This window comes from Sinohyriopsis cumingii, chromosome 9, assembly GCF_028554795.1.
Source record: "Sinohyriopsis cumingii isolate HCF-2022 chromosome 9, ASM2855479v2, whole genome shotgun sequence".
NCBI lineage: Eukaryota > Metazoa > Mollusca > Bivalvia > Unionida > Unionidae > Sinohyriopsis > Sinohyriopsis cumingii.
In genome coordinates, this window is record NC_142969.1 from 20,793,107 (window position 1) to 20,865,195 (window position 72,089).

General features: G+C 34.8%; 1 protein-coding gene across 6 annotated transcripts; it reads left to right on the plus strand.

Annotated features, from left to right (window-relative positions):
* Window positions 1-1,459: 1,459 nt before the first annotated feature.
* LOC149791361 (non-homologous end-joining factor 1-like) lies at window positions 1,460-32,825 on the plus strand. 6 transcript variants are annotated; one of them, XM_089969905.1, is made up of 9 exons: window positions 1,460-1,824; window positions 1,985-2,213; window positions 5,351-5,555; window positions 11,655-11,870; window positions 13,909-14,047; window positions 16,309-16,370; window positions 20,029-20,143; window positions 30,384-30,568; window positions 31,920-32,825. In XM_089969905.1, the coding sequence occupies exons 3-9, from the start codon at window positions 5,358-5,360 to the stop codon at window positions 32,019-32,021; spliced, it is 1,017 nt and encodes a 338-aa protein (XP_089826031.1). In that variant the 5' UTR covers window positions 1,460-1,824; window positions 1,985-2,213; window positions 5,351-5,357; the 3' UTR covers window positions 32,022-32,825. The 6 variants fall into 6 exon arrangements, with proteins under 6 accessions (XP_089826031.1, XP_089826033.1, XP_089826034.1 ...); XM_089969907.1 differs by having other exon boundaries at window positions 2,010-2,213; XM_089969908.1 differs by lacking the exon at window positions 1,985-2,213.
* Window positions 32,826-72,089: the final 39,264 nt, after the last annotated feature.

The following is a 72,089-nucleotide window of genomic DNA, read 5'->3' on the forward strand; positions in this document are numbered from 1 at the left end:
AGAAAGGAAAGTAATCTGATATTCTGTTCCGATATTGAGGGCCTCATGAATGCTTTAAAAATCACTCATGACCCACAAGAATGGAGACTATTTGTGGACTCTTCGAAACTGAGTCTCAAGGCTGTGCTTTTGCACAATGGAAACATTCTTCCATCTATTCCAGTAGCGTATGCTGTCCACATGAAAGAGACATACGATAACTTAAGGCAGCTACTGAATTCCATTGAGTATAACAAGTACAGCTGGCACCTCTGTGGTGATTTGAAGGTAGTTGACCTTTTAATGGGACTGCAGCAAGGATATACAAAATACATGTGTTTCTTATGCGAGTGGGATAGCCGAGCAAGGGAAATGCACTACATGAGGAAGGAATGGACTCACAGGCAGAATGTAGCCATTGGAGAGAAGAATATCCAACACCCAGCTCTGGTTGAGGCTCAGAAAATCTTGCTACCACCCCTTCACATCAAACTAGGTTTGATGAAGAACTTCGTGAAAGCCATTGACCGGACTTTGCCAGCATTCCGATACCTGCATGAAAAATTCCCTCGACTCAGCGAAGTAAAGATTAAAGAGGGAGTTTTTGTGGGTCCTCAGATTCGAGAGCTTTTCAAAGATGACCGGTTCAACAACTTGCTGGAAGGTGACGCGAAACAAGCATGGAATGCTTTTCGCCTAGTTTCTACAAACTTCCTCGGAAATGTTAGGGCAGAAAACTATAAGGAACTAGTAGAAGACATGTTGATGAAGTATAAGAAACTTGGCTGCAATATGTCTCTAAAGATTCACTTCCTTCATTCCCATTTGGATTTCTTTCCTAGCAACTGTGGTATTGTTAGTGATGAACACGGCGAACGTTTTCATCAAGATATCGCAACAATGGAACAAAGATACCAGGGAAAATGGTCCACTACAATGCTGGCTGACTACTGCTGGACACTCCTCAGAGATTCTCCCGAACAGCTGTACAAGAGACAGGCGAAGAAATCTAAGATGTAGTCAATGACTTGATTTTTTTATAGGTAGGCTATTACAGTTGACCTTTTACTATTGGAATGCATTTCGTTATGTAAACATTAATTTCTTGCAGATTACAAAAAAACTAGAGCCAATTTTGCAATTTGACTGTCATATTCGTGTTCAGCACATAAAAATTGATAAGAATTGACTAATTTTATTTCAGTAACATGACTTTTGTAAAAATTTGTTGTCCAGTGTTACAGGTGTTTCGTTCTTTGCAGTCAAGGTTGGGACAAGTATCGTTAGAAGGATTCGTACTGGACTTCGAGAAAGGTAAACTGTTTATTAATAACATTAATGTAAATTTAAAACTGAACATTACTCAACAACGCTAACAGTGCATGCCAGCAAAAATTAATCACATCACGCAATATCATTAGGACAACCGTATTACTTCTCACATACAATGGCTTCATAAACAAACAATATAGCTGAGGAATTTTTCTTTGCATATTTTCAGCTACATGGCTCGCCATCAGAGAGGCCTTTCCCGAAGTCGAACTTACGGGCTGTGCCTTCCTCTGGTCCCAGGCCGTGTGGCGACACGTTCAGCCTATTGAATTGGCTGAAACGTACATGCGACGAGAGGGCCTTCACTCCTTCGTGCGTCAAGTGCTGGCCTTCAGTTCCTGCTCAGCGCTCACACACGTCAAGCAGTGCAGATGCTATAAATGAAGGCTAAAACCGAGGCTACACGGACCCTTATATGGTACCTCCGCAGGCAGTGGCTGGACAACCCAATGTTTCCAGCTGAGGCCTGGTCAGTATAACGCCAGAACGTGCGAACTAACAACGGCGTTGACGGTAAGCAAAGCAAAAATAAAGCATATCAGTATAAAGACATTAGTCTATTAATATGCATGACATAATTCTCAGTATGATATTCATCCTTATGCAGGCTGATATATAAAAAAAAATATTACTTTTACAGTTCAATTGTTCGTTGTCGGTTATACATTTTCAGGCTGGCACCATTGTCTAAATTCAAGGGCAGTGCACATGGGACTAGTCTTATACCAGTTAGTGCAACTGCTGCAGAGAGAGGCCGATCCCGTGCGCTTAGCCGTCCAGTGTAACGACCTAAGACGTGAGAGACGAAGCTATCGATTATCAAATTCATTCAACACACTTTGGGACCAGTACATGCAGCACGAGATCAAAACCTCTAAGGTTTCTTTTTTTAGTCACAGAGTGTAAGTATAAACACTGTAGCAACAACGTTACTATATCCCTCTGGTATTCTAAGATTGCATCCTATATCGTAATATTAACGACGGCAGCCACTGCGTGCAATTTTGTTGTGTTGCAAGTTTTTTATTGAATAGTGAATATCTATGTATGCATGTTTTTATAGTTCGATGATTATTTCTTGCTGTTATTGTAGAATTGTTTACTTTATTTTGCTGTTCAGTTTATTTTAAAAGCCATTATGGGCAATATTGTTGTAGTATTTGATATTCGATTGTAATATTCATGTATTAGCAATAATGCTTGGTATTATTAACAAATTTATAAATCTGAAATGGCATTAGCGTTTGTTTGTCTTTTGTTGCTTATACTAGTTAGACATGATGTCTTTTCTTCTTTTTCTCTTTATATCCCACCATAAAAAAATGGTTCTTTATTTTTTTTAAATAAATAACCTCTTAATTTTTTTTCTAATTGTGACCTGACTTTAATTGTAACCGCAACGCAATAACGGTGCCTACAAGGCACAGTATATAACAAATGTCTGTTGAAAGCATAAATCATATTTAACGCAAATACAATACGCATACACATATATTAACGATACTGAATGTATGTGAAACAGGAAGAGTCAATAGTCTTCGCAGATGAAAATATTAATCCATAATTAATTAAATCGTCATTACTTAATTAAGGCATTACCATGACAAAGTTGGCATGTACAACCCACACGTGGGTATCACTAACTCGTATTCACTCTTGATATGTTATAATAAAGATATTATTGATTCGCTTTACTTCCAATGTTTTCTTACACAATTATTATTTGCCTTCTTGGTTCATGTCACATAGAATATGTAGTAGTGTGTCACAATTATGTTCATGATCACTTGACGTACGATTGTGACATACTGCACAATGATTCTCTACTGCACATTATTTATAGGCATTTCACAGTAAAACAAGGAAATGATATTTACGTATTAGTTACTTTTATTAGACATGATATTAGTAATTTGTAATTGGTACATAAATGGGCTTTTTTGGGTCGGGCCTTTTTGGACCGGGTCTTTTTAAGCACTAGTCCGTTTTGGTCGTGGGTCTTTTGGTACCGGTCCGTTTTGACCTGATCCGGAAATCCTATTTTCACCGGAAGTAAACAAATATTTCCGGAGCGTTTTCCGTAAAACATCGATAAATGCACACATTATCTTTCTTTTCTTCTATGTGAGTTAAAATATGCTTTTTAATGCACATTTATGAGTTATTTAGTGAAAAATGAACATTCTGATATATAATGTGTATTACACTCTAGTAAACCTTTAAGAAATATTAATATAACTAAGTCTCTTTTGTTAGGATTTATTCAGAGAACTGCTATTGATCATGAAAGATAATTGAAGAGCTTTATTTCCAAAGAATTTGAGAATTATCAGTGGTGCTCCCAGTTATTCTGACTTGTAATCTGTACCGCTCTTAGTACTAATATTAGTACCCTTACTCGTACCTCGTGGCTACGACATCGTAGCTATACCGCTCTTTGTGATATATACGTGGATTACTTACAGTTTTGTCATTTCTAATTTTCTGGAAAATTTGCGTTATTGCCTGGTATGGGGTGCTCGACGCAGAACTTGATGTTGAGAGAGAGAGAAAAAAAACAATAATCTGAAGGGAAAAAGTCATACAGAGTGACAAAAATACATTAGATTACCCCCATGACCCGTTCTGACAAAGAAACCTCTTTCATAATATATAACAGAGAAGGTACGTAACTTCCAAATACTTCGTTCCACCCATGACCCTCGAATTCCTTCTGCTATTTCCGTCTTTAAAAACACACGACCATACTGTATGGTTTGTTTTACTCCTGAGATATTTTCTATTCATCAAGCCATCATTGACTTTTCTGCGTTGTACCAAACTGAAGTTACGGGCTCCAAAATGTGTCATTTTCGTGAATTTGTACTGCTGAGACAAGTTCAAGCTCATGTGATAATAAATATAACCTTTTGAGCCAATCATATTTTGGCAGTAATGTGTGTACCACATAGTTTGCCTATTTTGAAAATAGAGTTGCATGTATACGATGTATGTGCAATGAAGAAGATAATGTCTAATTCTTACATGGAACAGGATTCCTAAAGTTGAATCGAGTTAATGGTAAGTAAAAACTTACTTTTACATCTACCACTGTTCTGTAATTCAAGAAGGGATGCATCATAGAGTCGTAAACATGGTACATGTAGCTCTCTTCAACGGTTTTCACCTGTGCACGCACTTGTCCCAAAAGACAAAATTTGCAAAAATCTCACATTTCGGAGCCTGTAACTTCAGTTTGGTACAATGCAGAAAAGTCAATGATGGCTTGATGAATAGAAAAATGTCTCAGGAGTAAAACAGGCCATATAGTATGGTTGATGCCTTTAAAGACAGAAATAGCAGAAGAAAATTGAGGGTCATAGGTGGAACGAAGTATTTGGAAGTTATGTACCTTCTCTGTTTTAAATTATGATAGAGATGGCCCAATGTCAGAACGGGTCATGGGGGTTATCTAAGGTATTTTTGTCACTCTGTATGATTTTTTCCCTTCAGATTATTGTTTTTTTTTCTCAACATCAACCTGGCATTGAGCACCTGTGGTACGGGGGGGGGGGAGCATTAATCCTTATTATTTTATTATACTGATTATTTCCTTAGATTTCCCATATCTCTCGACTCACATCTATTATGACCAGAAATGATTTTGTTTTTTAACTTTCACGTTTACCGCCATAGGAAAAAACTCCACCGATTTTACTCGGTAATTAGTCTTAAAAATTGTGTCAACAGCAGATAAATATAATCAGCTTTTGTTTAATTTTGTTTTCATTTAATTGTATACCTGTATCATGAGTAGCTGATAGTGGTTTTGGACAGTCTTGCAATGTTTTGGGGTAATCTTTGGTGTCTAGGGGTATCTTGAGGTCTTTAGATGGACCGACCAAAAATTAACCAATCATAATGTAGCATGTTTGTTAATTCATTATTGCTTTTAACCTATGACCTATAAGCTTAGTTTCATTGTTCATTAAGTTTCTTCTAGTTATATTTTCTTCACAAATCCAAATAGTGTGACATATCATCTAATCTGTATTCCCAGGTGAAACATGTCGAGTGAGGTGGAGTGGCGAAGACAATGGAAGCCAGATTTGAGTGCATGTCACTGGCAGCCATTAGAAATAGAAGGAAACGTGTTTTTGGTGAAATGGCGCTTCACTCAGAACTCGTATGAAATTCTTATAACCGATTTCATGTTATTCTGGTACGAGGAAATGTCTGAAGATTCCTTGAATAAACGAGTACAGGTAAGGCAATGGAAACATTTTTCACATTTTTGATTCTTCAAAATCTTATTGTTTCATTCCATTTTCCCCAATTCTCACGAGTGGTTGTATCGTTACCTAGCTACACAACCGCTCTGGTAGCCTAAGTGGTTAGATGGAGGTAACGGGTTTGAACCCTGGCTGAGTCATGCCAAAGACTTATAAAAGTGGTACTAACAGCTGCCTCGCTCGATGCTCAGTAATAAGAGATTAGTGCTAGGACTGGTTGGCCTGGTGTCAGGATAATGTGACTGGGTGGGACATGCTACATGTCTGCGGCATGAAGCCCATAATACTTGACATTACTATAAACTGCTTCATTGCAGACATTGTAGCGATATGACTGAAACATTGTTAAAGCTACCTTAAAAATCCAACTCACACAGACCTAGCCACACAGTACCAGTTACTGAATGTTAACTTTCAACATTAAAAAGAATAGTTTTGATGACCGCTCCGGTGACCTAGTGGTAAGAGCATCCACCTCGGATACGGGAGGTCGCGGGTTTGATCCTTGGCAGAATCAAGCCAGAGACTTACAAAAATGGTACTAACAGCTGCCTCACTTGGCACTCAGCATTAAGAGGTTAGTGTTAGGACTGGTCGGCCTAGTGTCAGGATAATGTGCCTGGGTGGGACATCAAGCTACACGTCTGCAGCATGATGCCCAGTGCTAGACATCACTATAAATTGCCACACTGCAGACATCATAGCGATATGACTGAATTTTTTTTACAGCTACATTAAAAATCCAAATCACACACACACACACACACAATAGTTTTTATAAATAAACTAATGATTTAATATATACAAATAATATCTTGGCAACTTTTAGACAATAACTTAATTCACATATATTTGAATCATATAATATAAACCCAAATATGTAAACATTAGAGTCGATTGCCCTACATTAGAGGAATTGGTGACGTGTGTTTTTCAAAGCAAATCCAGTTGTGTTGCAGTCATTTAGTACTGGGGTTATATTGTACCATTTTTCACCCATTTTACTGGAATTTATTTATTTTCATTTTTTTTCCCTTTTTTAATTTTCATCCACATTTTCTCAGTTGATATGCTAGTAGTGATGATCAAGAACTGGGACATAATCTCTAAATTGCAATTGAATTGTGTTCGCAGTTTTGACCTTTATTTGGGTGGTCTAGTGTTATGCAGTTTTGACCTTTATTTGGGTGGTCTAGTGTTACGCAGTTTTGACCTTTATTTGGGTGGTCTAGTGTTATGCAGTTTTGACCTTTATTTGGGTGGTCTAGTGTTATGCAGTTTTGACCTTTATTTGGGTGGTCTAGTGTTATGCCTTTGTGAGTAGCAATGACATAAGATTAAGACCTGAATATTCATGAAGTGTAAATTTGTATACCAGTATGCTTCTTACATGAAGACTCCTACTCAGTTCAATGTAAAATCAGTTTAATTTTGGAAATTTCAGTTTATCACTGATATTTAACATACACACCCAATTTACTGACTACTTTTAATTGCTCAGAAATTGATCTAAATTGTTATGATCTTATTAGTTTGAAAAAGAAATTTAAAAACCCAGGGTATAATATGTAAAACATAGTTTCCCTTCTTAAGAACTCTTAGTGTAATCACAGAAATGGCAGCATGATGTAACAGCTTCTCAAAGTGATTTATTACCAAAAACAGATCTGATTTTAGTTATGATGTGTTTTCTGTCTGTATAATGAAATGAATGAATTATTTAATTTTTCGTGCACTCAGATTAACTCTTTAAAGACATTGCATTCTTGCTTCAAATGACCTTTGACCTTTTGCATAGTGGGGTAACTCACATGGGTTTTGTTTTTGGATCAAGTGTTTATCATTGTGCTATACATCAAGCAGACCGTCTGCATAAGATCCTGCGCTGAACCATGCACCATAAGATTATTAGTTATTCTTGCTTCTGTGCAGTACTTTTGCAGAAGAATGTTCATTACATTCCATGTAAATTTTGCTTTATGCCAGTTCAAAATATGCTGCACACAGTAAAGAATAATTAATGATCATAGGGCAGTCAGTTATGGGAAGAAATGATGCAGACACTAAACTCTCGATTCCTGAAAAACAGAGATTCTGAGATCTCCTTGGACAAGACTGGTGGTTGGTTTGGAAAATTTCTCTGTAAGGAGATCAGTGTGTTAGAAACTGACATAAGTGTTTGACTTACCGGGTTCAAAGGATTACTTTTATTGCCATTGTCAGGATCTCTAAAACAAAGATGGAAATGGTGCATGATTTATGAGGTTGGATTATGGTTTTGTACCTCATTTTTGGAGCTGATGTAACTATTGATTGCCACTTTTACATAAGGAAAATATTAAGTATTTCACACAGGTTTGTCACGTGATAACACTTTAATAAATATTAAAAAATGTGAAGGTATTTTGATTGACATGTATGTATATGTTCACATATGGGTAAGCGGGACTCTTCAATAGTTTGACTTCTGACTATATGTCAGGGATGTCATTCATATTATGTTCAAACCTGTGTACATCATGGGGAAGGGCAGAAGTGACCTTCATATATAGGTGATCTCTGAAGGCAGGTTAAGCACTCAAACGTCATTCATGACAAATGTATTTACTTTGAACCAGATACCATTAGCATTGTTAATATCAGTATTTATTATTATTTCAAATGTATTATTATTGTTATGATTATTAGCAGTAGCAGGTGTAGTATGTAACCATGATACATGTATTTAGTTAGCTATTATGCAAAAAAAGACAAATAACAAAATGCATTGAGTTCCACACAAGGATACTATAAACTGAGCTGGTTTTTTTGAGTTGCCATTAACAAGATGTGTTATCTTCTCTCCTGTAGAGAAATAACTGTGCATTTATCAGCACCCAATTCTGTCAATTAAAGTCATCTAAAACTGATCTGGTGATTTAAATGCACACGATCAAATCAAGATTACAACTGTGTATATATACTCATTTATACATCTCTCTCTCTCTCTCTCTCTCTCCCTCTCACACATGCAACCACACACACACTTTTATCTCATCACTAGAAATGGCTCCTAATTATGAAACATACATCTGACTTTTTGTTAGGACAGTTGGTATAATTAGGCATGACAACGGGTCATTCCCACTTTAAACAATTGATGGATTAAGCAGTTGCTCAAACTCATGAACATCAAAAGACATTCAGAATTTGTTTGTGACCTTTGATAATTAGTTAATGAAATGAAGCTTCCTGTGGCTATTGTTAGTAGCAATTCAGGTGACTATTAGGATAGGTTTGATTGTATATTGAAATATGACCTTGATTTTTCATTGAAGTACATGTTAAAGAAAGCATAAATTTTTATCATATTTGTCTGGAATAGGTATTTTTATTGATACAGACCAATGTTTAAATGTCATTTTTAGCCATGTAAAGAGAAACAACCATTCCAAAAACAAGGGTCATTTCAGGAGGCTACTTCCAAAGATAATGAGAAGGCTGAAAGTCTCACCCAGAGTTACCTCTCAGAATCATCAAAACACATCCTCTGTCGTGCAGTCAGATACTGAGAGCTGTATCCCTGTCCCCACCTTACACATGAGATGTGATAGACAAAGTATAGCTATCACTGTCACTAATTTTCACTTGGTCTCTTTTACCATGAACATTATATGCTAATGAGTAACTAGTCCAAACACTTACCCTCAGGGGACACGAGTGGCTGAGTGGTATAAAGCGCTCACCATTATGGATCATTGTCATCTCACCTCTGTCTGCGTGGGTTCAAGTCTCAGGTTCAGCCAATGTGAGAAAGCTTGTCAGTATCTTCTCGTGGGTCAGTGGTTCTTTACTGGGTTTTCCCTGGTTCTTCTTCCACTATTGATACTGGCCACCATGTATAGCCTATCTTGGGCTGAAAAATGTCGTTAAACCCTACAACAACAACACTTAGTCTCATGGTACACATACAGTGACCCCACTATAGTATGCTCCGTTATAACACATATTCGGATATAACACGATCATGGTGTGGCTCCTGAAATTTCGTATACAAGTATTTTTTTCATACACAAAAAAAACGTTCTTAAAAGTATGAAAAAAGCAAAAAGTTTATTATCATTTTGGGGAAGAGATCGTGTATGAATACTAGACAATCATTGTGTGGCTCCTGAATTTTATATGTATTTTTCTTGTACACGAAAAAGTAGTTTTTTCATCTTTAAAGTACGAAAAATAATGTTAAAAGGTTTATTCTGGGATCACGTAGGGTTTCGCCAATGTCGCAAACTTGGATTTTTTTCCTTATTGGCGGCAAAATATACTATCTGGTGATTGTTTTTATTGGCAACATTGTTGGCTGTTTAGACTTTTATATACAACCATTGTTTTTGAGTAGAGAAATTCAGAAGCTCCATGAAAGAAAGCCTCAAACTGGATATAATATGTACTGAAATTTATCTATTGGTACATAAACAAATTCTTTGTCCATATTGACAAACCATCTAAACAGTGCATTGTTATATCATAGTCCGCTTATCTTGACATCTAGCATGAAAACTGTATGTTGTGAGATATCCACTTTTTTGTTGTTGACATTTCTGGTAATAGAGATCAGCCTGTTGCATATCTCGTAATCTATCTTTTGTTGGATTTTCGGCCACTCGCTAATAATTAATATATTTACAAAGACTGACATTTATATGTGGATGGTACAAATAATTCCTCTTCTTTTCACTCAGAATTAAATCATTCAGAACACTCGCATTTTCTTTTACAATCTCTGTCATCAGACCGGACTGTTGACCCTTTGTTAAATTTCTTACACATGCGTGGAAGGCAGCATAACACTGCTACCACAAATGTATTTAAAAAAAACACATCTTACTTATTGGTTTATTAAATAGGCAGGGAGGAACCATAACTAGAATAGTCCAAGTGATGACCAGTTCCTTTTTAAAAATGTACCATATAAAATAGTTTGCTGAAATTTCAAAGGAAACAGATTACCTTCCCTTTGGAGCACCGATTGTTATGAAACCGTAATCAGTCTCAGTCATGCAATACAGTTTTTTTGATGTTGCCACCACAATAAGAAATGGGCATTCGTTTGGTTCTCCGAAGCTGTCCTTTAGCAGTGACTTCAATAACGCTTGCACCCTTCATCAAAGAAAGCAGACTACAATCTTTAATAAAAACAAAGAACTTCTCTTCAGAGGAAGTCAGTACCAAACTTAAATAAAATTAATATAATCTGATGGATTTTTGCATTTTCCAATGTGACTGGAACACATTAACTGTGCTGTGAACATTTTCTTTTTGCAGGGAAAAAGTTTATGCTTACGATCGCTACCAACGGTGGGTTAAAACACAAACTAACTTTTACCGACTTGGGATGTACTGACAAGTAAATGTGCTTCGTCATTCATTAAGTGATTGTGCTATGTTTTTCCACTGAATTCAGACCAATATATGATGTGTGACAAAATTATTGAATATTTTAAACCTGTGTATATGCATATTTTTGATGGAATCACTTGTATTGTAGTTTCAATGTATATGACAAGATTTGTGGGTGAGTACACGGTGTTGATACTCTAGTCATGCTATACATTAGACATGTATATATAAACAGTATTCATGTATATGTACCAGTTTGTGGTTCTCTAAATAAAGTACACTATTATATATGCCTTCTGTTTTCACTACAGGTGTATTTCTCATTTAATATGCATTGATTTAAGATGGTATCTGTGCCGCTGAAGCACATATTTTACTGCATGCATTTATTACCCCCCCCTTGCAGTTTTTTTTGGGTACATGCATCATTTTCATCAGCTAACTGACCTTGTTGCTTATAACACAGTTTGATCTATAACACTTTTGGGTTCTATGGCTCCCAACTACTGTGTTATAGCGCGGTCACACTGTATTTGTGTTGGACTGTCAGGCAGAAGAGCAGAGTTTAATTCTGTATGCAGCTACTGTCATTGAGACTATACTAATAAATAATTCATTCTTTATATTATCTTGTGAAATTATGAGTATTTCTTAAAGATTTCATGGTAATGAATATATTGTTACTCATTTCAGAAACTGAATCCCAGCATTGAGGCCTCTGTGACACGAATCCTTGACCAGATCCAAGGTGCTCTGGAGAGAACTGGGAAGGACACAACACTGAATATAAACTTGGAACCAAGTGGATCAGGGAGCAGTGCTGAGAAATTGACACTGACCATAAACTCTCAGTTAGCAGGGATGCCATTTATCTGGAAATTCTTCTGTGAACTAGGAGAAACCAGATTGGTGAGGAATTGATAAACAGTTTATGTTTGTTGATTGAAGGAAATGTATGCTATCTGATGAAAATATCAAACAAGTTGTATCTTGGACTGTTGAAGTACTCTAAAACCTGTTATGAGTGATCTCTGCTATGACTGACCATTTTTCATTTATGAACACAATCATAATGCGCTGATCATTTTTTCAGGGTTAGTGATTAGATCACTACATACCAAGCCATCGTCTATTCAAGTTGGTACAGCAGATTTGATTTCTTTATGCCATCTGTGAACTTAAGCCATTGACTTTGTCTCTAAATAAATTATTCTGTTTCAGGATGAGAACATTTTTTCATTTTATTTTGCTCATTGGTAGAGATACAACAAACATGTATATATTTTTCATATTTCCCCAAAGCCTGATCAAAACTTTTGGTACAGTGGATATTACAACTGATTACTTATCATGATAACACCTAGCACCTTAATATCAATGACAGAACCTCCAATTAAAGAGCAATAAATTTTAACACTTGAAAAAATAATTATTGTTATTGAAAGAAGTGAAAAAGTGGAGCTGATAATGTAATTGATCTTGGAAATTCTATAGAAAGCTGGTACAGTAATTATGTTGGGTCATGGAAAGCTGGTGATGTAATTGATCTTGGAAATTCTATAGAAAGCTGGTACAGTAATTACTGTTGGGTCATGGAAAGCTAGTGATGTAGTTTCTGTTGCAGTGTTTCGCTTTACCCTCATTTGTGCTTCAGGGAACCCTCAAATTTTAATTTGACCCTGAGTTTTGATGTCAAAGTTTGTTTTTTACTTGGTCTGACCCCCAATTCTGATGCCAGGGGGACTTTTGACTCTCTGTCTTTCTCTCTAAGGGGATACACTGTGTTGGTACTGAATCACAATGAGTATTAACATCACAGTGATACCTAAGTAACATAGCAATCATTCTGTTTGACATTTCTGTTTTCATTGAGAAAGTGAAGGGAAAAAATGGGAATTCAGTATTATTGTTGTGCAGTTATATTTACTATGATCCAAGCAAAATTTCATACACTGTTTAAAAAATGTCAAACATATCTCATTGTTTTGTATATATAACTTAGTTTGGACAAACTTTTTGGCCATAAAATATTTGTTCAGTTAGGTTTGAATGTGCAAAATATAAAAATATGGCTGAGCACAATATGTTATGATGCATGTTTACAGTTTAATTTGTGATGAATGACTTATTGTTCACCATCTACATTTGCCAGAATTTCTGGATTGCTTCCACTTGGGTAAGACCCTTATAATATCAAGATAAGGAAAACACTGACTGAAGATTGACAAATGTTTTCCACACAGTAACTGGAATTCCTCACCATCTGCAGTTAAAAAATTATTATAGCTTGCTCATGGATGTCAAAAGCTAAAAATTCAGAGTTACTGTGATGGAAATGAAATGGTTACACACAGTGGCTTTGTTTAGTATCACAGATCTGGACCAAAATTAGTTGTATCATGAACCAAAGTTAGTTTTATCATGGACCTGGACCAAAGTTAGTTGTATCACAGACCTGGACCAAAATTAATTGATGGTTTATACTTGGCAAAGTGGAAAAGCCTATTGATTGGTTTGAAAAGGTCTCATTTCAAATACCTGGATCAGACTTTTTGGATGTCTTGCACTTGTGGTGAGGAAGAAGCATATTAATGTTGAGATCATAGGTCAAGGTCATCATGACTGAAAGAAAACAAAATGGTTTCTGCACAATAACACTACTTCTATCTTCCATACATGGGGCAAACTTTGTGGATTGCTTAAATTTGGGGTTTTAATTTTTTTAATTGAATACAGAGGGTTATGACAAGAGGATTAAATCAGATGTGTCATTTTGTTTAAGTTCATGGAGGTGATTAGCACGTGATTGCTCCGTTATGTGCTTCATTGTTTTGATTGCCAGGCCTGACCACTTTCTTGTACAGGTGCAAACACCTGGTTTAAAAAATCGTGTCTTTAGAATAGTGCTTAAATCATTAGCTAATTGTCATTTTATTTAACACTCCAGTGCTCAGATCACCTTATTATCCCACTGCTGACCATGGTTGCAGAGCTAAAGAGGAGACAGCAGGAGCTGTTCAAACTTTTACAGAACAAAGACAGAGAGATTGAAGAGTACAAAGCACAAGGAGTCAAGACATCTAGGAGTAAGTATTACCTGTCTCCCATCTTGTCATGCTATATTCCTACAAAACAAAGACATAGAGAACTAAAGTGCTTAAGGAGTAAAACCATCCAGGAATATTGCCACAGTTATTCTTTTCCACCTGCAAAGTTTGTCATAGCTAGAAAAGAGAGATGATCTTTTTCCTTTAGAATGATAATAGAGAAAAAGATAATATTTTAGCTAGGAATGAGTATTAACACCAGTTAACCTTTATTCCTTCTAAGTTTACTGTCATGCTTAGCAATGGTATAAAATCATTCCTTTTGAGCAAGGACAGAGATAGAGAGCTACTTAGTTCAGAGTCAAAACATTGAGGAGTGTGTACTACCACACCTAAACCTTCCCTCCAATAATTGTTGGCTTCATTAGTAAGAGGAGATAATCCAATTTCTACAGAGCAAGGACTGAGAGATACAAAACTGTTGCAATGAAGATGTCCAAGAGTATGCATTACCTCTGTGTAGTTTGCTGATATGGCTAGTAACGGGAGATAATCTTGTTCCTGCTGAACAAGGACAGGGAGTCGAAGCATTCTGGAGTAAGTGTCACCTCCCTCCCACTGACTTAGTCAAATAATCCTAAACTTATCTGCTATAGAACAGCAGTAGTGTTATAGTGAACTATGAAATTAGGGGGTCAAAACCTCAGGAAGCAAATGTTCACCAGACTCCCATGCTTACAGAACAGTAGATCAGTGATATGCTTGCTTTGTAGGTACAAGTTAATTCCTGTCTGATTCTTTTCTTAGGATGGACAGAAATAGCTCTGAAGAATGTATAAATATGTAAAATATTTTCATAAGTAAATGATTTTCAGGGAGACAGTTGAAATTACAGATTTTATTCTGAGAGAAAAAGCAAATTGCTTTTACAGTATGCGCACGGTATGCACACATTAAATGAGCAAAATGCTAATATTTTGTGCGATAAACGTTCAAGAATTTTTTAAAAGTAGTAAACCTTTAATGATGAATTGTAAAACCGGTAAACCATTGGACTAACAAAAACCATCCATTATGAGCAGGTAACTTTTATAAATAGGTAAATATTTGCACTAGGTTATATTTGAATGGGACTTAAGCATTCCTGTCTTTTATATACAGTTAAATATGGATGAGGTTATATTTAAATGAGACTTAAGTATTCCTTTAATTGATATACAATTAAATATGGTCCAGGTTATATTTAAATATGACTTAATTATTCCTGTATTTTATATACAGGTAAATATAGAGTAGTTTATATTTAAATGGGATTTGAGTATTCCCTTATTTTTTATACAAGTCAGTATGGACTTGGCTATATTTAAATGGGATTTATGTATATCTGCTTTTTATATGTGTTAATCTGGACTAGGTTATATTTAAATTGGGCTCGAGAAATTCTATATTGTATATAGAGTTAAATATAGACTAGGTTATATTTAACTGGGACTTAAATATTCCTGACCTTTATTATATACATATTGCTGTTTATACAGAGGTAGCCATATATTAATTGTAAATTGTCAGCAATTCAATACATAGATCACAAATGGAATCAAAAGCATAATTTTCAAATGTAATTATGCCAATAATTCCACTAATTTGAGCAGTCACATGGAAATAAACGTTTTAGAAAACAGTAAATAATTATTCATGCACTGCAATAAAACCTCTTGACTATTGAGCAGACATTATTTGAAAAAAGTGACTTTAATTGGAAGATGGATGTAAAACCATAAATGTGGTGTTTATATTGCAAATTTAAATTAGTAAATGTGTTTGCTTCAGATGAATGGTCTTGATTTTAGGATTGGTTAGAGGGTTTTACTGAATTTCATTTGGAGAATGATCACATTTGCTCTAGGATTAAAACCAAGTAAGGTATTTTTATTTCATGAACATATAGTTGACAATAAACTTAAGGTTGAATTGGTTTAGTTTGTATTTTGGGCACACCAACAGAAGTTGGTTGTTTAGTGCTAAAGCAATAGGAATAAAGTGTCTTGTCCATGGCACAACACAGTAACCATCATGGACTGATCTGATGGTACGATTCAAACCTACGTCCTTTCTGTCATGAGTTAGGTACACTAACCATTGAGCCATGGTGGCTCCTGCCTCCATTTGTCCCCAATTATAACATGCATTAGAGTACATGGCCGGTTCTATATTCATGTGTCCACATGTAGGTGTGATAGTAACCTTAAATTAAATTTGTTCATGAGATAACTTGGCTCTCCCTCTTTTTATTATTTCAGAGCATATTCAAACAAACCCATTTGTCGAGACTGCATTTGAGATGAATATGATGATGTCAAAGGTGAGTTATCAGTTAACGAAACTGTACAGCGTTTTATGCAGAAACAATAGTTATTGCATGTACACCGTGTTCTATCCATTAACAATAGTTGCATCATATACCGTGTTTTATAAATTAGCAATAGTTATACACAATGATTGATGTATTAACAATAGTTACCTCATATACATAGCATTTTACGCTTTAACTGTAGCTATGAAAGCAGTGTTTTAGAAATTAGCAATACTTATCTCATAATGTTTTATAAAATAATTTTTTTATCTCATATACAGTTTTAAAAATTTCCAATCTTTCTCACATATAGTGGTTTAGAAATTAAGTATTCTTATCTCATAGTCAGTTATTTTTTATAAATTGACAATGCTTATCTCATACACATCAATTTACAGTACTTATCTATTATACATAGAAGGGGTGAAATGGTACACCTGTGCTGTGTATTTTTATGATTCACAATACCTGGCCTATGATAAGTTACATTATTGATATATATCAGTAATAAGTGGTGCTCATTTAAGTGGTTTATAGGTTGTATTTCCAATATGTAGAATACAGTCATATAATTAGCATCTATTTATATGCCATTCTCATCCTTGACAAGATATTAAAAAAATACTTTCAAACAACCTATTGTCAGTGATTTTTATTCAACATTTTAGGCCATTTAAGGCAATTCAGTTTGATCCAATGCAGGAATCACTTTAATTACCACACACAGATATTTTGATTAAAAAAATATCTTGACTTCTTAATTATTTTTTTTTAAATTCTTATTTATTCAGTTTATCTTCATCTGGATAGGGATATATAGTTTTGAAGCACATGATCGTGCAGGACTAAAGAGAACAGAAATGAAAATTGCATGCTACTTGTCTGTATTTTAATTTGGCTTGATATTCAGCCTTTGCTTAATTTGCTGAAAGGATGGTTGACCAGCATGCCATCTATTTATTCCATCCAGCATGTACGTCGGACACGTATTTGACACCCTATTTGGGCTCAAAATAACCCAATGGCACCTCCATTAACACTTTCCCAGCTCCAGTACTCTGATACACTTAATTTTAAAAACTGTTGTTTAACTATCATCAGCTTCTATTTGCTGACTGAAATCGTCGCCTGAAGATATACCATGCTGGGAGGGGCCATGAGTGGCTGAGTGGTCTAAAGCACCCACCATTATGTAACACTGCCGTCTCACCTCTATCTGCATGGGTTCACGTCTCGGGCTCGGCCAATGTGGGTAGTTGAGAAAGCTTGCCAGTATATACTTGTGTGTCTGTGGTTCTTTACGGGGTTTTTCCTGGTTCTTCCTCCACCATTTATACTGGTCACCATGTATTGTCTATCTTGTGCTGAAAAATGCCATTAAACCCTACAACAACAACAGCAACCATGCTGAGAATCAGCCATTCATATTTTCTAGCCCATATTTTAATCACGCATTTGTAAAACTAATCCAAGGCTCAAACTAAGACAATGCTTTTTACTGGGCACAATGTGTCAATCAAGTTTAGTTTAACCTTTCATATCAACCTGAAGAACCCAGATGTGGATATAGTTGCCTTCCTGAAAAATAGATGTTGTGACAGTTACTGCGATACATGTCCTGGCATGACTGATATCATATAAAAGCAATTTAAAGGTGTACAGTTACATTAAGTTCTGATTGGTGGTTACTGTTTTACCCTGAACGAGAACAAACAATGATACCGATGAGAATGCTATGAAATGAATTTAGTGAAACATATTTCACAGCATGACAACAGTAGTGTAGCTTTCAAATTTGACCAATGTAGACAAGATAAATAATCAGCAAACAAACTTTGCATAAATGTGGTTAATGAATGATGAACAAAGTACTTAAATACAAATTTATGCATGTTTGGATAATATAATTAGCATGGATTTGAGGGGACAATTTTACAAACCATGTCACTTTGTGTTAATTTGTAGAAGTCAAGTGAGTGTTGTCGAGTCTTTTTCATTTTCACTATTAAAAATAAGTGTCTTTTCCTGCAACACCTGTCTTAGATCAGTTCTCAGTTTAAAGAATAACAAGGCAAACAATAATAATTGTTGATGACTGCTGAAGATTAAAATAACTTTTAAATAACTACAGCACACATATTGATGCATCGATACATCAAGGAGTCATTTCACCCCTGAAATAATGGATGGCACATCATCATGTGGTTTCCTCTAAAAGACATTTTATATATAGTTGATCCGATGTGAAAATGGTTTCAGTCTGACAGCAGCTATCTTGAAATGTTGGTATTGCTACTCCTTCTAAACAGAAAGTCATATTAGCAAGGGGTTTTCACAAGAATGCTATGATTGAAAAACTGTTAAAGCTACATTGAAAATCCAAATCACACACGCAGGCATATAGTTGCTCCAGAATGGATGGTCTTCTCGACATGGGATTTGTACTAAAAACTACCAGAGCAGTATGTAGCTGGCTTTGAATGAAGATGTTATTTTGGACTTCATTGAGCTTTTGAAAACTGAAACTTGTACATATACAAGGGAATTTAGATTTTGTGTTTAGCTGCATTCTAGTGAACAAGTTAATAGTCTGCATTTTGTCCCTGGTGCCTGTGTGGTATGAAGTACTTGCTTATACTGATCGCTGACATCACATCTGCCCCACAGGTTGGAGTCTTGGGTTCAGCCAGTGTGGGTATGTGAAAAAGATGCCAGTAGATTCCCTTTTGGTTGATAGTTCTTACCAGAGTTTTCATGAGTTCTTCCTCTACCAATTATACTGGCTACCATTTCTATCCTATCTTGCAATGAAACATGGCATTAAGCCCAAACGGCTGTAGTCTGCACTCTGGCATGGACTTTAACTATGTGTAATAATACAGATTGGAATCCATTTTTTTTCAAACCCAGTTTGTGGATATTTTAGAAGAATGCCTTGAATTATATCATTTAAATATTTATGTTTATTTTTCAAAATAATTTTAGTTATAAATTTAAGCAGATTTACTTCATGGGTATATCTTGATATTGTCAGAAACAAGTTGATTGATTTTCTGTCTGATATTAGATTCAAGGCCGTCATCGTCCATGACAAAGAAGTTTGTCTTGTATTACATGTATCTTGTCAGATATGCAAGAAAATAGTTTTGTCCCGAGATTTAATAGGTTACAGTTTCTGAAGAATATCAGAGTTCAATATTTAGCTGTTAAAAGAAGAAACAGTATTATCTTGGATTACTGGAAATTTATTCCAGTAAATCTCCTTGCTCAGACATTTCCATTGCTAGTGTCAATACCAGGTGCACAATAGTACTAATTCTTCATTGTGTGGAATAATTTTGGATCATAGCAGAGAGAAATACACATTGAAGTTTTTATTATTGTTCTCCTCAATGACAATCCAAAATGCTTAACAGAAATAAAAGCAGGTATGCTTTGTGTTGAATAGTTCTTTGTAGCAGCCAGTGCAGACCTTGTATTGGGTCAGATTCTTTGGTTGCCTCCGCGATAAAAGACTACAACATTGTCAATATCACATTTCTATTGGTGAGTAGTCCTTATTGTCCTTTGCGAGAACTTGTAACTGGTGTAAATTATAATTTGGGCTTAAAATATGCAAATTAACAGCTACTACAAAGGTTTTATCTCTTCTTTTGTTTGCTTTCAGGATTTTGAGCAGGAAATTAAAAATTATAGAACAACTGCTTTCGATTCAGATGGTCAAGATTTGTATAGACAAATCATGACCAAGAAGGCCTGGGTTGAGAGATCACCAAAAAAAGGTCAGTTGAACTAAAGACAAGAACCCCTATTCAAACATCGATTTCTGCAGATCAGAAAATATTCTGAAATCATTTTTTGTTTCTTCATAAATTTGGAATTGGTTCCAGGACCATCATTTTCACGATTAAAAAAAACAATTAGGAAAATATTCGCAACAAAACCCAATATTGCTAAAATTGGAAATTATGCGTAACAAATTTGAAATTTTGAGACTAATTTACATTTTTAGCCCCTTTGGATATCCACAAAAAAATACCTTTAACTTGTTATCTTTACATATGGAGTTTATCAGCTCATGGGATTTGCAAAAGCAATGTATAATCTGAACATTCCAGAAAATAAAAGTTGTAGGCCATTAAAGAAAATTGAAAACTTTTATTAATTTTTAAACTATAAATTGATGGTATAACTTTATTTCGCAAAGCAAAATGCTTAACTGGTGCTGGGCAGGTAGACAAATGCTTTTTCCAGCTCTCATCTTCTTAGTTTTGAGTCGTTCAGATTTTACAGGTTGGGTAATATGAGTGCATGCATGAGTAATATTATCATGACCCACCTTACACAGAGGTCAGATTCTAAATCCCTAAAGGGAAGCTACACTTTCTGCAACCATTTAGTTATAGTAATTGCTCTATTGTTACGTTATCCAATAATCAAATCAAGTTCACACTTATTTTGAAACTTGATCAATAATAATGTTTAAAAATAGACTCAGTGGCAGGCCATTGATAAGTAGCTGTGAAATAATCACTTACCCATGTAAATAATAGTTTCCCAAAGAGGCATACATGCCAGCCATTATGCTTTGTTCACTAAATTGCGTATTTTGCTCAGTTGTATATGGATTGCAATTTTTGGTTAATTAAAAAATATATAAGTAATAAAAAGTTGTTTTTGTCATTTTTATTATCATCTCTTTAAAGCCACTCATATGAATTTGAGAGTATTCTTAAAAGAAAGAGTGCCATGTAAGAATAGCAGATTACTCTCTTTATTTGCTATTTATAGCTACTGTATGTGACCCATTTCCAAGAAAACAGATGGGTTTATTCAGATATCAAATTTGCTTCATATATTCATTATATTGATAAGCTAATTAGTTATCAGACCAGTCTTTACTTTTAAATAAAATGATGCCAGATGTTTAGTGAAATACTTTATAGTGTGATTTGCAGATGTTATATAATGGAAACTTTTAGAGCAGATGGATCTTTTCAAACATTAGAAACTTATCACAAAATAGGACATATGAACACTAGTTTACAAACTTTAAAAGAAGAATATAAGATTAATGGAATACAGCACATGTTCATGCTAATGGCAGAATTCCAGTTCAGGATCATTCAGTGAAAGTTACACACATGGACTAGTTAAAATGAGTGATGGAAATAAATAATTTTTCAGTGTATTTTGTGTTTGTATTCTAGTTATAATCCTTATGGATTTTGTCCTTTGTGACAAGAATTTTGACCAGCTTCAGAACCAGGTTAGTAGTAATAACAAATGTATCATTTTCATATTGCTGTAATTTGGGTATGTAATATATAGATTACATTTTATATGCCCAAATTACACTTTTTGGTTACTTGTAATAATAATAGTTACTAATAACCCTTGTGGGGTTAGGATATATGAAGAGGTTTTATCTACAAACATTAAAATCTCATCAGATTCCATTGGCAATCTCTTGGGCAAGTGACTTCTTTGGGCCAATAGCTCTTGACTCTTTGCTGCATAATGACATCTTTTGACACCAGCCCCTTTACTGCATACTGACACCTTGTGAAAGTAATCCTTTTACTGCATAATGACACCTTTTCACACCAGCCCCTTTACTGCATAATGACACCTTGTGACACCAGTCCCTTAATGCATAATGACATTTTTGACACCAGCCCCTTTACTGCATAATTATGCCTTTTGATACCAGCTTCTTTATTGCATAATGATGCCTTTTGACCCCAGCCCCATTATTTCATAATGATGGCTTTTGACACAGCCCCTTTAGTGCATAATGACACCTTTTGACACCAACCCCTGTAATGCATAATGACACCTTTTGACACCAGCCTTTTTACTGCATAATGACACCTTTTGACACCAACGCCTTTAATGCATAATGATTCCTTTTGACACCAACAATAATGCATAATGATACCTTATGATGCCTTTCATGACACATCTAATTAAGACACCCAATGCTACCAAAATTCAGTCATTGTACCCATAAGTATCATTTATACAATAGACAGAATAAATCCAGAAGTTCATATGAAGGAAATCGTTGGCTGAATCACAAGCACCTGCACAGTTCACTCATCTTTTGTATGTAATAAGATGTCTATCATTTGTAAACATTTGCTTTGCATTTTGATTTTGAAGTCATTTGAAATTTGGATTAATACATTTGAATTTTTTTAAATAATGTACAAAGGGATATGTCATTCCTTCAACCAGTCCAGTTTATTGTTATCAAGGTTTCACCAGAAATGAAGTGGAAGGAAAACTTAAAACTTTAGAACAAGGTTATATGCTAAAAATAAGTTACTTAATATGTGTGTTCGCTTTTTAAGTTCATATGCATTATTTCAGCAAAAAGATATGACCAAGAATTACCAATCTCTCAGGAATAAGTAATATTTAAACAATATTTATTTGCTAAATGTAATACAATTCAACACAAAATATATTCAGATGAAGTCCTCACACATTCTGCCATTTTTGAATAAAGGAAAAATCATTGGTCACATGGCATGGAAAATTCTATTCATCTCCACAAATTGATAGTGCATGCTTTTGTGTGGTAAATTTCGGATTTTCCCTCTTGACAAACATGTTTCATTAGTTTTAAAATCTTCATTGGATGTCAAATATGTTTTTTAAATTTCACAAGAAAGCTGATTCATTGTGAGTTCCTCAGTGACAAAACTGAGTATTTCACATTTCAAAATACAATACAATCATTCAGTATAATAAATATTGCACATCTATACTGATTTCCTGCTTGACTGCCCCACTCCACATCAGATTTTGAGATATCTACTAAAACATTTGTTTTTTAATCAGTAGCAAAGTTTAATTACTGCCATGAAGAGCACATTTCAAGTTGCACCTGGATTGTTAAACAGAGTGTAGATAGTTCAATGTTTTGAGATTTTGAAAAGTTTTCAACCTTTTTTGGCATAGTGAATTTGCAAAAGGAAAAAACTTAGTAACTTTTCTCAAAGGGATACAGAGATGAGTTAAATTAGTTTCATTTTGGACTCTGAATAACGTATACAACAAAAACAATGATCATAATACATGCATATAAAAATATAGTGAGGTATATATGGCACATTATCATTTAAGTCCATCTTGATTGAGTAATGGTCCATTTGACCTAAGTGGTTAGAGCATCCACCTCAGATGAGGGAGGTTGCAGGTTCGAAACCCGACTGAGTCTTACCAAAGACTGATAAAAATGGTACCAACAGCTGCCTCACAAGGCACCCAGCATTAAGAGGTTAATGTTAAGACTGGTGGGCCTGGTGTCAGGATAACGTGACTGGGTTATACATGATGCTACATATTGTGGCATGATGCCCCAGTGCTAGATATCACTTTAAACTGTCACACTGCAGACGTCATAGCGATATTAATGAATAGCTGCCAACATTCACAGATTCACGCCACTAGCAAAAAATTCACAAATTCTCCAATTCTCAATTATTTTAAATCTTTAATAAATTAACTGATTTACCCTTAAGCTCTAGTCATGATATTGCCAGTTGCCGAAATGGTCCGGTACTGCTGGTCATGATATTATTAGAACTACAACCAATTGGTATAGTTGGCCCAGTAGCAAGCATTTTATCCTATTTTAATTTATATGTATAAGAGTAGTTTTACAAATGCATTTGAGAGAAGCTGGGGTCTAACCTGAATTTTGTTCCATGCATGCGTCACCAACACTGATTTGAATTACTGTTCTGCATCACATCTAAGATCTTGAAAATGGCTTCAGCACCAAGGAAAAAGAAATGTATTGCTCAAAAAGTGAAGTTTAATTTGGAATATACCAAAAATGGGCTGTGTATTCAGCCATCAAACATTGATATACATCATGCTTTTTGCACACAGTGTGGCACAAATTTTAGTATTGGGCATGGTGGCAAAGACGATGTGAGGAAGCACATTGGTCGCAAAAAACACGTAGAGGTTGGGAAAATTAAGAATTCGCAGATTTCAGGTCTGGAATATTTTATGCCATCTATAGAAGACCTGCAATCTACCAACGCTGAAGCATTATTTGTGAGTTTTCTTGTTGAACACAATCTACCTTTATCAGCTGGAGACCATGCTAAACATTTGTTCTGACAAATGTTCCCGGACTCAAAGATCGCTTCCAAATTTTCCTGTGGAAGAACCAAAAGTGCTGCACTGGTTAAAGCAATATCGAAAAATGCCACAGAAAACTTGGGCACCAAGATCAACCAGCAGGCAAGAAGCCTGAACTGTTTTGAAAGCAAATTTACGATCAAGCAATTGAGGAAGCTCAAGTCTGCCACAGTATCATGTCTTGGTAAATAACCACAAAAACAAGTGAAGTTTATGAATACCATAATAAATAGAAATGCAGATATATTTCTGCATATATGTAGTGTTTTAGTTTTATATTGCGATCTTGATATAGTGTATTATTGACGGTCAGAGTGGATGGAGTTATTGTCTTGGTATTTTTTCACATATTCATGTCCAAATTCACTAATTTGTATCCCTATTTTCACTAATTGCGAGCCTGGAAGGTTGGCAGCTTTGTAATAATAAAATCACTTTAAACTGTCACACTGCAGACGTCATCGCGATAATAATGGAATTTGTTTTAAAGCTGCATTAAAAATCAGAAAAACACAAACACTTATCTTGATTGAAAATTATGTAATGATGTTTATTCCATGTGTCAGTAATGATGATATTTGTCCTTGTTATTTTCTCATATTAAAACATTTAATAATTCCCAGTAAGCAGAGTATCTGATATGCCAGGTTAGTCATATGATAAATGCATGTCTTAATTTCTGTCTGAATTCACAAAATGGCATTGCGAATTGTAAGGTAAATATGCCTTCTTTGTTCCTTTCATCACTTCTTTGCAGTGTGATTTTCAGAAAATGAATATTGTGAGTATGTCATGGTTTACAAATAGTGGTGAAGCAATACGCCTGTGCCATGTATCAATATGATTCATGATACACAGCCAACAGTATGATACATTATTAATATACATATCAACTTGATGATCATTTCACCTTTATAAGGCATGTCAGTGGTAGGTGGTGCCCTTTTATGTGTTTTGAAATACTGGTTATGTTTCCAGTCTGCACATTACAGACTGACATAGGCCTTGCATCTATTTATATTCCATTCTCATCCATGACAATATTACAGAACTACTTTCAATCAGACTGCTTGTTAGTTGTCATTGTTTTTAATTCTTCCTTTATTTATTATAGATTACTTGTATGAGTGGAATGTTGCTTGTCCTTTATTTTGACAAGAACATCAAAATTTTGTTTCCAGATGTCAGTTCTTTGGTTTAAAAATACTTAAACCAGTATGTCCTCTTTGTTATGTGTTATATATATATATATATATATATATATATATATATATATATATATATATATATATATATATATGTGTGATCCTGAAATACCAATATATACCAGCACAGTGTATTTCAGCAACTGATGCAAATCAACTTCTTTCTTTCTTTTGGCAGTGTTTATTGTTTGTTTTAAAATCCCAGAGTCAAAAGAGTAGTTGATTAATTATTGGCTGCTTAGTTTCTCCAGCATATAAATATAAAAATTAAATGCTTAACAACAAACCACAGAAACAGATTTCCTTTGATATTCTTTGTATATGCATGATTATTTCACAAATAAGTCTCATTTCCAAAAAGTACTCAGTTACTTTATGCCAAAAACATATATTTGTTTTATTTTGGGCTTTTAATTCATGTTGCTTTTAATTGGCCAATTTATATTCTTACATGCTATGTTAATCACAATTATTGATGATTGGACTTCAGAACAGTGCTTTCTGACAGGCATTTATAATATGGGTTGTAGTGCTTTCTAAGAGGCATTAATAAAATGGGTTGTAATGCTTTCTGACAAGCATTTATAAAATGGATTGTAGTGCTTCCTGACAGGCATTTATAAAATGGGTTGTAGTGCTTTCTGAGTGGCATTTAGAACTTGGGTTGTAAAGCTTTCTGACAGGCATTTAGGACTTGGGTTGTAACACTTTCTGACAGGCATTTTTAACATGGGGTGTAAAGCTTTCTGGGAGGCATTTAGAACTTGAGTTGTAATGCTTTCTGAGAGGCATTTAGAATACGACTTGTAATGCTTTCTGACAAGCATTTACAACATGTGTTGACAGGCATTTAGAACATGGGTTGTAATGCTTTCTGACAAGCATTTAGAACTTTGGTTTCAATGCTCTCTGAGAGGCATTTAGAACTTGGCTTATAATGCTTTCTGATAGGAAATTTTGAACTTGGGTTGTAATGCTTTCTATCATTTTAAATACTCATGCATTTACATCATGTAAATACAACACCTAAATTGTTAGAAGACAGCGAGCTTGTCAGATATTGCATATGAAAAGATTCTAATTCAGTGGCAGACTGAAAGGGTGTTGGGGTGAGTCACACATTTCTTTCATAGGGTTGATGGTATTTTGAAGAATGAGCACCTTTCTAAAAAGTAGCGTGCTTGCATTTTGGGGATTTCTGACAGGCATTTAAAACTTGGACGTAACGTTTTCTGACATGAAATTTATGACCTGGCTTGCAATGTTTTCTAACATTTTGAATATACATGTATTTACATGGTCTATAAATGAAACAATAATTGTTAGAAGACAGCAGGCTTGTCAAATACTGCATACAGAAAGATTCAGTCAGATTCGATGGCATACTGAAAGAGTGCTGAGTTAAGTAGCACATTTCTTTTTTAGATTTGTTGCTTTTATATACATCATGTGGATTTGTTGTTTTGATGTACATGGTATAGATTTGTTGGTTTGATGTACATCATGTAGATTTGTTGGTTTGATGTACATCATGTAGATTTGTTGGTTTGATGTACATCGTGTAGTTTTGTTGGTTTGATACACATCATGTAGATTTGTTGGTTTGATATACATCATGTAGATTTGTTGGTTTTATATACATCATGTTGATATGTTGGTTTGATATACATCATGTAGATTTGTTGGTTTGATGTACATCATGTAGATATGTTGGTTTGATGTACATCATGTAGATTTGTTGGTTTGATGTACATCATGTAGATTTGTTGGTTTGATATACATCATGTAGATTTGTTGGTTTGATATACATCATGTAGATACGTTGGTTTGATATACATCATGTAGATTTGTTGGTTTGATGTACATCATGTAGATTTGTTGGTTTGATATACATCATGTAGATTTGTTGGTTTGATATACATCATGTAGATTTGTTGGTTTGATATACATCATGTAGATTTGTTTGTTTGATATACATCATGTAGATTTGTTTGTTTGATGTACATCATGTAGATTTGTTGGTTTGATGTACATCATGTAGATTTGTTGGTTTGATATACATCATGTAGATTTGTTGGTTTGATGTACATCATGTAGATTTGTTGGTTTGACATACATCATGTAGATTTGTTAGTTTGATATACATCATGTAGATTTGTTGGTTTGACATACATCATGTAGATTTGTTAGTTTGATATACATCATGTAGATTTGTTGGTTTGACATACATCATGTAGATTTGTTAGTTTGATATACATCATGTAGATTTTTGGTTTGACATACATCATGTAGATATGTTGGTTTGATATACATCATATAGATATGTTGGTGTTATGTACATCATATAGATCTGTTGGTTTGATGTACATCATATTGATTTGTTGATTTGATGTACATCCTGTAGATTTATTGGTACATCGTGTAGATTTGTTGGTTTGATGTACATCATGTAGTTTTGTTGGTTTGATGTACATCATGTAGATTTGTTGGTTTGATGTACATCGTGTATATTTGTTGGTTTGATGTACATCATATAGATTTGTTGGTTTGATGTACATCATGTAGATTTGTTGGTTTGACATACATCATGTAGATTTGTTGGTTTGATATACATCATGTAGATATGTTGGTTTGATGTACATCATGTAGTTTTGTTGATTTGATGTACATCCTGTAGATTTATTGGTATGATGTACATCGTGTATATTTGTTGGTTTGATGTACATCATGTAGATTTGTTGGTTTGATGTTCATCGTGTAGATTTGTTGGTTTGACATACATCATGTAGATTTGTTGGTTTGATGTACATCATGTAGATTTGTTGGTTTGATGTTCATCGTGTAGATTTGTTGGTTTGATACATCATGTAGATTTGTTGGTTTGATGTACATCATGTAGATTTGTTGGTTTGATACATCATGTAGATTTGTTGGTTTGATGTTCATCGTGTAGATTTGTTGGTTTGATATACATCATGTAGATTTGTTGGTTTGATGTACATCGTGTAGATTTGTTGGTTTGATATACATCATGTAGATTTGTTTGTTTGATATACATCATGTAGATTTGTTGGTTTGATGTACATCATGTAGATTTGTTGGTTTGATGTACATCATCTAGATTTGTTGGTTTGACATACATGTAGATTTGTTGGTTTGGTTTACATCATGTAGATTTGTTGGTTTGACGTACATCATGTAGATTTGTTGGTTTGGTTTACATCATGTAGATATGTTGGTTTGATATACATCATGTAGATATGTTGGTGTTATGTACATCATGTAGATTTGTTGGTTTGATGTACATTTTTTAGATTTGTTGGTTTTATATACATCATGTAGATTTGTTGGTTTGATGTACATCATGTAGATTTGTTTGTTTGATGTACATCATGTAGATTTGTTGGTTTGATGTACATCATATAGATTTGTTGGTTTGATGTTCATCGTGTAGATTTGTTGGTTTGACATACATCATGTATATTTGTTGGTTTGATACACATTATGTAGATATGTTGGTTTGATATACTTCATGTAGATATGTTGGTGTTATGTACATCATGTAGATTTGTTGGTTTGATGTACATTTTTTAGATTTGTTGGTTTGATGTACATCATGTAGATTTTTTTGGTTTTATGTATGCCTTGTCATCATTGTTGAAGAACAATACAAGATTTAAAAATGATTATGCTTTGGATTTGAGGATTGTTCATTAAATTAAAATTTGTCTTTTTTTTTTAAAGCTTAATTTGCTAGCTTTTAAGATGCAAGTTAAGAAATCCAAGAATAAATACAATATGCTCTATTTATTTAAAATTTGCAACAACAGGAAAATCTTTTGGAGCTGATCTTCTCATCTTTTCTTGATAAAATTCTAATCCAAGGATATAAGAGCTTGGTTCATCATCAGTGGTCATTGTGGTATAATGTGTCTGGATCAAATTAATACAGGCTCTGAGCATGTGCATTTATGTAAATACATATGCATACAACTGATTATACTAATTTTTGTACTAATTTTAACTTCTCACTTTTAAGTATTCTTTCTCCTTCTGCAGCCTTATTTCAGCTTATTTTGAACCTGAACATGCAGATTCATATTTTGGAAATGTTACAAAAATCAGATTTATTATTATTTTAGTGTTTAAATTGTTTCCATACTAAATCAAGCTGTGTGGTATAAAATGTAAACAATTTCATTGTTAGACCAATAAACAATTTCATTGTTAGACCAATAAACAATATTATTGTTAGACCAATAAACTTTTTATATAATTGAAATGTTTAAGACCTTGTGGGTACATTCAAGAAATAAATAATCAAGGAATTTGGAGCAAAAAGTTTACTGACTTCAATTAAGTGTTCAGTCTTGACACTTTAATAAAAGCAAAACACCTGTTATGCATATATTTGATGGAAATTGGGCACTCTAAGTCACACAGTTAGAAAATCTGTTTTCTCAATCATATATACTAGGTATAGCCAACACAGAAAATAATTTGTCAGAAACTACATAGTTTATTTGACTGAAAGCATCCTGCCAAGGAGAAATTGAAGTTTTCGTCAGTTACGATTAATTTGTCATGATACTTCTATCAGAAGTTTTTAAATGATTTCAGACTTTTTTCCCAGTAATTTTAATCTTTCTTTCAGATGAAGAGATTGACAGCCTTTCACAAGATGGCAGTCTAGAAGGAACCAAAAAAGAGTCTTCAACCCCATCTTGGGGCACGAGCCGACTGCCTCCCTCCATTACTGGGTCCAAATCACCAAACACAAGTCCGTCCAAAAGTACCAAATCTACAACTTCAAATACTCCAGAAAGTTCTCCAGTCAAGGTAAAGGTAGTGATTTGTTACTTGTCATTTGTGTTTTTTTTCCCCTCTGTTTTACACTGTAGGAGATCATAACCTAATGAGTTCAGAAAATATCAGGTTATTCTCCTCTACAGTAAAATTAAATGATCCAGTTATATTTAGGTGATGATTTTAATTGACTTTGGTGCTACAGTTGAACATCAGTAATGTGGATGCCATTTCTCTAAATGCTTTGATTATTCTTATCTTCAAAGTATCCCTCAATACGTAACTTATTTTATATAAATTTATCAAAACAGCCAACTATGAAACCCCATTGGTTCATAGTGATGTGTTATACAGTACAGAGCTACCATTTTTTGCCTGGCATTATAATTAATCTCCAATTCATAGCAGGGTAGCAAGTGAGACCACTGTGGATCCAAGTAATCAGTTTTACAACACAGATCACCAAGTTTGACAACATACTGACAAGGTGTCACAAAATGTTCATCAGGTGACACCACAAACTGATATGGTATCACAAAATGTACATCAATGGACACCACAAATTGACATCGCATCACAAAATGTACATCATGTGACACCACAAACTGACAAAGTGTCACACTGTTTGCACAATCTTTATATGTGTTTGAATTTTTGGTGGTCACATTGAAAAGTGCTTGAATTTGAGTTCATTTCTACAAAAGGATTTGTGTGTGATTTAGAGTATTAATGTAGCTTTAACAATTTTCCAGTCATATCGCTACCATGTCTGCATTGTGGCAGCTTAAAGTGATGTCTAGCACTGGGGCATCATGCCGCAGACATGTAGCATGATATCCCACCCAGTCACATTATCCTGACACCAGGCCGACCAGTCCTAACACTAACCTCTTAATGCTGAGCGCCAAGAGAGGCAGCTGTTAGTACCATTTTTAGAAGTATTTGGTATAACTCAGCCGGGGCTTTAACCTACGACCTCCCGCAGGGGGGGCGGATACTCTAACCACCAGGCCACCGGAGCGGTCAAGAAAGAATTTGAAAAGTGCTTGAAAAACTCTCAACCATGTGACACAAACCTTGTAGCATTTTAGACAATCACAAAATGGCAAGGCATCACAAACGTGGCAGCAAGTGAGATAAAAAAATTAACATGATGGAACTCGGCAACAGGTGAGACTACAAACTGCCCAGGTGTTACAAACTGCTAAAATTTACAAAGTATTTCCTAAGTAACTTCCTAGTTGTAATAATCACAAGTTACAAGTTAGATTTAAATCAGAATTATAAGTTTACACGATGTTAAGGACGTAAGCAAAATATAAATGATTCTGATTGCTTTTTAATACAAGTTTATGACTAAACTGACAAACTTGTTTGTTCTCAGGATTCAGAGCAGTTGCGCAGACAAGCCCTTCAGAGACGGCTAGAGAGTGAAGAGATGAAGAAACAAGAAAAGGCGAAAAAGAAAAAGAAAATAGCATTCTGATTATAAGTCATACAGAATATCTTTTAATGCATTACAAGTTTACCTCGGAACAATTTTTGTTATCTTTGTTATTGAAACTTACTCAGTTGTCTGAAATGAGATTTAACTTAAAGTCATCAATTACATTACAGAAAGATTTCATCTGTATGTGTATTTTACATTGCTGTAATTAACGTGCTGATGATTGATAATAATAATATAAAATTAATTTGAAAAGACAAATGACTAAGCATTCATTATAGAGTTTTAATATTTGATTATAAATTGTCAGTTTTCTTTAGAAAAAATTATTTCTACACCTTCGTTTTTAACATTCTCAGTGGATCACACCTCAGTATATTTCTTAGATCACAGGTATACTATTTCAAACACATACTCTTATTGATCACTGTTGATGATCACAGGTAGTAACCAATTGTTTTTAATAAAATAACTGTGATAATTTTGTGAATTCCTAGAGATTTCCAGGTATGCAAAAGTGATATTTTCAATTTGAAAGATAAAAATGACTTCAGTTACAGTTGATGCTTCATCAGTTTTGATGAACTATCATCATTCTCTAATTTCAACCGGGATCCAACACTCTGTATAATGTCGTCTTTGTCTAATTAAATCTGTATCATATTTGTATATTTATTACGATAGAGAATCAAAAGATTTCAGGTTCTTCAATCATGTTCCCAAGGTAAATCATGTACCAGAATGAAACTTGATGTGGAAACAGTAATATAAAATTGATATTCCACTTATTTACGAAATGAATTGTTTACACTGTAATGTAATGTCTAATAAATTTTAACTTCATGTTCATTGGATTTGCTGTATGCCCATGGACTGAAATTATTACACCCAAGTACATGTTCTCTCTCTCTCTCTCTCTCTCTCTCTCTCTCTCAAATATGCAAGCAAAGAATTTCCCACTGTTTTTATCTGTTTCCTATTGAAACCATAATGAGACTATAGGAGCAGTCAAGGACAGTTTTACCATGTGTAACAGGATGAAAAAAGCTGGGTGGGACTGGAAGATCAGATTTAGCAAATCACTGACAGCAAGTTTGTGAATGAGTTATTTATTTATCATTTAATCAAACAATGAATCAGTGACACCAGACTTGTCTACATAAAGACCAAATATGGATTTAACAGCATAATGCACACTAACTTAAGCAGCTGAGATATGGAAATAATATTGTTCTTAACTGGAAGTAATTAGAATATACAGCTGCATATATGTTTGATACATAGAAATGTTACTAACAATGATCAGTGTTTAAAATTTAAAATCAAAAATCAATCATGTTTCTTTTATCACCATGGGTATTGAAGTATATGGATTACAAAACTATCAATAAGGTATGATTCTGTGTGATCAGAGTATTAATAGAATTCATATGAAAATATGAATGTTTCATCCACAAGTATGATGGATCATTATTTGATTTTTACTTGAACACGTAATAAATTATTTTCTGATATTGAATTCTGATTTAATAATGAAACATGCTATTCATGGTGCCCAGTTGATGATCACAAAGTATTTCTGGTTTTCCATCGCTCTTTTTGAAATAGTCAAGGAGGCTTCGGTCATGGCCTGTCATCCCAGTCTGCTGAAGGATCGTTCAAGAGCCTTTGCATTCCCTGCAGATCAGTTGGTCCCAAATCACGAGTGAGCCACTGTCTTCATTGACAGCAACATACAGGTTACACAAACACCTCCTCATCCCACCTCCACCCCAAATGCTATGACTTCCCAGCCAAAAATATACTGATTGGAGCTGTGTAGTATGCAAGTCATGGCTCATATGGAATTCAGCGATTTACATCACATGCATTCACGTGAATTTGCTTTGTAACATATTAAATCACTTCATCTGAACTGCTGTATGAGATTATTATTATAATGAACAAACTACATGAATCTGTGTATGACAATAATAGTCTCATTGAATTATAAGCACTTCAAAATTTCCTGTCCTTTGAGACATGCAATGTATTTGTGAATTCAGTTTGATTTTCAGTTATAAAATGGCTAACTTGAAACAGACTGGTCAATCTGATATCATGGTATTTATATAACAGATCTGACTATCTGTAAAATTTCTAATATATACTGGGAATATCTAATCTATCAGTTCTACCAAATGGACAATGAAACGATCATGAAATTATATACTTCACATACCATTACAGCTGAAGTTTGCTGTCATAAAATGGACAGCTTCTAGGAAAAACATGTAATAATACAGTCTGACTTTATAAGTACCATGGTTATATTGAAATCCATGGCCAGTGAGCTTTAGGTAATTGGGTATCTCAGTCTGTGCACATTACTTGCATGCATGCCAACCATTACACTTTTGGCGTAATCATTATGCTTTTTTTCACTAAATTATGCGTATCTGTGTTCGGGATACGCGTTTTCGGTATATCCCCCTCCCCAAAAAATTTAATAGTTTGTTTTCTAATGCAAGCACCTGTGGACGCCTCTACTCCATTCCTATACAAGCGCATTTGGATGCCTCTACAGCATTCGCATACAGGCACTTTTTGACACCTCTACACCATTCTCATGGAAGCGTCTTTCAACACCTGCTGTAAACATCAGCCTTTTTGAGCGGGTTTTCGTAGTGCCACCTTCGGGAAAAACCTCTGTTAGGTACTACATTCATTGCTATGAATGACCATTATATCAGATCACGTGGTTGCTGTTTATGCTCTGGTTGAAATCTTCTATTTAAAGTAACTGGGTCGTATTCACCACTCTCCAAAATGGAGGTTGCGGATTTCGTTCAGTACTTACTTGAGTTTTCACAATTAGAATCAAAACTATGAAAGCTTCAATAACTTAGGTAAAGGCTCTGATTTGGATGTAGGCAGCAATTAGTTTTTATAAATTATCAAATTCAGATAACTTAATGATGTAGATGCAGACAAAGAACTTGTAAATTTCGAGCATGAGAAATGGCAGCTACGGTCGGTCACACGGATCCACTCTCTTGATGGTGAATGAATTCTCTCAAGATTTTAAAGCACAAAAAAAATTCTTCCATGAAAAATAATTACACAGCTATAACAATCTGACTTTACTCTTAAATTTTTCCATTCATAATAGATGTGTACCAAAAATATAAAATGGTTAAAATTGCTGTTAAATGTAATATACACTGCACTGCTTAACAGTTAACAGGCAGGCCAATGTGTATGGAGTTGAATAGGTAATGGGTTTTCTATTGCGCACTGCACTGGGTAACTTTGCTACATGTGTATTGAAGAGCTAAAAAGTCATACACTCTTTTTAGAGTCTGTGTAAGAGACTTTGACAATGAAAAGGGCAAAGTTAGAGTGCTATTCTTTCATTACCAGAATTAACAGTAGATTCCACTGGAGAAAACATTTTTTTATTTGTTTGATAATGCTTTGAATTAACAAAACTGAGAGATTGTTAAGTATTGTTATCAAAGATAGAACTGAATTCAGATCGAGGCTCAGTAACCCAGCACTTAGTGCTCTACTACTGTGCATAGCAATCATAGTCTCAGATGGTACAAAGTGTTTTGAAATGCAATACAAAAGTCTATTGCTTTTTAAAGCTCAGAGTGTTATATACCGAAACATGAAGCAGTAATTGATGTTAAACGTCCAGAGGGATAGATAAATCATTTTGTACATATGGTCTTTGCATTTTTATCATGTTATATGTGAATTAGTCTTTTTCTGCTCAGATTACTCTTTTTGTTGTCCACTTGGGTTACACTTTTTCCTCGCCAAGGGTTGGCATGTATGTACTTGTGCAGCAATAGGCAAAAGCAAACAGTCTTTTGAAATAACGAAAATAAACTACCCTTGGGTAACAATGTATGCCATAAACAAATCACAAATATATTTTTGTAAACATATGGTTCATTGATTTTAAATACACTCAGTTCCGTGAAACATTTGCAAGAAAAATTTTGTGTAAGTTTTATTGTGGTTTAGGAAGATTGACTCGACAAGTCTCAGTCAGGATGTAGAATGGACCTTGCCAAAAAAACATGACCGATGGTAGGAAGCCACTGATAAGTAAGAAAAAGGGAGAAAAAAAGAATGTTAAGCATGCCAAAAAGAACTGTCATATCAGTGTGATTACTTTAGGGCTGACAAATAATGAGTAGTCAAAAGTAGGTTGCTGTGCAAACCAAACGCTGGAAATGATATTGCACAAAACGTGAGATGCTGATCAAAATTAGTGTTAGATTACTACTGAGCAGTAGTTTTAGACCAGCACAATGAGAATTACCGCTACTTCACAGGTACATATATTTAACTAAAATATAAACTTTAAACTTTATTTCTTGTTCATTACACAACTGATTACATTATGGATATGACAGTAATTGTGGATTGTCTGGAACACATTAATAAACGTGGATTGTCCAGGTAATATGGACACATCAGTAAATGTGGATTGTCCAGGCTATATGGACACATCAGTAAATGTGGATTGTCCAGGTTTTATGGACACATCAGTAAATGTGGATTGTCCAGGCCATATGGACACATCAGTAAATGTGGATTGTCCAGGCTATATGGACACATCAGTAAATGTGGATTGTCCAGGTCACATGGACACATAGTAAATGTGGATTGTCCAGGTTATATGGACACATAGTAAATGTGGATTGTCCAGGTTATATGGAGACATCAGTAAATGTGGATTGTCCAGGCTATATGGACACATATGTAAATGTGGATTGTCCAGGCCATATGGACACATCAGTAAATGTGGATTGTCCAGGCTATATAGACACATCAGTAAATGTGGATTGTCCAGGCTATATGGACACCTCAGTAAATATGGAATGTCCAGGCCATTTAGAATCATCAGTAAATATGGAGTGTCCATGCCATCAAGATGCATCAGTAAATCTGCACATTGGTAAATGTGGAATGTCCAGGCTATTTAGAATCGTCAGTAAATGTGGATTGTCCATGCCATCAAGATATGTCAGTAAATGTGGATTTTCAAGGCCATATAGACACATCGGTAAAGGTGGACTGCCTGGGCCATGTGGACACATCAGTAAATGTCATTGTGATTTGGTCTTGAGACCACAGGTAACTACTAACTTCCATCTCTGAACAAAATATGTAAATTCCTGTACTTTCTACCCGTCATGCACAGTGCTGGATGTGTTGCTACCAACCAGTCACTTCAGTTCCAGTTTCATTCAGATGGCAATATATGATGGACACCACTGTTTTGAGAATTAAACCATTAGCTAAGCAAATCTGTAAATGGGATTTAGTCGTTAATAGCCTATAATATTGGCTTGTCAGTTCAGGCTGTTTACCAGGTAAGAAACCAGGGGAAAAAAACCAGTAACCGTGATAGGCAAACCCATACTCTGGCACATTTTCAAAACCAGAGATTGAACCTACAACACAGCAGTGGAAAGCTAGATGAAAGTCTAAAATATTAACTAACTAGTTAAAGATCATGAATAAAGGGACTGGTTGCCATACGAAATGCCATTTGTAATAGTTTTCTGAGCTTGATGACCATTGACTACATGCTACCAAAGAAGGCATATAACAGTATCACAATTCACTGGGCGATATTAATACAAGTTAAGTTCCTCAAGTCATGTTTTTTCTTTGGAATTTTTTTCAGTTGTTAAAATTAATCGAAAGCAATTTGGATATAACTAGGATGTTGTTCCAGTGAAAATGACAAAGGCATCAGTGTTGTTGACCCTAAATTATTCCGAAGTGAGACAGTTTTATCACTTGTTAGATTGTGGAAGTTCTGGTGTTGGTTAATGGTTTTCATTGTATTTCCTAAGGCCCATGATAGATTTTACAGTAAAACCTGTTTTGAGAGACCAGGATCACCATGCACAGATTTATTAGTTACATAATGTTATGACCGGTTATGTAAGACCAACTGTCTTGAGAGATCATTATTTTTGGGAAGAAGGGGTGGTCTTTCAAGACGAGTTTTACTGAAATTATTCTCGGAATGAGTTACATATTGAATGAGTGTCTAAATCTCGTGTACTTTTTTTTACGATATTGATACTGATGAAATTGACACTTTTGTGACAATGTTATTTTGGGTTAAGTCAAGAAAGAGACATAACAAATTTTTTATATACATTTTTTTAATTTTAAGTTAATTTATGTAGCTTTACATATTTACATAAAATCTCAGGTTCACTTCATCACAGTTCATTAAAATTCATTTGTAAAAATTATGTGACCTTTAATGCCTTCATAAGGTATGTAATGTGATGGCAGACATCTTGAGAATCGTATAGGTACTCTTTGGTGAAAGCTTAACTTTGTAGTGTTATTCATATTTGACAATGATTTTTAACTGTTCAATCACATACACACAAAGCTGGCGCTACCATATAGGCAAAGTAGGCAGCCGCCTAGGGCGCTGATTTCAGGGGACGCATTTCTCCAAATCAACAACAGTTTTAAAAAATAAATAAATAAATTTCAGTTTTATTGAGGGTCGTTTTTATCCTGGTTTATTTCATACAGGGACAAATAATCGGGTAGATTCAGTCTGACCGAAACACCAGACTGACCGGAACAAGAGTTTTTCCGTGGAATCACGCGTATACGAAACCTTCAGTTTGCCGCGGAAACCAAATTGAGGGGGTTAACTCCTTATTTTAATGGTATAAACAAGGAAAGAAATGTTCAACTGTCCATTATGCTGTTAGTTCATCACTAATGTCTATCTTTATGTGTGTTTATTCTTGTCTTAATTTTGCACAAAAAAATAGTATCAAGTAGCAGACATTTGAGCACAGAGGGGTATTTTTTTAAAAAATAACCCTTGGTATGTGCTCAAATGTTGAATTTTTTTATAAAAATGTATTATTTATAAATTTCGAAATTGATATTTTCAGAGGGGTGGGTGGGCGCCAGAATCTAACCTTGCCTAGGGTGCCAGATAGTCTGCCACCGGCCCTGCATACACATACACAAACAGTATCGAGAAAGCTGACCTGGAGATTTCGTCATCATGCTAAGGACTTCATCAGCAGAATGATTTATTCTCTACTGACTATTAACATCACTCTATGGAATGCTGAGCAATATTAACAGCTTGTCCCAGATATACAGCAGGTTGTAACGGCCCCCAGCCCTGTTCAGCGTCGTTTTCTGCTCACGGACGTAGATCGATTCTTTAACCACCCTACTCAAACCAGGCTTGTACTTATCATACTTATTTTGGCTCTACTGATCATAAATCAGAAATGCTTATGGGATGGTCTTTCATCCATTGCCCTTCATTTGTCCATTCTTTAAAACAAGTTTGTTCTCACTTTTCCTCCTAACCTGCTTAGAGGATTGCTATGTAATTTTAAACACACATTCATCCCTTGGTCTAGTTGTTGCTTTTTTTAATGAATATGGCTGCTGCAGTGACCATCTTGAAAATCATTTTATTCTTAATCCCCTTAAATGGATGGTTATATCAATATAGGGTGTTTACTAAAATGTATCAATGGTCCCTATGATTTATCAATGGTCCTAAATGAAAATGGTGGCCATCTACTATCCGGTATGGCCACCATACCAGCCATCTTGAAAAGCTTGTTATTGCCACTTCACCTGAATGGAACTTCATACTGACTTGGGGCTTTTTACTAAAAACCTGTTTATGGTGTCTGATTGGTCGAAAATGAAAATGTTGTCGATCTAATATTGTATGTCTGCAACAATGGCCAGCGTAACAATCTATTTGTCAATATTCGTGGATGAATGGTCATATCAGAATGGTGTTTTTAAAAAAATAATGTCTTCTTTGTCCTAAACTAAAGAAAGTATGCTAATTTTGTCGCCCAGTGATAAAAATCTCATTTATTGCTACTATTAAATATAAAGTCATTTTGACAACGGGTTTTCTTCAGAAGAGTTCTTGTTGTGTCTTGTTGTTCCGAAATAGAAATTACAGATCTGCAAGATGGCTACCTTGAAAATATTGTTATCTCTAATATGCTTCAAAATGGAAGGCTATGTAGCTATAAACTGCAAAGATTGTAGCGATATGGCTGATTTTTTTTTAAAGCTTATTTAAAACACACACACAGCCGCACACGCAGTCTTGAAAATCCTAATGTCACTTCTTCATCTGAATGGATGTCATATTGACACGGGGGTTTCACCAAAACACTTAATGATATTTGGTCCTAAATGAAAGATGGTGCCAATCTGACATACAATATATCCACCACAGCTGCCAATTTTGAAAAGTCTCGTTATCACTAAAAAAAAAATCAGAGATAATTTAAATAATCGATGATCAAGAGGAAGAAATGACTTTGAAATCCTGGTCTTTTGTTTTCCTAAATTAAGTTATTATTTATAGGGAGAAAAACTCTTTGTCAGGATTGTATCTTTTCACAAAATGACAGCATTATTTGGAAAAGTTTATTTAAAAGCACAAGAAAGAAACTAGACAGCTGGAAACCAATGGAAGCTCACCAATACAAATGGCATAAAACGAAAACATAATCAACAATAGTATGCAGACTGGAATTTCTGAATTTCTGAACCGGCCATGCAGCATACAGTCAAAACCACAAAGAACACAATTCCTCGGTTGCGAGGAATGGTGAATTATTTGATTTTAGAAGAAATGGTTGTCGACAAGAAAAGCAAAACCCAGATCTTGACATAAACGATGGAAGTATTATTGATAGTGGGATTGTGGGGACGTGTTCATAAGAGTATTTTGCAGAAAAAAATACTGGTTTTACTTCGTAAACATTGATAATTGAGCTACAAGATTAGGGATAATTTCATAGTTGGAAGGAAGAGGGTTACATCCAACGGAGATTAGGATTATATATATTAGGAATTAACGTAACAATGGTGATGGTAAATATTTCCGAGGGAGAAGAAAATAGAAAGCAAAAGCTTTCGTTGGTTTAGCCTCACAGTACGATCTCGCAAAAACTAAGTTGCGTGGAAATATTATAAACAGAAAATACATAGAGGATGTCACGAATCCGACGATATTGAATTCAGTTCAGATAATTCTGTTCTGACCTAAACTCGTGATAGAAGGAGCAAATATATAGAACGTGATCATGATGTCGATGAAGATGATTATGATTACAATCACACGCATGAACAGTTTGACGCCTACGATTCGCGAAGAAATCACAGAAAGTGGTGATCCTTTTTGATTGTTGTATATGAATTGTGTACTGTGCATAAAATACTAGTACGTTAGTTCAGATGTCGCTGAAGTCTATTGCAGGTACATCAGCCTGCTGGCCTACTGACGCATTATAAAAGTCTCAACATTCTTACTTGGAACGTCAGAGTTATTGTGTCCTCAGCATAATGTACCATTAATTTGCTTGATCTTTAGGAATGGGATATCGTCGTAATATGAGAAACTAAACGGAGAAAACAAAATAAATTTATAAAGATACTACACAGTGTCTTGTGCCAAATTGATTATACTGAAAACAGCCTAATCTCGATGAGGTGGAGAATTAATTATGATTAAAAAGAAAAAAAATTGGCCTACTCAGTAAACGAACTAAATTGCATTGATACTCAAATAGACCGGTTTGCCAATTCCTGAAAATAACGCTCGCAGGTTATCTCGCAAAATCTCGCAATTCCAAAACGAGTCGCTCACTGCTGGGAGATTTACAATCAAAATGTTAGACCGTGAAAAGTTTAGATTATAGCCTACAGGATTTACAGTGTTTAACCGTCAAAATAAAAAGGAATCTTAAATCTGAAAAATGACAGTGTCAGCTGACAAGCGGTAATGCAAGTATCGCGCACCAACGACCTAATTTGAAGAGAAACGAACGCAACGCAGCTAAAACAATTGGGTGACATCCAACATCTCAAGTCTGTTATGGCTCTCTAAAAACTCTCAATGGACTGAAAATCTTTTAAAATGAGAATTATCAGAAATTAATCTCCACCAGATTTATGACTATTTATGACTATTGAGTAGAGAAAACTAAACCATTGATGAAAGGAACACATTTTGAATAAAAGAAATTGCATTTGCAATTTGTTTTGTTTGCTGACAGGCATGTCATTGAGATTAAAGTTTGAAGGGACAGATACTTTATTTATGGATGTGAAAAGTGATTGCATCAATGAAAAATGCAATACCAAAACTATGGAATAATGTTATTTAAAATTAAAATACCTGAATTATTTAATAAATGCTATTTTAACAAAATATCAAACTATAGAGCAATGATATTTTAACTAAAATACCCAAACTATAAAATATAGTTATTTTAAATTAAAATACCAAGCAATCGAATAACGTTATTTTAATTGAGATAATAAAACTATCGAACAATGTTATTTGAGACTACAAAGCCAAAACAATAGAATAGTGTTATTTTAAATTAAACTTGTTTAGACAATTGTCAGACTTAGATCTAAAAATGGTTTTCTGTAGACATTTTCAGGTTAAGAAAGTAACATTTGTCCGCTAGTCAGAGACAAGTAGATTTTATTAATACAGACTAATATATGTACATTAGTATTAGTCTAATGGGAATAAGAAAAGAATATTTTAAATTTAAATTTGACAAGATGAGGGAGATGGGCTGAATCATTTTGAATCTCCAAGAATAGTAATTCCTTTTATACTGATTGTAGTTACTGTTTATTTAAGCTACATACTTTTAAACATGCTTTGATAGCTACACAGTACATACCTCTAAGCTGATTTGACAAATATTATTAAAGCTTAAAAAGAATTTACTTAAATTGGTTTAGTGCAAAGTAAGATAAAATATATTCTAAAACAAATTTTATAGATAAACCATACTTTAAGATAATTTTTTGTGTATGTATGCTATTTTTTAAAAGTCATTTTGTGGAATGTGTGTACTATTATTATTATTATTACAACGCCTGTCGCCATTTTTATGTCCATATAAAGAACATTCACGCAAAAGTGATAGCCTCGTTTTGATTTTAGTCATATCAGGAAAGACAACTCGTCCGAAACGCGTAGTGTAAAAGTTGTATATTGTACGCATTGAATTAAGATCAGTTATAAAAACCCATTCTTTATAGTTTCTTTCTATCTACCGCCTGTCAAAAGTTTTAATTTGTATCAAGATTTATTTTGCTTTAACTGAATCAATCTTTGAGTATTACTCGAGTTACAGTGAGGTAGTATTTTTGGAGGAATTTTAATGATAGATAGACAGACCAACAAGTAAATCTCGGATATTTTTTACATACCACCAGAAATATCAGGAAAGAAACAATAGATTAACTTGTTGTCTAAATGCCAGAAGATGAGAATTCGCCTTCGTCTTGGTGTGCAGCGTATAAATGCGTATAAATGCAAAAAGTTTACAACAATGGATTGTTACCAATAAACAAGTAAAACTATACAAAATACTCGGTTATACTTTCGTGCAGATCCACTATTGACTTTATTATTGCTAACATAAATTTTCTAGATTAAGTCGTAGATTTTGAAGTTTTAAACCACAGTGAAAGTTATGCATAAATTCGTGATGTAGGAATGCATTCAAAATAATTGATAAAGCTATCGTTACTGGAAATTAACTTGGAAAGTGAAAGCGTAGGCCGAATAGTCGTCATGTTGACCTTTTATTGAGTGCATACTGTCTGCATAACGAAAACCTGTTGTAATGTCATTAATATCTCGGATGTTTTTGTTGTTGTTTGTTTTTTGTTTTTTTTTTTTGATTTTTTTTTTTGTGGTTTTTTTTTTTTTTTTTTTTTTTTTTTTTTTTTTTTTAAGGGGTGGGTGGGTGATGATATAGTACCAGAAATGTCAGGAACAAAATAGTATATTTACTTGTTGGTCTAAATGCCAGATGCTGAGAATTCGCCATCGTCTTGGTGTGCATCGTATAAATGCAACAAGTTTACAACAATGAATTGTTACCAATGAACAAATCAAACTATACAAAGAACTCGGTTTTACGTTCGTGCAGATCAACTATTAAGTGAAAGCGTAGGCCGATTAGTCGTCATGTTGACCTTTTATTGAGTGCATATTGTCTCATACCCAGAAATTGTTTGTAATGTCATTAATTAGTAACTGTTACTTTTAAACTCCAAATCTCAGTTGTTTTATTTGGTTTTACAATGCGGATTACATAAATTGCAAATGCAGAGAGCAGAGAAAAGGGTGTGCGTGTGTGTGATTTGGAATTTTAACGTAGCTTTAATAATTTTTCAGTCCTATCGCTACGATGTCTGCACTGTAGCAGTTTATTGTGATGTCTAGCACTGGAGCATCCTGCCGCAGAGATGTAGCATCATGTCCCAATCAGTCACATCATCTTAACCCCAGGTTAACCAGTCCTAACCTCTTAATGCTGAGGGCCTAGCGAGGCAGCTGTTTGTACCATTTTTATAAGTATTTTGGCTCGGCCGGGGTTTGAACCCGCGACTTCCCGCATCCGAGGCGGACGTTCTAACTACTAGGCCACCGGAGCGGTAATTGAGTAGGACATCTTCATGAATATCTTTTAGTTTATATTCCTCATTCACTTGTTCGGCCACGTGAAATCTCACCCCACGCCCACCCCAGTAATACGACATCAACTAGTACTCTCTAGCTACCACGGGTGCATTATGCATACGAGCAATACTGCATCGTTTCCTTCAACCTTTTTTCTTTTTCAAATTTAAAATCTTGGAATAATCTCTATTTCACTGACACTCACTATAACGTTGTATTCCATGAGTGAGGGCGAAATTGGTCCTTCAGTTTGGTTTTAGGTTTAGCCAAAAAGCAAATGCCCTTACAAATGAAATTTGACACGCATATTATTCCTCTTCGATCAGTTTTCTCTATGTTATGGAAACTATCACATCGTAAAATCTAGCACTGAATGCCTCACCTAAAATCAAACACATCAAGACACATATGCCAGTTTTCAGAATGTTGATACTATTATTTTCAGGGACTGATGTAATCTTGTGACATATTTTCAGCTTCATTTGCATGATTAAACTCCCCCTCATTGACCTCTGCCTCGGGCGCACATGGATATAATAATAAACAGTGTTCAGCGTAAGACTAATTGTGAATCATTCATTTCATATTGATATCTGAAAGTATCTTTAAAAAAAAAATAAACATTGTTGAAGAAGTTTGATATATAATTTAATGATTAAGGTGACGAATGTATAGTTGTTCAAGGTAAAATTAAAACATGCAAACTCCAGATAGGAGGCTAAAATGAATAAAGCCATTTTCTTCAGCAAAATGTCGTCGGATAAACTAATTGTGCAAGAAATAGCTAATTTTCCAATCTCAATATTCACCTAATTCTTTCAAAAAAATAATCATTAAGCTGCTAATTTAGAAAAAATGATCTTCATATTATATAATATGACGCTGAGAGCTGCATTCGGTTTGTGTATTTTTACGTGTTTGTTTCCTTTTCCAGACATATTTAGTATTATAACATGTAATTCTCAAATTAATTCGGGTTTATCAAATAATAGTCTCGAAACCAAAGTTATAAAACATGTCAAAAAAGGGAAAAACTAAATTCAGTAATTGATTGTATCAGTGCTGATTAGGAGGTATACACGTTATAATTACAGGCAGATGTTCTGCCTTTGGATATAATCCACACTCAATGCAAAATATTGGCATTTTTATTTTCCATTTTGAATAAATATTAATGACACAGTCTTTAAAGCTATGAAGCACATACACGTCTGTAATTTATTTGTAAAATTGGGTTACAGTTTAAGATGTATGTGTATATTAAAAGGTTCATGAATATAGACCTGCGTACATACATACATACATACATACATACATACATACATATATATTTTTGCCAACGTACCTAAATACATACATATACACACAAACATACACACGAATGCGTACATGCACATAAATACAAACATATTTTGTAAAATGTGATTTCTTGGGAATAATAATAAAAAAAAATTGATTTAAAAAACGATTTAAGAAATCAACGAACATGATAAGGCGCGTTGTGAGGTTGACGCATTTGTTTGTTCACTTCGTCTTCTACTACTCTTTCATCATCATCATCATCATCATCATCATCATCATCATCTTCTTGTTTTTTTTCTTCTTCTCCTCCTTCTTCTTTGTCAACATCAGCATCTTTTTCTTCTGATCGTTATTATTAGTATTATTACAATTACAATTATTATTATTATTATTATTATTATTATTATTATCGAGATAAAAACATACACACATGTACATACGTGTTTTTATTTTTAATATAGGGTCTAGAATCTGAAAACAGTTTCTTATTCCTTCAATATATTCTAGTGAATTCAAATTCACAGAAACGTGTGATTGTCTATACATTTTTCGGATAGCAAATAAATGTTGGATCCGTGTTTTAATGTTACTGGTGCAACAATGACTACCCTTTAACAATCAACTATCAACATAATGACGGTTGTGCTGTATCACACATTAACGTCAGTCCCACAAAGTTGTATAATAAAAATATCAACTATCACCGTAATGACGGTTGTGCTGTATCACACATTATTATATGCTCATTTTTTCCCCGTTAACTTTACATTGTCAGAATCGTTCAATATTCCCCGTTACTGAAACGCGCGCGACAATTCACATATAGCATTCACGTGAATAAAGAAACTACTTTCTATTGTAAACAAACAATCACGCAGACGCCAGCACTTTTGATTTGTAAACAAATCATATACACTCGCGTAAGAGGCTCTTTACGTTGTGGTTGTTTAAATTTGTTTCTGAATGAACTAAAACATGTTTCGTGGGCTGCAAAAACACCGAGCTGTTTTGGCACATTCCGCGCTGATACAATGTTACGGATTTAGGCTAGCTACATTATATAAAAGACGCAAGATTAGGTCCTTACAAATAACATACAAGTGACAAGGCATATACCGTCTTCTTTATCTGATGATATGAATGGCAAAATAAAATATACTTACAGTTTTACATCCTGAATTTCCTCAAAATGTTTTTTCTTAATTCTGCAAATCCGAATTACATGAGCCATGTCACAGGTTTTCAATCTGGATTACTCATTTCGAAATTGTGCTGTAATTTTGATGATAAGTGCAACTGCATCCTCCTTACTGCACTCAAAATGAAATAAGCATTAAATTCCATAGAGTCTTTTTGATAATTGCAATTGAAAGACTTCATATATTTCCCACGTTATGATTTCAAACATTCAATGACAGAAACAGAAACACATTTGCAGACGTAAACACACTTCTCCCGCGCCACTTCAATCCGATGTATTTCATGTATAATTTGCACAGATGAATCCAGTCCAAATTAAATCACAAACTTTCGTCGAATCGAAACAAAATACCATAATATATTCATTCCATATCAAATGGAAAAGTTGTTGCAATGCGCATTCATTCACAATATGACTCCAAATTTCAATTTTAACTAGACACGCCATTTTCTTTCGAAAGTTATGTCGAGCGCGCGACTAAGTTCAGATTTATCGGGGCGGAGTTATGTGCGCATTAATAATGATGTCATTGTGTAATGACAAATCTGCGCTTGTGTATTTAGTTTGGAATACGGCATTAATTCATTTACGTTGTTTCTTGTAGTGTATTTTGTTTATATAATTAAACCTTAGGTAGAATAAAAAGAGTGAGCATATAATAAAAAGGTTATTGCATTTGTATGGGAAAATATGAACTCGTTTTGTCGGAAGGATATGCTGCACTTACAAGTTCGTGCAGTATTCCATCCCAAAACGCGTTCATCTTTTCCCATACAAATGCAGTAACCTATAATTAACGTCAGCCCCGCTAAGTTGTGTAATAAAAATATCAACTATCACCGTAATGACGGTTGTGCTGTATCACACATTAACGTCAGTCCCGCTAAGTTGTATAATAAAAATTAAATCAACATGACTGTGCGTGCCTAACAATTTAACAATTCATTTAGGATACATGTCCACATGCATAAATCAGACGACAATCAACATTATTTCAAGAGAAATTAATTAAAGTTGATTATAGGAAAGTGATGATTGGTAAAACATTTTAGTTTAATCACTTAATAATTCTCGTCATAAGTTACATATATATGGATGTGCGTGCGTGTGTGTGTGGGTGGGTGGGTGGGGGTGGTAGGATGGGTAACGATTAAGATTAATCTCAAATAGAACTTCGTAAATATCCTACATGTGTAAGCTTTCATAATATTATGATGCTAAAGTTAAAAATATTTAACAAATGTAAAATGGGAGGTGTTTTATTTGACGTCAATGCAAAAACGGCAGTATCATATGACGAGTTAATTTGGGCTATATCAGCGTTCCATTATTGTATTTCCTTTTTAGAAGAAAGCATCGGAATCATTATGAACTTATTTCAGATTAACTTTTCAAACTTCAATCAGGAAATCGAACAAAGAGCTGAAGCTATTCAAAGAGGCAAATATACTCATTTCTTTGTTAGAATTCAGATCTCCAATTAGTGTCGTGCCACAATAATGGCAGCAATTAGCTGAAGGTAGCTTACCTAACATACTCAGGAAATGCCAACCGCAGACGTCAAAGTCACTGAACCATAAAGCTTCCTTGGATTGGTTACCTAACCATTGGCACATTTTCCTGTCTTTGTTTTTTTTTTTTTTTTTTTTTTTTTGGTATATAAACCAAGGTTCTCCAAGTAAGCCAATATCATTGCAACTTGTTCAGTGGTCACTTGATTTCAGCTATTATAATGCTTGCTGTGGATCACTCTCTGCTTTCGAGTTCTGGCAAACTCAACAGGATACTTAAAAGAAGACAAATATGTAAGTGTTAATTCTTAAAATTTATATTTCTAAGTACCCTTTTCAAGTATTACAGTTACTATTTTCAAAATATCTGTGTGTTTATTATGTATGGTTTTTAGTATTCGGTTAGTCGTACAGGTCATTTAAAAAAATCCGTGTAATTTTGTGCAATTTGACAACATACCTTTTAAAGGCGTTTATTAGAAAATTTCTAACAACAAATAATACTGAAATTAATCTGTGAAAATGCACCTGAATAACAACGTTGACATATACTTTAATTAAGGTATCCCTTATTTCTCCTTCTAAAGTTGACACAAATTTGACACAAATTACTGAATAACCAGAAGAATAAAAACGTTATATTTTTAATATTTTCGTAGCTAGTACACGTTTCGAAATTCCTTGAGCCGCGCTTGCCAATGTTGAAAAGAAAATGGTATTAACTGCTGTATTTATTATGTCTCTTATCAGGTGATAATGCTATCAAATCTATTACCTACCATTAAAAATTGTAATACTTTATTTATTAAATATGGAATATAATCGCCCAAAATTTAATAAACTCTCCCCCGCATCCATTCGTTGATAATATAATGCGTTTGTGCCAACTAGCCTCCACTTCGGAATCAACTCGCAACATAAAAATAAAAGAACTTCCATATTGCCAGTCTAGTTTCATTCTTTTTTATATTGAATTAATCATATAAAGTTTAAATCTACCGTGAAAATCTTGCTAGGACGATAATATCAAAAAGAAGCACAAACTAGAGAGACAAACATATATCATATTTATAAGATAAGCCTCCCAATAAACGCCAAGAAGTTCTTTTTTTGTTACACTCAGGCTGTAATAAAAACAATTTATAGGGAGAAGGAGCTGGGCAATAAATTGGTCATATATCATATTTATGAAACGTCAACAAAGAGCACATTGATCCGCAGTTTAAAACGAGCAAATTGTCATCTCTGATCAACGTTACAGTCAAACATGTAAAAGCACATTGATCCGCAGTTCAAAACAAGCAAATTTTCACCTCTGATCAATGTTAAAGTCAACAAGTCTAATCTGTTACGTGTGAATAAGGTTAGGGAACAAACAATGGAAAGGAATTAATAATTATCAAATCGATCATATATCATATTTAAGAAAATTGATCCACATACAGGTAGAAACTTTATGGTCTGTCTTCTCACAGTTTTTAACAATATTTTACTTTTGATAATTCATATTTCTGAATAAGAAATATCAGCGATTCAATTACGTTTTCTAATGCTAATATTACTGTGTACATCACACAAACACAGAATTAATTGATTGTTATTGTTTATGTACATTTCGGAGTGTCTTTATTTTTCATTTGAAAATCACTTTTTATGCAGATTGACGTATTACAATCTTTTCGAATTCTTCGGTGTCTTCTATGTCTCAACACTTATTAGTTTATGTTGGACAGAATTATCTTATATGAACTGTCATGTCCCATTAGAGGCAACTGAGAGAGGAATTAAATGTGATTGCGTTATACGTTATTATATTTTTGTTAACGTTGCTCTTTATGGTGGGGGCGAGTTGACTATGAACTGGGGAAAATTGTGTGTGAGAGTTGACATAATGTCAGCACGCGCTGGCGTAAATGGCGGCGAGATTGCAATGGGGCGAGTTGACTTGCTCGCACCTGCAAATGGTATGTATGAAACACAATCGAAGTAAAGTGGTGAATTTGTTCGACAGAGATATTTATCAACCAACGACTTCCAAGAAAACTGCTGGCACATAATAGGCATACCAGTCTGCATTGTTATCCAAGCCGCACTACAGAAGCTGGCGGACTTGCAAATCACCAAATTATTTCATAAAAATGAAAGTATGTATATTCATAATACACCTGCACCTATTGTCGCAATGTCGCAAATGAAAGAAAGCAAAAGAAACTGCTCCACATAGAAATTATTAAATGAACTCAATGTACATCTACCCGTATTGTCGTTAGCTTACTCACACCACAAAGATGAGCAAGGACATGGTCTAAATTATATATTAGTAAAGAGTAATAGTAAATTGATTATATTTCTACAACATTGTTGAATCCAAATCGTCTGAGTGATTATTGTGATGAATTATTACTAAAATTTAATCTAATTACTTTTGAAGGGACGCATTCTGATATATATATATATATATATATATATATATATATATATATATATATATATATATATATATATACGGAATTAGTCCAAATAAGATAGGGTACAAAATGTAATCCAATTAGCATATATTTCCCAATTTCATATGTTAACATTCCGCATTTACGCATCTTATTCATGATATGGGAAAGACCACACATAGATATTTTAAACTGGAAATAATGGAAAATGTTGATTCCAACATTAACAAAATAGAAATATTGTTCTTCTTTTGATTGGGATTATTATTATTATTATTATTATTATTATATGTAGTGGAAACACAATTAGTATTACTGTTATTCGTTTCCAATAACACATAATAGGAATACCACTGATATAAAATATGTCAGTTGGTAAATTTGTTCTCTGCCAGGAAATATAATCATGCCAGATGCATAAAAATGTAGATTCAATCGTGTTTCAGCAGTGTTTAATGATAGTATTGTGAAGTGTGCTCAAAGATTGTTATTCCAGGTGTTATCTATCTAGGAAGTGCTTGACCGATGTGAAGTATGGAGGAGAAGAGTCAGATTCCAATTGTTCCTTTGTGAAGTATAGTAGAATAGTGTTATTCAATCAGTGCTTTATCATTGGCAAGTGCGGTCATAGATGATGTAATATGCGCCGATAAATGGGAAGCAGGGCCAACCATACTAATTCCAGCAGTGTTTAATGATTCATTGTGGTCATCTTGATTCCAATCGGGCAATTGAAGGTGAATTATGTGTTTCAGTGATTGTCATTCAAGGAATATTCTTGGCTTCGTGCAACATGAACCTTCACCCATCATTCAAGGATCGGCATTGAGAAAAAGCCTGTAATTTATCTGTATTTCATTGTGAAGTGTAACGAAGGATAATCATTCCAACAGTTCTTCGGGATTTTCAAGTGTGCTTTACGATTGTGAAGTGAGATCAACGGCTGCTATTTCAGGTGTTTCGTATCTAGGAGGTGACTGACCTATGTGAAGTGTGGTCGAGAAGAGTTTCATACCAAGTGTTCCTATGATTGTCAAGTATGGCAGAAAGGTGTTACTCTATCAGTGTTTTATCATTGACAAGTTCGGTCCAAGATGATGTAATATGCGCCGATAAATGGGAAGCAGGGCCAGCCATACTAATTACAGCAGTGTTTAATGATTCAGTGTGGTCATCTTGATTCCAATCGGGCGATTGAAGGTGAATTATGTGAAATGTTTGTATGATTAGGAAGTGCGGGTTGTTGTGTTAATCCCAATTACATACATCTGTGAAGTATGCTCACAGATTTATATTCCAAGGAGCTGATGATTATAAGGTGAGGGCAATGATAATTATTCTGGCAATCCTTTTGTCAAAGAGAAGTGTGGTGAAATTTTGCTATTTAAAATTCGCACACGGGTGGTATGTGTGTGTACCACGATATTTCACGTCATAAGTACTTTATGATTCATATGTGTGGCACAAAGTGACTTTCCATCTAGGCTTATGATTGTGAAATCTTTTTAATCTCGATCCTACAATTTGTTAAAAATATTATTATTATTATTATTATTATTATTATTATTAATCCTCACAATATATGCTCATTCGTGCAAGGTCTTGTTTGGGAAGTGTTGAAAAATCATTGACCCGTGTAATGCACTCGTTTGCCATTGGCCACTTTTTGATAGAAATGGAAAAATGTCTTTCTACGTCCATGTATGGTCAGAAGGTTTTGCAAAGGCACTTCAATTTTCATTCCGTATCACGTGTTGCATTGATTATCATTCAAAGAATATTCCTGGATTCGTGCAACATGGACCTTCACCTATCATTCAAGGATCGGCATTGAGAAAAAGCCTGTGATTTATATGTATTTCATTGTGAAGTGTAACGAAGGATCATCATTCCAACAGTTCTTTGGGATTTTCAAGTGTGCTATACGATTTGAAGTGTGCATAACGGCTGCTATTACAGGTGTTTCCTATCTAGGAGGTGCTTGACCGATGTGAAGTATGGAGGAGAAGAGTCTGATTCCAATTGTTCCTATGATTGTGAAGTATAGTCGAATAGTGTTATTCCATCTGTGCATTTTCATTGGCAAGTGAGATCCAAGATGATGTAATATGCGCCGATAGATGGGAAGAGGGGCCGGCCATAGTAATTCCAGCAGTGTTTAATGATTCAGTGTGGTCATCTTGATTCCAATCCCACAATTGAAGGTGAATTATGTGAAGTGTTTGTATGATTAGGAAGTGCGGGTTGTTGTGTTCATCCCAGTTGCATACATCTGTGAAGTATGCTCAAAGATTTATATTCCAAGGAGCTGCTGATTATAAGATGAGAGCAATGATAATTATTTCGGTAGTCCTTTTGTCAAAGATAAGTGTGGTGAAATTTTGCTATTCAAAATTCGCAAATGGATGAGATGTGTGTGTCCCACGATATTTCACGTCATAAGTGCATTGTGATTCATGTGTGGCATAAAGTGATTTTCCATCTAGGCTTATGCTTGTGAAATCTTTTCAATGTCGTTCCTACAATTTGTTAAAAATATTATTATTATTATTATTATTGTTATTATCATTATTGTTATCATTATTATTATTATTGTTATTATTATTATTATTATTATTGTGTCTCACAATATATGTTCTTTGGTGCTAGGTCTTGTTTGGAAAGTTTTGAGATATCACTAATCCGTGTAATGCACTCGGTTGTCATTCGTCACTTTTTGACAGAAATGAAAAAGTGTCTTTCTACGTCCATGTGTGTCCAGAAGTTCTTGCAAAAGCACTTCAATTTTCATTCCGTATCACGTGTTTGATTGATTATCATTCAAGGAATATTCTTGGATTCGTGCAACATGGACCTTCACCTATCATTCAAGGATCGGCATTGAGAAAAAGCCTTTGATTTATATAAATATCATTGTGAAGTGTGACTAAGGATCATCATTCCAACAGTTCTTTTGGGATTTTTAAGTGTGCTTTACGTTTGTGAAGTGTGCTCAACGGCTACTATTCCAGGTGTTTCCTATCTAGGAGGTGCTTGACCGATGTGAAGTATGGAGGAGAAGAGTCTGATTCCAATTGCTCCTTTGTGAAGTATAGTCGAATAGTGTTATTCCATCTGTGCATTTTCATTGGCAAGTGAGGACCAATATGATGTAATATGCGCCGATAAATGGGAAGAGGTACCACCTATAGTAATTCCAGCAGTGTTTAATGATTCAGTGTGGTCATCTTGATTCCAATCCCACGACTGAAGGTGAATTATGTGAAGTGTTTGTATGATTAGGAAGTGCGGGTTGTTGTGTTAATCCCAATTACATACATCTGTGAAGTATGCTCACAGATTTATATTCCAAGGAGCTGATGATTATAAGGTGAGGGCAATGATAATTATTCTGGCAATCCTTTTGTCAAAGAGAAGTGTGGTGAAATTTTGCTATTTAAAATTCGCACACGGGTGGTATGTGTGTGTACCACGATATTTCACGTCATAAGTACTTTATGATTCATATGTGTGGCACAAAGTGACTTTCCATCTAGGCTTATGATTGTGAAATCTTTTTAATCTCGATCCTACAATTTGTTAAAAATATTATTATTATTATTATTATTATTATTATTATTATTAATCCTCACAATATATGCTCATTCGTGCAAGGTCTTGTTTGGGAAGTGTTGAAAAATCATTGACCCGTGTAATGCACTCGTTTGCCATTGGCCACTTTTTGATAGAAATGGAAAAATGTCTTTCTACGTCCATGTATGGTCAGAAGGTTTTGCAAAGGCACTTCAATTTTCATTCCGTATCACGTGTTGCATTGATTATCATTCAAAGAATATTCCTGGATTCGTGCAACATGGACCTTCACCTATCATTCAAGGATCGGCATTGAGAAAAAGCCTGTGATTTATATGTATTTCATTGTGAAGTGTAACGAAGGATCATCATTCCAACAGTTCTTTGGGATTTTCAAGTGTGCTATACGATTTGAAGTGTGCATAACGGCTGCTATTACAGGTGTTTCCTATCTAGGAGGTGCTTGACCGATGTGAAGTATGGAGGAGAAGAGTCTGATTCCAATTGTTCCTATGATTGTGAAGTATAGTCGAATAGTGTTATTCCATCTGTGCATTTTCATTGGCAAGTGAGATCCAAGATGATGTAATATGCGCCGATAGATGGGAAGAGGGGCCGGCCATAGTAATTCCAGCAGTGTTTAATGATTCAGTGTGGTCATCTTGATTCCAATCCCACAATTGAAGGTGAATTATGTGAAGTGTTTGTATGATTAGGAAGTGCGGGTTGTTGTGTTCATCCCAGTTGCATACATCTGTGAAGTATGCTCAAAGATTTATATTCCAAGGAGCTGCTGATTATAAGATGAGAGCAATGATAATTATTTCGGTAGTCCTTTTGTCAAAGATAAGTGTGGTGAAATTTTGCTATTCAAAATTCGCAAATGGATGAGATGTGTGTGTCCCACGATATTTCACGTCATAAGTGCATTGTGATTCATGTGTGGCATAAAGTGATTTTCCATCTAGGCTTATGCTTGTGAAATCTTTTCAATGTCGTTCCTACAATTTGTTAAAAATATTATTATTATTATTATTATTGTTATTATCATTATTGTTATCATTATTATTATTATTGTTATTATTATTATTATTATTGTGTCTCACAATATATGTTCTTTGGTGCTAGGTCTTGTTTGGAAAGTTTTGAGATATCACTAATCCGTGTAATGCACTCGGTTGTCATTGGTCACTTTTTGACAGAAATGAAAAAGTGTCTTTCTACGTCCATGTGTGTCCAGAAGTTCTTGCAAAAGCACTTCAATTTTCATTCCGTATCACGTGTTTGATTGATTATCATTCAAGGAATATTCTTGGATTCGTGCAACATGGACCTTCACCTATCATTCAAGGATCGGCATTGAGAAAAAGCCTTTGATTTATATAAATATCATTGTGAAGTGTGACTAAGGATCATCATTCCAACAGTTCTTTTGGGATTTTTAAGTGTGCTTTACGTTTGTGAAGTGTGCTCAACGGCTACTATTCCAGGTGTTTCCTATCTAGGAGGTGCTTGACCGATGTGAAGTATGGAGGAGAAGAGTCTGATTCCAATTGCTCCTTTGTGAAGTATAGTCGAATAGTGTTATTCCATCTGTGCATTTTCATTGGCAAGTGAGGACCAATATGATGTAATATGCGCCGATAAATGGGAAGAGGTACCACCTATAGTAATTCCAGCAGTGTTTAATGATTCAGTGTGGTCATCTTGATTCCAATCCCACGACTGAAGGTGAATTATGTGAAGTGTTTGTATGATTAGGAAGTGCGGGTTGTTGTGTTAATCCCAATTACATACATCTGTGAAGTATGCTCACAGATTTATATTCCAAGGAGCTGATGATTATAAGGTGAGGGCAATGATAATTATTCTGGCAATCCTTTTGTCAAAGAGAAGTGTGGTGAAATTTTGCTATTTAAAATTCGCACACGGGTGGAATGTGTGTGTACCACGATATTTCACGTCATAAGTACTTTATGATTCATATGTGTGGCACAAAGTGACTTTCCATCTATGCTTATGATTGTGAAATCCTTTTAATCTCGATCCTACAATTTGTTAAAAATATTATTATTATTATTATTATTATTATTATTATTATTTCTCACAATATATGCTCATTCGTGCAAGGTCTTGTTTGGGAAGTGTTGAAAAATCATTGACCCGTGTAATGCACTCGTTTGCCATTGGCCACTTTTTGATAGAAATGGAAAAATGTCTTTCTACGTCCATGTATGGTCAGAAGGTTTTGCAAAGGCACTTCAATTTTCATTCCGTATCACGTGTTGCATTGATTATCATTCAAAGAATATTCCTGGATTCGTGCAACATGGACCTTCACCTATCATTCAAGGATCGGCATTGAGAAAAAGCCTGTGATTTATATGTATTTCATTGTGAAGTGTAACGAAGGATCATCATTCCAATAGTTCTTTGGGATTTTCAAGTGTGCTATACGATTTGAAGTGTGCATAACGGCTGCTATTACAGGTGTTTCCTATCTAGGAGGTGCTTGACCGATGTGAAGTATGGAGGAGAAGAGTCTGATTCCAATTCTTCCTATGATTGTGAAGTATAGTCGAATAGTGTTATTCCATCTGTGCATTTTCATTGGCAAGTGAGATCCAAGATGATGTAATATGCGCCGATAGATGGGAAGAGGGGCCAGCCATAGTAATTCCAGCAGTGTTTAATGATTCAGTGTGGTCATCTTGATTCCAATCCCACAATTGAAGGTGAATTATGTGAAGTGTTTGTATGATTAGGAAGTGCGGGTTGTTGTGTTCATCCCAGTTGCATACATCTGTGAAGTATGCTCAAAGATTTATATTCCAAGGAGCTGCTGATTATAAGATGAGAGCAATGATAATTATTTCGGTAGTCCTTTTGTCAAAGATAAGTGTGGTGAAATTTTGCTATTCAAAATTCGCAAATGGATGAGATGTGTGTGTCCCACGATATTTCACGTCATAAGTGCATTGTGATTCATGTGTGGCATAAAGTGATTTTCCATCTAGGCTTATGATTGTGAAATCTTTTCAATGTCGTTCCTATAATTTGTTAAAAATATTATTATTATTATTATTATTGTTATTATCATTATTGTTATCATTATTGTTATTATTGTTATTATTATTATTATTATTATTATTATTATTATTGTGTCTCACAATATATGTTCTTTGGTGCTAGGTCTTGTTTGGAAAGTTTTGAGATATCACTAATCCGTGTAATGCACCCGGTTGTCATTGGTCACTTTTTGACAGAAATGAAAAAGTGTCTTTCTACGTCCATGTGTGTCCAGAAGTTCTTGCAAAAGCACTTCAATTTTCATTCCGTATCACGTGTTTAATTGATTATCATTCAAGGAATATTCTTGGATTCGTGCAACATGGACCTTCACCTATCATTCAAGGATCGGCATTGAGAAAAAGCCTTTGATTTATATAAATATCATTGTGAAGTGTAACTAAGGATCATCATTCCAACAGTTCTTTTGGGATTTTTAAGTGTGCTTTACGTTTGTGAAGTGTGCTCAACGGCTACTATTCCAGGTGTTTCCTATCTAGGAGGTGCTTGACCGATGTGAAGTATGGAGGAGAAGACTCTGATTCCAATTGCTCCTTTGTGAAGTATAGTCGAATAGTGTTATTCCATCTGTGCATTTTCATTGGCAAGTGAGGACCAATATGATGTAATATGCGCCGATAAATGGGAAGAGGTACCACCTATAGTAATTCCAGCAGTGTTTAATGATTCAGTGTGGTCATCTTGATTCCAATCCCACGACTGAAGGTGAATTATGTGAAGTGTTTGTATGATTAGGAAGTGCGGGTTGTTGTGTTCATCCCAGTTGCATACATCTGTGAAGTATGCTCAAAGATTTATATTCCTTGGAGCTGATGATTATAAGGTGAGAGCAATGATAATTATTTCGGTAGTCCTTCTGTCAAAGATAAGTGTGGTGAAATTTTGCTATTCAAAATTCGCAAATGGATGAGATGTGTTTTCTCGATATTTCACGTCATAAGTGCTTTGGGATTCATGTGTGGCATAAAGTGATATTCCATTTAGGCTGTTGATTGTGAAATCTTTTTAATGTCTTTCCTACAATTTGTTAAAAAGATTATTATTATTATTATTATTATTATTATTATTATTATGTCTCACAATATATGTTCATTCGTGCAAGGTCTTGTTTAGGAAGTGTTGAGAAATCATTAATCCGTGTAATGCACTCGTTTGCCATTGGCCACTTTTTGATAGAAATGGAAAAATGTCTTTCTACGTCCATGTGTGGTCAGAAGTTTTTGCAAAAGCTCTTCAATTTTCATTCCGTATCACGTGTTTAATTGATTATCATTCAAGGAATATTCTTGGATTCGTGCAACATGGACCTTCACCTATCATTCAAGGATCGGCATTGAGAAAAAGCCTGTGATTTATATGTATTTCATTGTGAAGTGTAACGAAGGATCAACATTCCAACAGTTCTTTGGGATTTTCAAGTGTGCTATATGATTGTGAAGTGTACACAACGGCTACTATTCCAGATGTTTCATATCTAAGCCGTGCTTGACCGATGTGAAGTATGGAGGAGAAGAGTCTGATTCCAATTGTTCCTTTGATTGTGAAGTATAGTCGAATAGTGTTATTCCATCTGTGCATTTTCATTGGCAAGTGAGGTCCAAGATGATGTAATATGCGCCGATGGATGGGAGGCGGGGCCAGCATTAGTAATTCCAGCAGTGTTTAATGATTCATTGTGGTCATCTTGATTCCAATCCCACGATTGAAGGTGAATTATGTGAAGTGTTTGTATGATTAGGAAGTGCGGGTTGTTGTGTTAATCCCAGTTCCATACATCTGTGAAGTATGGTAAAAGATTTTTCTTCCAAGGAGCTGATGTTTATAAGGTGAGGGGAATCATAATTATTCCTGTAGTCGTTTTGTCAAAGAGAAGTGTGGTGAAATTTTGCTATTCAAAATTCGCAAACGAATGACGTGTGTGTCCCATGATATTTCACGTCATAAGTGCTTTGTGATTCATGTGTGGCATAAGTGATTTTCCATCCATACTTATGATTGTGAAATCTTTTTAATATCGTTCCTACAATTTGTTAAAAATATTATTATTATTATTATTATTATCATTATTATTATGTGTCACAAAATATGTTCATTCGTGCAAGGTATTGTTTGGGAAGTGTTGAGAAATCACTAATCTGTGTAATTCACTCGTTTGCTATTGGTCACTTTTTGATAGAAATGGCAAAATGTCTTTCTACGTCATGTGTGCTCAAAACTTCGTGCATCAGCACTTCAATTTTCATTCCGTATCACGTGTTTCAGTGATTGTCATTCAAGGAATATTCTTGAATTCGTTCAGCATGGACCTTCACCTATCTTTCAAGGATCGGCATTGAGAAAAAGCCTGTGATTTATATGTATTTCATTGTGAAGTGTAACGAAGGATCATCATTCCAACAGTTCTTTGGGATTTGCAATTGTAGTTTACGATTGTGAAGTGTGCACAACGATTGTTATTCAAGGTGTTTCCTATCAACGAGGTGCTTCATCGATGTGAAGTATGGAGAAGAGTCTGATTCCAATTGTTTCTTTGGTTGTCAAGTATAGTCGAAAGTCTTATTCCATCTGTGCTTTATCATTGCCAAGTGCGGTGCAAGATGATGTAATATGCGCCGATGAATGGGAAGCGGGGCCAGCCATAATAATTCCCGCAGTGTTCAATGATTCAGTGTGGTCATCTTGATTCCAGTCCTGCGATTGAAGGTGAATTATGTGAAGTGTTTGTATGATTAGGAAGTGCGGGTTGTTGTGTTAATCCCAGTTGCATACATCTGTGAAGTATGCTCAAAGATTTATATTCCAAGAAGCTGATGATTATAAGGTGAAGGCAATGATGTTTATTCCAGATGTCGTTTTCTCAAAGAGAAATGTGTTGAAATTTTGCTATTCAAAATTGGCACGGGTATGTGTGTCCCACGATATCTCTCGTCATAAATGGTTTTTGACTCATCTGTGGCATAAAGTGCTTTTCCATCTAATCTGATGATGGTGAAATCTTTATAATGTCGTTCCTACAATTTGTTTAAAATATTATTATTCTTATTATTATTATTATTATTATTATTATTATTATCATTATTATTATTATTGTTATGTCTCACAATATATGTTCATTCCTGCAAGGTCTTGTTTGGGAAGTGTTGATAAATCGTTAATCCGTGTAATGCACTCGTTTGCCATTGGCCACCTTTTGATAGAAATTTAAAAATGTCTTTCTACATCCATGTATGGTCAGAAGTGTTTGCCAAAGCACTTCAATTTTCATTCCGTATCACGTGTTTCAGTGATTGTCATTCAAGGAACATTCGTGGCTTCGTGCAACATGAACCTTCACCCATCATTCAAGGATCGACATTGAGAGAAAGCCTGTAATTTATATGTATTTCATTGTGAAGTGTAACGAAGGATAATCATTCCAACAGTTCTTTGAGATTTTCAAATGTGCTTTACGATTGTGAAGTGTGATCAACGGCTGCTATTCCAGGTGTTTCCTATCCAGGAGGTGATTGGCCTATGTGAAGTGTGATCGAGAAGCGTTTCATATCAAGTTTTCCTCTGATTGTGAAGTATGGTCGAAAGGAGTTACTCTATCAGTGCTTTATCATTGACAAGTGCGGACCAAGATGATGTAATACGCTCCGATAAATGGGAAGAGGGAGCCAGCCATAGTAATTCCAGCAGTGTTCAATGATTCATTGTGTTCATCTTGATTCCAATCCCACGATTGAAGGTCAATTATGTGAAGTGTTTGTAAGATTAGGAAGTGCGGGTTGTTGTGTTAATCCCAATTACACACAACTGTGAAGTATGCTCAAAGATTTATATTCCAAGGAACTGATGAATATAAGGTGAGGGCAATGATATTTTGTCCGGCAATCCTATTGTCAAAGACAAGTGTGGTGAAATTTTGCTATTCAAACTTCGCACGGGTGGGATGTATGTGTCCCACGATATCTCACGTAATAATTGCATCATGAATCATATGTGTGGCATAAAGTGATTTTCCGTCTAGGCTTATGATTGTGAAATCCTTTTAATCTCGATCCTGCAATTTGTTAAAAATATTATTATTATTATTATTATTATTATTATTATTATTATTATTATTCCTCACAATATATGCTCATTCGTGCAAGGTCTTGTTTGGGAAGTGTTGAAAAATCATTGACCCGTGTAATGCACTCGTTTGCCATTGGCCACTTTTTGATAGAAATGGAAAAATGTCTTTCTACGTCCATGTATGGTCAGAAGGTTTTGCAAAGGCACTTCAATTTTCATTCCGTATCACGTGTTGCATTGATTATCATTCAAAGAATATTCCTGGATTCGTGCAACATGGACCTTCACCTATCATTCAAGGATCGGCATTGAGAAAAAGCCTGTGATTTATATGTATTTCATTGTGAAGTGTAACGAAGGATCATCATTCCAACAGTTCTTTGGGATTTTCAAGTGTGCTATACGATTTGAAGTGTGCATAACGGCTGCTATTACAGGTGTTTCCTATCTAGGAGGTGCTTGACCGATGTGAAGTATGGAGGAGAAGAGTCTGATTCCAATTGTTCCTATGATTGTGAAGTATAGTCGAATAGTGTTATTCCATCTGTGCATTTTCATTGGCAAGTGAGATCCAAGATGATGTAATATGCGCCGATAGATGGGAAGAGGGGCCAGCCATAGTAATTCCAGCAGTGTTTAATGATTCAGTGTGGTCATCTTGATTCCAATCCCACAATTGAAGGTGAATTATTTGAAGTGTTTGTATGATTAGGAAGTGCGGGTTGTTGTGTTCATCCCAGTTGCATACATCTGTGAAGTATGCTCAAAGATTTATATTCCAAGGAGCTGCTGATTATAAGATGAGAGCAATGATAATTATTTCGGTAGTCCTTTTGTCAAAGATAAGTGTGGTGAAATTTTGCTATTCAAAATTCGCAAATGGAGGAGAGGTGTGTGTCCCACGATATTTCACGTCATAAGTGCATTGTGATTCATGTGTGGCATAAAGTGATTTTCCATCTAGGCTTATGATTGTGAAATCTTTTTAATGTCGTTCCTACAATTTGTAAAAAATATTATTATTATTATTATTATTATTGTTATTATCATTATTGTTATCATTATTATTAATATTGTTATTATTATTATTATTATTATTATTATTATTATTATTGTGTCTCACAATATATGTTCTTTGGTGCTAGGTCTTGTTTGGAAAGTTTTGAGATATCACTAATCCGTGTAATGCACTCGGTTGTCATTGGTCACTTTTTGACAGAAATGAAAAAGTGTCTTTCTACGTCCATGTGTGTCCAGAAGTTCTTGCAAAAGCACTTCAATTTTCATTCCGTATCACGTGTTTGATTGATTATCATTCAAGGAATATTCTTGGATTCGTGCAACATGGACCTTCACCTATCATTCAAGGATCGGCATTGAGAAAAAGCCTTTGATTTATATAAATATCATTGTGAAGTGTGACTAAGGATCATCATTCCAACAGTTCTTTTGGGATTTTTAAGTGTGCTTTACGTTTGTGAAGTGTGCTCAACGGCTACTATTCCAGGTGTTTCCTATCTAGGAGGTGCTTGACCGATGTGAAGTATGGAGGAGAAGAGTCTGATTCCAATTGCTCCTTTGTGAAGTATAGTCGAATAGTGTTATTCCATCTGTGCATTTTCATTGGCAAGTGAGGACCAATATGATGTAATATGCGTCGATAAATGGGAAGAGGTACCACCTATAGTAATTCCAGCAGTGTTTAATGATTCAGTGTGGTCATCTTGATTCCAATCCCACGACTGAAGGTGAATTATGTGAAGTGTTTGTATGATTAGGAAGTGCGGGTTGTTGTGTTGATCCCAATTACATACATCTGTGAAGTATGCTCACAGATTTATATTCCAAGGAGCTGATGATTATAAGGTGAGGGCAATGATAATTATTCTGGCAATCCTTTTGTCAAAGAGAAGTGTGGTGAAATTTTGCTATTTAAAATTCGCACACGGGTGGAATGTGTGTGTACCACGATATTTCACGTCATAAGTACTTTATGATTCATATGTGTGGCACAAAGTGACTTTCCATCTATGCTTATGATTGTGAAATCCTTTTAATCTCGATCCTACAATTTGTTAAAAATATTATTATTATTATTATTATTATTATTATTATTTCTCACAATATATGCTCATTCGTGCAAGGTCTTGTTTGGGAAGTGTTGAAAAATCATTGACCCGTGTAATGCACTCGTTTGCCATTGGCCACTTTTTGATAGAAATGGAAAAATGTCTTTCTACGTCCATGTATGGTCAGAAGGTTTTGCAAAGGCACTTCAATTTTCATTCCGTATCACGTGTTGCATTGATTATCATTCAAAGAATATTCCTGGATTCGTGCAACATGGACCTTCACCTATCATTCAAGGATCGGCATTGAGAAAAAGCCTGTGATTTATATGTATTTCATTGTGAAGTGTAACGAAGGATCATCATTCCAACAGTTCTTTGGGATTTTCAAGTGTGCTATACGATTTGAAGTGTGCATAACGGCTGCTATTACAGGTGTTTCCTATCTAGGAGGTGCTTGACCGATGTGAAGTATGGAGGAGAAGAGTCTGATTCCAATTGTTCCTATGATTGTGAAGTATAGTCGAATAGTGTTATTCCATCTGTGCATTTTCATTGGCAAGTGAGATCCAAGATGATGTAATATGCGCCGATAGATGGGAAGAGGGGCCAGCCATAGTAATTCCAGCAGTGTTTAATGATTCAGTGTGGTCATCTTGATTCCAATCCCACAATTGAAGGTGAATTATGTGAAGTGTTTGTATGATTAGGAAGTGCGGGTTGTTGTGTTCATCCCAGTTGCATACATCTGTGAAGTATGCTCAAAGATTTATATTCCAAGGAGCTGCTGATTATAAGATGAGAGCAATGATAATTATTTCGGTAGTCCTTTTGTCAAAGATATGTGTGGTGAAATTTTGCTATTCAAAATTCGCAAATGGATGAGATGTGTGTGTCCCACGATATTTCACGTCATAAGTGCATTGTGATTCATGTGTGGCATAAAGTGATTTTCCATCTAGGCTTATGATTGTGAAATCTTTTTAATGTCGTTCATACAATTTGTTAAATAAATTATTATTATTATTATTGTTATTATCATTATTGTTATCATTATTATTATTGTTATTATTATCATTATTATTATTATTATTATTATTATTGTGTCTCACAATATATGTTCTTTGGTGCTAGGTCTTGTTTGGAAAGTTTTGAGATATCACTAATCCGTGTAATGCACCCGGTTGTCATTGGTCACTTTTGACAGAAATGAAAAAGTGTCTTTCTACGTCCATGTGTGTCCGGAAGTTCTTGCAAAAGCACTTCAATTTTCATTCCGTATCACGTGTTTCAGTGATTGTCATTCAAGGAATATTCTTGAATTCGTTCAGCATGGACCTTCACCTATCTTTCAAGGATCGGCATTGAGAAAAAGCCTGTGATTTATATGTATTTCATTGTGAAGTGTAACGAAGGATCATCATTCCAACAGTTCTTTGGGATTTGCAATTGTAGTTTACGATTGTGAAGTGTGCACAACGATTGTTATTCAAGGTGTTTCCTATCAACGAGGTGCTTCATCGATGTGAAGTATGGAGAAGAGTCTGATTCCAATTGTTTCTTTGGTTGTCAAGTATAGTCGAAAGTCTTATTCCATCTGTGCTTTATCATTGCCAAGTGCGGTGCAAGATGATGTAATATGCGCCGATGAATGGGAAGCGGGGCCAGCCATAATAATTCCCGCAGTGTTCAATGATTCAGTGTGGTCATCTTGATTCCAGTCCTGCGATTGAAGGTGAATTATGTGAAGTGTTTGTATGATTAGGAAGTGCGGGTTGTTGTGTTAATCCCAGTTGCATACATCTGTGAAGTATGCTCAAAGATTTATATTCCAAGAAGCTGATGATTATAAGGTGAAGGCAATGATGTTTATTCCAGATGTCGTTTTCTCAAAGAGAAATGTGTTGAAATTTTGCTATTCAAAATTGGCACGGGTATGTGTGTCCCACGATATCTCTCGTCATAAATGGTTTTTGACTCATCTGTGGCATAAAGTGCTTTTCCATCTAATCTGATGATGGTGAAATCTTTATAATGTCGTTCCTACAATTTGTTTAAAATATTATTATTCTTCTTCTTCTTATTATTATTATTATTATTATCATTATTATTATTATTGTTATGTCTCACAATATATGTTCATTCCTGCAAGGTCTTGTTTGGGAAGTGTTGATAAATCGTTAATCCGTGTAATGCACTCGTTTGCCATTGGCCACCTTTTGATAGAAATTTAAAAATGTCTTTCTACATCCATGTATGGTCAGAAGTGTTTGCCAAAGCACTTCAATTTTCATTCCGTATCACGTGTTTCAGTGATTGTCATTCAAGGAACATTCGTGGCTTCGTGCAACATGAACCTTCACCCATCATTCAAGGATCGACATTGAGAGAAAGCCTGTAATTTATATGTATTTCATTGTGAAGTGTAACGAAGGATAATCATTCCAACAGTTCTTTGAGATTTTCAAATGTGCTTTACGATTGTGAAGTGTGATCAACGGCTGCTATTCCAGGTGTTTCCTATCCAGGAGGTGATTGGCCTATGTGAAGTGTGATCGAGAAGCGTTTCATATCAAGTTTTCCTCTGATTGTGAAGTATGGTCGAAAGGAGTTACTCTATCAGTGCTTTATCATTGACAAGTGCGGACCAAGATGATGTAATACGCTCCGATAAATGGGAAGAGGGGCCAGCCATAGTAATTCCAGCAGTGTTTAATGATTCATTGTGTTCATCTTGATTCCAATCCCACGATTGAAGGTCAATTATGTGAAGTGTTTGTAAGATTAGGAAGTGCGGGTTGTTGTGTTAATCCCAATTACACACAACTGTGAAGTATGCTCAAAGATTTATATTCCAAGGATCTGATGAATATAAGGTGAGGGCAATGATATTTTGTTCGGCAATCCTATTGTGAAAGATAAGTGTGGTGAAATTTTGCTATTCAAACTTCGCACGGGTGGGATGTATGTGTCCCACGATATCTCACGTCATAATTGCATCATGAATCATATGTGTGGCATAAAGTGATTTTCCGTCTAGGCTTATGATTGTGAAATCCTTTTAATCTCGATCATGCAATTTGTTAAAAATATTGTTATTATTATTATTATTCCTCACAATATATGCTCATTCGTGCAAGGTCTTGTTTGGGAAGTGTTGAAAAATCATTGACCCGTGTAATGCACTCGTTTGCCATTGGCCACTTTTTGATAGAAATGGAAAAATGTCTTTCTACGTCCATGTATGGTCAGAAGGTTTTGCAAATGCACTTCAATTTTCATTCCGTATCACGTGTTGCATTGATTATCATTCAAAGAATATTCCTGGATTCGTGCAACATGGACCTTCACCTATCATTCAAGGATCGGCATTGAGAAAAAGCCTGTGATTTATATGTATTTCATTGTGAAGTGTAATGAAGGATCATCATTCCAACAGTTCTTTGGGATTTTTAAGTGTGCTATACGATTTGAAGTGTGCATAACGGCTGCTATTACAGGTGTTTCCTATCTAGGAGGTGCTTGACCGATGTGAAGTATGGAGGAGAAGAGTCTGATTCCAATTGTTCCTATGATTGTGAAGTATAGTCGAATAGTGTTATTCCATCTGTGCATTTTCATTGGCAAGTGAGATCCAAGATGATGTAATATGCGCCGATAGATGGGAAGAGGGGCCAGCCATAGTAATTCCAGCAGTGTTTAATGATTCAGTGTGGTCATCTTGATTCCAATCCCACAATTGAAGGTGAATTATGTGAAGTGTTTGTATGATTAGGAAGTGCGGGTTGTTGTGTTCATCCCAGTTGCATACATCTGTGAAGTATGCTCAAAGATTTATATTCCAAGGAGCTGCTGATTATAAGATGAGAGCAATGATAATTATTTCGGTAGTCCTTTTGTCAAAGATAAGTGTGGTGAAATTTTGCTATTCAAAATTCGCAAATGGATGAGATGTGTGTGTCCCACGATATTTCACGTCATAAGTGCATTGTGATTCATGTGTGGCATAAAGTGATTTTCCATCTAGGCTTATGATTGTGAAATCTTTTTAATGTCGTTCCTACAATTTGTAAAAAATATTATTATTATTATTATTATTGTTATTATCATTATTGTTATCATTATTATTAATATTGTTATTATTATTATTATTATTATTATTATTATTATTATTATTATTGTGTCTCACAATATATGTTCTTTGGTGCTAGGTCTTGTTTGGAAAGTTTTGAGATATCACTAATCCGTGTAATGCACTCGGTTGTCATTGGTCACTTTTTGACAGAAATGAAAAAGTGTCTTTCTACGTCCATGTGTGTCCAGAAGTTCTTGCAAAAGCACTTCAATTTTCATTCCGTATCACGTGTTTGATTGATTATCATTCAAGGAATATTCTTGGATTCGTGCAACATGGACCTTCACCTATCATTCAAGGATCGGCATTGAGAAAAAGCCTTTGATTTATATAAATATCATTGTGAAGTGTGACTAAGGATCATCATTCCAACAGTTCTTTTGGGATTTTTAAGTGTGCTTTACGTTTGTGAAGTGTGCTCAACGGCTACTATTCCAGGTGTTTCCTATCTAGGAGGTGCTTGACCGATGTGAAGTATGGAGGAGAAGAGTCTGATTCCAATTGCTCCTTTGTGAAGTATAGTCGAATAGTGTTATTCCATCTGTGCATTTTCATTGGCAAGTGAGGACCAATATGATGTAATATGCGTCGATAAATGGGAAGAGGTACCACCTATAGTAATTCCAGCAGTGTTTAATGATTCAGTGTGGTCATCTTGATTCCAATCCCACGACTGAAGGTGAATTATGTGAAGTGTTTGTATGATTAGGAAGTGTAGGTTGTTGTGTTCATCCCAATTACATACATCTGTGAAGTATGCTCACAGATTTATATTCCAAGGAGCTGATGATTATAAGGTGAGGGCAATGATAATTATTCTGGCAATCCTTTTGTCAAAGAGAAGTGTGGTGAAATTTTGCTATTTAAAATTCGCACACGGGTGGAATGTGTGTGTACCACGATATTTCACGTCATAAGTACTTTATGATTCATATGTGTGGCACAAAGTGACTTTCCATCTAGGCTTATGATTGTGAAATCCTTTTAATCTCGATCCTACAATTTGTTAAAAATATTATTATTATTATTATTATTATTATTATTATTATTTCTCACAATATATGCTCATTCGTGCAAGGTCTTGTTTGGGAAGTGTTGAAAAATCATTGACCCGTGTAATGCACTCGTTTGCCATTGGCCACTTTTTGATAGAAATGGAAAAATGTCTTTCTACGTCCATGTATGGTCAGAAGGTTTTGCAAAGGCACTTCAATTTTCATTCCGTATCACGTGTTGCATTGATTATCATTCAAAGAATATTCCTGGATTCGTGCAACATGGACCTTCACCTATCATTCAAGGATCGGCATTGAGAAAAAGCCTGTGATTTATATGTATTTCATTGTGAAGTGTAACGAAGGATCATCATTCCAACAGTTCTTTGGGATTTTCAAGTGTGCTATACGATTTGAAGTGTGCATAACGGCTGCTATTACAGGTGTTTCCTATCTAGGAGGTGCTTGACCGATGTGAAGTATGGAGGAGAAGAGTTTGATTCCAATTGTTCCTATGATTGTGAAGTATAGTCGAATAGTGTTATTCCATCTGTGCATTTTCATTGGCAAGTGAGATCCAAGATGATGTAATATGCGCCGATAGATGGGAAGAGGGGCCAGCCATAGTAATTCCAGCAGTGTTTAATGATTCAGTGTGGTCATCTTGATTCCAATCCCACAATTGAAGGTGAATTATGTGAAGTGTTTGTATGATTAGGAAGTGCGGGTTGTTGTGTTCATCCCAGTTGCATACATCTGTGAAGTATGCTCAAAGATTTATATTCCAAGGAGCTGCTGATTATAAGATGAGAGCAATGATAATTATTTCGGTAGTCCTTTTGTCAAAGATAAGTGTGGTGAAATTTTGCTATTCAAAATTCGCAAATGGATGAGATGTGTGTCCCACGATATTTCACGTCATAAGTGCATTGTGATTCATGTGTGGCATAAAGTGATTTTCCATCTAGTCTTATGATTGTGAAATCTTTTTAATGTCGTTCCTACAATTTGTTAAAAATATTATTATTATTATTATTGTTATTATCATTATTGTTATCATTATTATTATTATTGTTATTATTATTATTATTATTATTATTATTATTATTATTGTGTCTCACAATATATGTTCTTTGGTGCTAGGTCTTGTTTGGAAAGTTTTGAGATATCACTAATCCGTGTAATGCACCCGGTTGTCATTGGTCACTTTTTGACAGAAATGAAAAAGTGTCTTTCTACGTCCATGTGTGTCCGGAAGTTCTTGCAAAAGCACTTCAATTTTCATTCCGTATCACGTGTTTAATTGATTATCATTCAAGGAATATTCTTGGATTCGTGCAACATGGACCTTCACCTATCATTCAAGGATCGGCATTGAGAAAACGCCTTTGATTTATATAAATATCATTGCGAAGTGTAACTAAGGATCATCATTCCAACAGTTCTTTTGGGATTTTTAAGTGTGCTTTACGTTTGTGAAGTGTGCTCAACGGCTACTATTCCAGGTGTTTCCTATCTAGGAGGTGCTTGACCGATGTGAAGTATGGAGGAGAAGAGTCTGATTCCAATTGCTCCTTTGTGAAGTATAGTCGAATAGTGTTATTCCATCTGTGCATTTTCATTGGCAAGTGAGGACCAATATGATGTAATATGCGCCGATAAATGGGAAGAGGTACCACCTATAGTAAGTCCGGCAGTGTTTAATGATTCAGTGTGGTCATCTTGATTCCAATCCCACGACTGAAGGTGAATTATGTGAAGTGTTTGTATGATTAGGAAGTGCGGGTTGTTGTGTTCATCCCAGTTGCATACATCTGTGAAGTATGCTCAAAGATTTATATTCCAAGGAACTGCTGATTATAAGGTGAGAGCAATGATAATTATTTCGGTAGTCCTTCTGTCAAAGATAAGTGTGGTGAAATTTTGCTATTCAAAATTCGCAAATGGATGAGATGTGTGTGTTCTCGATATTTCACGTCATAAGTGCTTTGGGATTCATGTGTGGCATAAAGTGATATTCCATTTAGGCTGTTGATTGTGAAATCTTTTTAATGTCTTTCCTACAATTTGTTAAAAAGATTATTATTATTATTATTATTATCATTATTATGTCTCACAATATATGTTCATTCGTGCAAGGTCTTGTTTAGGAAGTGTTGAGAAATCATTAATCCGTGTAATGCACTCGTTTGCCATTGGCCACTTTTTGATAGAAATGGAAAAATGTCTTTCTACGTCCATGTGTGGTCAGAAGTTTTTGCAAAAGCTCTTCAATTTTCATTCCGTATCATGTGTTTAATTGATTATCATTCAAGGAATATTCTTGGATTCGTGCAACATGGACCTTCACCTATCATTCAAGGATCGGCATTGAGAAAAAGCCTGTGATTTATATGTATTTCATTGTGAAGTGTAACGAAGGATCAACATTCCAACAGTTCTTTGGGATTTTCAAGTGTGCTATACGATTGTGAAGTGTGCACAACGGCTACTATTCCAGATGTTTCATATCTAAGCCGTGCTTGACCGATGTGAAGTATGGAGGAAAAGAGTCTGATTCCAATTGTTCCTTTGATTGTGAAGTATAGTCGAATAGTGTTATTCCATCTGTGCATTTTCATTGGCAAGTGAGGTCCAAGATGATGTAATATGCGCCGATGGATGGGAGGCGGGGCCAGCATTAATAATTCCAGCAGTGTTTAATGATTCATTGTGGTCATCTTGATTCCAATCCCACGATTGAAGGTCAATTATGTGAAGTGTTTGTATGATTAGTAAGTGCGGGTTGTTGTGTTAATCCCAGTTCCATACATCTGTGAAGTATGGTAAAAGATTTTTCTTCCAAGGAGCTGATGTTTATAAGGTGAGGGGAATCATAATTATTCCAGTAGTCGTTTTGTCAAAGAGAAGTGTGGTGAAATTTTGCTATTCAAAATTCGCAAACGAATGACGTGTGTCCCACGATATTTCACGTCATAAGTGCTTTGTGATTCATGTGTGGCATAAGTGATTTTCCAGCCATACTTATGATTGTGAAATCTTTTTAATGTCGTTCTTACAATTTGTTAAAAATATTATTATTATTATTATTATTATTATTATTATCATTATTATTATGTGTCACAATATATGTTCATTCGTGCAAGGTATTGTTTGGGAAGTGTTGAGAAATCACTAATCT

Excerpts from the sequence above, each read along its gene's own strand:
- LOC149791361 (XM_089969905.1), top strand. The coding sequence starts at position 5,358 with ATGTCGAGTGAGGTGGAGTGGCGAAGACAATGGAAGCCAGATTTGAGT. Across the intron at positions 11,871-13,908 it reads AACTAGGAGAAACCAGATTG|TGCTCAGATCACCTTATTAT; the intron begins GTGAGGAATTGA and ends TTAACACTCCAG. Across the intron at positions 30,569-31,919 it reads CAGAAAGTTCTCCAGTCAAG|GATTCAGAGCAGTTGCGCAG; the intron begins GTAAAGGTAGTG and ends GTTTGTTCTCAG.